Genomic DNA, 70,892 nt, shown 5'->3' on the forward strand with positions numbered 1-70,892 from the left:
GTTTTTCTTGGGTAAATACCTAGGAGAGAAGTGACTGGATCATGTGGTAGGTGTATGTTTAACTTTTTGAGAAATTGCCAAACTGTTTCTATTTTTATTTTTCTGAGACAGAGTCTCGCTCTGTTGCCCAGGCTGGAGTGCAATGGTGCAATCTCGGCTCACTGCAACTTCCGCCTCCTGTGTTCAAGCAATTCTCGTGCCTCAACCTCCGGAGTAGCTGGGACTGCAGGGCACACCACCACACCTGGATAATTTTTTGTATTTTTTTAGTAGAGATGGGGTTTTGCCATGTTGGCCAGGCTGGTCTTGAACTCCTGACCTCAAGTGATCTGCCCCACCTCAGCCTCCCAAAGTATTGGGATTACAGGCATGAGCCATCATGCCTGTCCAAACTTTTTTTTTTTTTTTTGAGATGGAGTCTCACTCTGTTGCCTAGGCTGGAGTGCAGTGGTGGCACGATCTCAGCTCACTGCAACCTCCGCCTCCCAGGTTCAAGTGATTCTTCTGCCTCAGCCTCCCGAGTAGGTGGGGTTACAGGCATGTGCCACCACACCCAGCTAATTTTTGTATTTTTAGTAGAGGCGGGGTTTCACCATGTTGGCCAGGCTGGTCTCGAACTCCTGACCTCAGGTGATCCACCTGCCTTGGCCTCCCAAAGTGCTGGGATTACAAGTATGAACCACCATGCCCGGCCAGTTTTCTAAAGTGCTTATACATTCCTACCACTAGTGTGGAACTGGTTATAGTTGTTTCACATTCTTGCCAACAGTTCATATGGTCAGTCTTTTAATTTTCGCTTTTTTAGTGGGTGTGCAGTGGTATTTCACTGTGTTTTAGTTTACATTTCTTATAACCAAAGAGGATCCTTTCACGTGCTTATTTGCAATTTGTGTATCTTCTTTAGCAAAGTGTCCGTTGAAAATTTTTGTTCATTTTTTTACATTAGTTTTTTGTATTGAGTGTATATATTTTTATGTATTCTAGATACAAATCATTTATTCTTCATATATTCTACGTATATAAGGAAGTTTTTAAAAATATATATTCTAGATACAAGTCCTTTTTTTTTTTTCTTTTTTTTTTTTTTTTGAGATGGAGTCTCGCTCTGTACCCCAGGCTGGAGTGCAGTGGCTCGATCTCGGCTCACTGCAAGCTCCGCCCCCCTGGGTTCACGCCATTCTCCTGCCTCAGCCTCCCGAGTAGCTGGGACTACAAGCTCCCGCCACCAAGCCCAGCTAATTTTTTGTATTTTTAGTAGAGACGGGGTTTCACTGTGTTAGCCAGGATGGTCTCGATCTCCTGACCTCGTGATCCACCCGCCTCGGCCTCCCAAAGTGCTGGGATTACAGGCGTGAGCCACCGCGCCCAGCGATACAAGTCCTTTGTTGGATATATGTTTTGCAAATATTTTCTCCCACTGATAGCTGTCTTTTCATTTTTCTAGTGGTATCATTAGAGAGCAAAAGTTTTAAATTTTAATGAAGTTTATAAAACTTTTCACTGATTATTACTGTTTTGCCCAACCTAAGGTTATAAAGATTTTCCCCTACGTCTTCTTCTAGAACTTGTATAGTTTTTGCTCTTGTATTTAGATTTGTGGCCCACTTGGATTAATTTTTGTGTATGGTGTGAAGTAAGGATAGAGGTTCATTTTGTTTGCCACGAGATATCCAGTTGTTATAGCACCATTTGTTGAAAATACTATCTTTTCCCCAAAGGTACTTTGTCATCTTCATAAAAAATCAATTGATAATATGTTTATATCTCTATTCCTGGATGGTCTTTTCTTTTTCAGTGATCTATATGTTTATCTTTACATCAATACCACACTGTCTTGATTATTGTAGCTCTGTCAGTAGCCTTGAAATCAATTAGGGCCAGTAATCTAATTGTATAATACTTTAAAAAATTGTTTTGGCTATTCAAGCTCCTTTGCATTTCCACATACATTTAGAATCAGCTTGTTTACTACAAAAAAAAAAAGATTGCTGCAATTTTGATAGGAATTATTTTGAATCTATATGCCAATTTCAGAAAATTGTAATCTTGAAAACATCAGGTCTTCTGATCCATGAACACAGTATCTCTCACCACTTATTTAGATCTTCTTTAATTGCTTGCACATCTTTTGTCAGATTTATCCCTAAATATTTTGAAGTTCTGATGGTATTATAGATTGTTTTTATAATGTCAATTTCCAAGTGTTTTTTTCTTATATAGAGAAACACAATTACTTTTCATATATTAATCTTGTATCCTGCAACTTTGCTAACCTCAGTTATTCATTTTATTTATTTATTTATTTATTGAGATGGAGTCTTGCTCTGTTGGCCAGGCTGGAGTGCAGTGGCATGATCTTGGCTCACTGCAACATCTGCCTCCCGAGTTCAAGCGATTCTCCTGCCTCAGTCTCCTGAGTAGCTAGGATTACAGGTGACTGCCACCACTCCCGGTTAATTTTTGTATTTTTAGTAGAAACGGGGTTTCACCATGTTGGCCAGGCTGGTCTCAAACTCCTGACCTCAGGTGATCCGCCCACCTCAGCCTCCCAAAGTGCTGGGATTACAGGCATGAGCCACTGCACCTGGCCCCTCACTTACTCATTTTAGGTTTCCTAGATTACTTAAGATTTTCCATATACATGCCATTTATAAATAAAGACAGTTTTACTTTTTTCTTTCCAAACTATATGGTTTATATTTTTCTTCCTATATTGCATTGACTAGGACCCCCAATATAATCTTGAATAGAAGTGGTAAGAACAGATATTTCTTGCCTCATTCTCAATCTTAGAGTGAAAGCATTCAATCTTTAACCATTAAGTATGATTTTGTTGTTGTTGTTTTTAGGGAGGAGGTCTGGCTCTGTTGCCCAGGCTGGAGTGCAGTGGTGCGATCTCAGCTCTGCAACCTCTGCCTCCCCAGGCTCAAGTGGTCCTCTCGCCTCAGCCTCCCAAGTAGCTGGGACTACAGGTATGCACCACCATACCTGGCTAATTTTTGTCTTTTTTGTAGGGACGAGGTTTCACCATGTTGCCCAGGCTGGCCTTGAAATCCAGAGCTCAAGTGATCCACCCTCCTTGACCTCCCAAAGTGCTGGGATTACAGGCGTGAGCAGCCATGCCTTCTTGGAATATCTCTGTCTGGTTTTGGTATCAGGGTAAGGCTGGCCTCATAGAATGAGTTGGGAAGTATTCCCTCCTTTTCAATATTCTGGAAGATTTTATATCAAGTTGGTATTATTTCTTCTTTAATGTTTAATAGAGTTCACTAGTGAAGGCATCTGGGCCTGGAGGGTTTCATTTTATTTTTTTTGTGGGAAGGTTTTTAACTATTATATAAATTCCATTACATATTTATTCTTGAATGTGTGTCACACTTTTGTGTAAACCCTCAGGGCCTTCCCCTCACTCCTCCCTAAGTCCTTACTGTGACTCCCAAGGCCTTGTCTCCTGTCTGGTAGGCTCCTGCCCTCCTCTGCAGCCCTTCCACATGCTGCCTTCCCCTTAGGCAAGAACCCCCAAGAAGCTTCTTGCCCATCTCTCTACTTAGAGTCTTACTGCCTTCCCCTCACCATGTTCCAGTAACACGGGTCTTCTGGCTATCCCAAGACTATGCCAAGCTCTTCCCCACCTCAAGCCCTTGGCACTGCCTTTCTCCATCTGGAAAGCTCTTCCACAGGCTCTTTGCATGGTCGTTTCTCATTCTCAATCCCCAGGTCTCAGATAATGTGTCAGGAAGGTCTTCCCTGACTTTTGTTATATCCAGGGGAGGGCCTGCTGGATACTATCTCCCACAGAATCTCATTTACTTCCTTCATAATATATAATATACAGATCACACTCCATCATTGTTTACTTACTATATTAGTCTGTTCTCATGCTGCTAATAAAGACATACCCAAGACTGGGAAATTTATAAAGGAAAGAGGTTTAATGGACTCACAGTTCCGCATGGCTTGGAGGCCTCACAATCATGGCGGAAGACAGAGGAAGAGCAAAGTCACATCTTACATGGCAGCAGGCAAGAGAGTGTGTGCAAGAGAACTCCCCTTTATAAAACCATCAGATCTTGTGAGACTTATTCAGTGTCATGAGAACAGCACGGGAAAGACCCATCCCCATGACTCAACGATCTCCCACCGGGTCCCTCCCACAACACATGGGAATTATGGGAACTACAATTCAAGATGAGATTTGGGTGGGGACACAGCCAAGCCATATGGCTTACTTTCAGTGCCTTAAGAGCAAGGATCTTGTCTGTCTTGTTTATGGCTGTATCCCCTGCACCCAGCACAAGATCTGGCACAAACTAAGCGTTCAATGACTATTTGTTGAATAAGTAGACTAACAGGATGTCCTATTGGCCAATCAGGCTGTACATCACAGATGCAGTGAGCCTCCTGTGAGCCTGTTGGTTGGTCTGAGGATTTGGTCAGCCTGGAGTAGGTCAGGCAGCTGTTGAGTGGGCCACTTACTCTGTGGGGTTGGTCTGTGTGACTGACAAGCCAACTGCAAAGCCAGGCCGGGATGCTGGGGGGATACAAGAAGGAAAAGGCCCAGGCCTACCCCTAAGAAGATTCTTGACCACCTCTCTATTTAGAGTCTTACTGCTCCCCAATCCCTGGCCAGGAGGTGACATGGGGATGGCCTGGGGGAGTGGGGAGGCTATAGAGCCTGTCCCAAACTGGCAGCTGCTCCTCAGTAATTCTGCTGCAGGGCTTTCAAATCCCATGAACCTCACCTCCTGGCTGCAAGGCTCAGGAAGAGCCTGTGGGGGAGGCATAGAGAGGGCTTTGTGGCTTCCTCGCCACCCCGCCTCCTAACCTCCCCTGACCTGGGCTCTCTGCTCATGGAAAGTCCCCCTCTGGACCTGGCTGCCTAGCCCCAGGAGACAGGCGGTAGGGCACGTTGCCACTATCTGCTCTCTGCAGGGGCAAAACATGAGCCTGTACCTCTAGGGGCCACTCCTTACAACTGAACCCACCCTATGTGCCCTTCATAGACCAGGGGAAGCCCAGCTCTCTGGCTCAGGGACAGGCTTTGGATAGAAGCTGGATATGGGACAGTTAATCCCAGATCTCGCCAGGAACACCCCTGCTGTGGGGTCATGGATGTGGCTAGAGTCCCATGGAGTATGTGTAGGAGGGTGTCAGAGCTGCTTGTATGGAAGCAGCTGTTTGCAATAACTGGGCCGCAGCACCCAGGCCACCAGCAATCACCGAGCTTCCATCCTGCTCGCTGACAAACTCCATGACCAGGAGGCCCCACTCATGGTGACATCATCCCCTCGCAGGCTGCTGAGGGAAATGAGCTCAGGGAGGCCATCAGAGGCGGCCTGTTTACTTACAGGGACCCTGGCCGTCAGCAGCTATCTGACCAGACATTCCCTGTCCTGGCCAGCATGAAGCAGAAATTTCCTTAAACACATTACTTTGGCCACAACCCATTGCCTGCTCTCTTGCTTTCAATTTTTTTCAAGAGGAAAATTCCTAGTTCTGGCCCCAAACAGAGCAGCCAGATATGGTGAGGGGCCATCACAATGACTCCCAGAGGGCCTTTTGCAGTTTAAGTTACTCCCATCTCCAGGGTAATTCCTAGAGCTGAGAGACCATCAAACCAATTATCTGTGACCCATGTTGGGGATGGTCATTGGGGTGGCCAGCATGACCTCCAGGCAGACCCTCTCCCTGCTTCCCTCAGGGCCTCGGCCACCCTGAGCTCACTTCCAGAGAATTTCCCAACTCAGCAACCCTGGTTGCACCCTAAACTCCTCCCTCAGTCCCGCCAGGTTTTGGGAGAGCACAAGAGCTGCCAGTTTTAACAGTCTCTAGGGGATTCCCGAGATAGTCACCCCCAGCAACCCTGGCTGAGAGGCATTATCTCCGGACCGCCCCCAACTCTCCTTGTACCTGCTGGAACTCAGCCATTCCAGAGGCCTTGAGGGCACAGGGCTCATGGAGGTCTCCTTGGTCTCTCAGGTGTTCTATGATTCTCAGCCACCTGAGCCAGGAGCAGAGCCATGCGCTCCCAGCAATATCAATCATGGGAGGCAGACGCCCTCCGCCTGTCTGGATGTGCCCATACTGGGGCTGGTCAGGCAGGCACAGACGTGTCAGGGAGCTTGAAGACTTACCTGACCCTGCTCTGTCCTGTGGCCTGACCCTATTTAGCTCAACATCCTGCCTCACTGGGTAGGGACTCAGGGGCAGAATCAGGTCAGAAGAGGGTGTTGAACCTGTGTTTCATAGTACTTATCTGTACATAAGATTGAGAAGATGTCAAGGATCCACATCAGAGAATGGGGTGAAGGGAGTGGCTCACACAGATGTCAGTTGGCAACTTCTTAGAAGGTATCGAAGAAAGGGCCAGATTTTCTCCCCCACTGTCCCCACCCCCAACCACCATAGGGCCAGAATTCCCTAAACATGTGGTTTACATGAATTCAATTTGTCAACGTGTCTACTGAACCCAACATTTGTAAGATATGAAAGCTGGAAAGTCTGTAGATAAGAACAGAAGCTAATATTTATTGAACATCTACTATGTGCCTGGCATCATGCTCAAAATTTTTTTTTTTTCCAAGACAGGGTCTTGCTCTGTTACCCAGGCTGGAGTGCAGTGGTGTGATCATAGCTCACTGCAGCCTTGACCTCCTAGGCTCAAGCAGTCTTCCAGCCTTAGCCTCCTGAGTAGCCAGGACTACCAGCACAGGCCACCAAGCTGGGCCAATTTTTTAAAAATTTGTTGTAGAGACAGGGGTCTGGCTATGTTGCCCAGGCTGGTCTTGAACTCCTGACCTCAAGTGATGCTCCTGACTTGGCCTCCCGAAATGCTGGGATTACAGGCATGAACCACCACGCCTGGCCCATGCTCAACACTTTACACACATTATTTTATTTAATCCTCACAACAATCCTGATGAGGTTAAATAACTCCAAAGGATACAAAATCCATATGGCAGAGCTGGGATTTAAACTGAGTTCTGTCTGAACCCAGAGCTTCTAAAATTAGGCATCTCCCAATGTGACCTCTAAAAAGTAATTAATTAACTCAGGAATCAATCACACTCCTTCTGTAAACCACACAAGGCCTATACTGTTAATGATGAGGTAATCCAACCCTTTCATTCTACAGATGAGAGGCCAGATCACAGTGAGTCTAAGCTGAGCACAGGACGAGTATCTTGGACTCTTAGGTCACTGCCCTCTCACCACCCCAGCCTGTCTACCCAGGCAAGGGAATGGATGGCTGGAAAGCTGTGAGTTCTACCCTCTAGGAAACACACATATGAACATTCACGCAGACAGACACACAGAGACATGTATACACAGGTGATAACACACACAGGCACTTAGACCAATGGATTGTTCTTATCTCTCTACTTTCCACAGTTCCTTTCCATGAGGCCCTTGTCCTGGGCCACCCTTTAGATGGCCACACTCTGGCTTTACTCTGACCACAGACACCTCTTCAAATTCCCAGTGCCTAGTGTGGGGACAATCATAGAACAAGCACTTTAAAAATGTTTAAGTAAATTAGTAAATCATAAATCAAGAATGAGTGAATGAATGCTTCTGCACAAATAGGCATATGTGCTTTCAGAGGCTCACTGACATATTATTTATACCAAAATAACCTCACGAGTACCCCCACAAACACACGTAGGCAGGTGGTAGACAAATTCAACTATGCAAGCAGTAGAGGCCCACACTTTCCCTCAAAGATACTTACATACATGGGCTTACACAGATGTGAATACTTACATACAGGGAAACACACAAGTACATACTTTCTACCAAGGAACTAGCAGGAACCAGCAATGCAGCCGCCTACACACACAAACCCAGAAGTCACACAAACCCACACTGATCTGCTCAGCTAGACAAAGGCAAAGCTGTAGGCCCAAAACAGACTGGGAGTGAGACATTTGTCCATAGAGACTCCTGGACTGCCCCTGGATCCCACACTGTCTGCCTCCTTCCCCCTCCTGTCTGCGGCCAGAGGGGGTTCCTAGAGGAATTCCTTTTGCAGACTGGCTGAAAAAGCCGGCTCTTCCTCCTCCCCCACAGACCCAGGCCAGAGTCCTAGGTTAGGGAAGCAGATGTTATACGTTGCAGGGAGCTATGCCTTCCCAAAGACTCTGCCCTTGGTCCCCAGTTGCCTCCCAAAGCCTGGCTAAGGCCAGGCTGGACGCTGGACACTGGACTCTGGATGGTGGCAGAGCACACTCCGGTTCCACTGCCCCAGCTCTACTGCCGAATAGATGATTTAGGAGCATCTAGTGAACAGTGCTTTTCCAGAAGCCTTGCTTCCTCAGGAAACTGCTCGGCCACCAGCCTGATCTTCAAAACAGGCCTAGGGGATGAAAACACTCCTGCTTCTCTGCAAAAACATGGGCAGCTCCTCTTGCTCAGAGTCCCTAGCGTCATCCTAACCACAGCATCTCAAGGCTGTAGGAAGTAAAGGCCGGTGTTCTAGTTCTGCTTCTGTCTCAACTCTGCGGACTGTGTCCACTTTTGTAAAATGAGCCATTTGAGTGTGATGACTTCAGATCTAGCTGGAATGGTGTAGGAATCTAATTCTCCAGGCAGCCCCTGGGCGGGGGTGAAGGGGCTCCCACCTTAGGGACAGTGGCCCAGTGGGGGCCTCCTCTTAAGTGACAGTCATATTACAAACACAGGACTTGAGCCTGGAGTGGCTTGAGGCTGAGGTGCCCAGTGCTGGAGCAAAATGGGGACTCAGGAGAAATGTCCCGTTCAACCTGGAGACAGACAGCTACCTTCCTTCTCCCTCGTACCCACTCACCAGATCCTCCAGGCCTCTGCTGGAGGTGGACGAAGGGCTGCAGCCCCACCCAGCCAGGCAGGCCTGGAGACAGGAATGCTGCTCAGCCCAGCTGGCCAGACAGGGGTGACTGTTTATTTTCTGATGTAAGGAACATCTCAGGCAATCAGGGGGATTTGGCTGCCAGCAGCCCCTGGATGCAAGGTCTCAAAAATTTCAACGTAATCAGAGCAGGCTGATGGCTTGAGCAGGCAGTGGGGGTGGAAGGGAGGGGCCATCCCCTTCCTGCCCCACATTCAGTGCCATGTGTGCCTCTGGGCTCACCTCCTGGGTCTGCAATGATGGGGCTGGGAAGGTTACAGGAGATGAGCTCAGAGCTCTGATTGAGTGGGTGTCGGGGGACTTCCCATGGTTTCCACTTCTGACATTGCAGGTGCCTTCTGCTCATAAAACAGAGCAGAGCTCACAACCCCAGCCTGGAAAAGGAACTCGTTTTCTATCCACTGGGCCTGGTGTTGGCACTCTTGTCTTCCTATGCCACCAGCCTAGGTCTTCTTTGCTCAGACAGCCCCTCTAGCTGCAGCCTTGCACCTGCTTGCCTTTTTTTTTTTTTTGAGACAGAGTCTCTGTCTCTGTTACCCAGGCTGGAGTGCAATGGTGCAATCTCAGCTCACTGCAACCCCCGCCTCCCAGGTTCAAGCGATTCTCCTGTCTCAGCCTGCCCAGTAGCTGGGATTATAGGCGCGTGCCACCACGCCCAGCTGATTTTTGTGTTTTTAGTACAGACGGGGTTTCACCATGTTGGCCAGGCTGGTCTCGAACTCCTGACCTCAAGTGATCCACCACTCAGCCTCCCAAAGTGCTGGGATTACAGGCATGACCCACTGCGCCTGGCCATGCCTGCCTTTCTTATTCCTCTAGAGTCAGCCCTGGTTCTGCCTCTTTCTGGCCTTTTCACCTTGCACAAGTCACCTCCAAACCTGTTTCTTCTGTAAAATAAACAGAATAGTATCTGCCTTGCAGGGATATTGTGAAGATTAAATGAGATAATTCTTTTAATATGCACATCATGCAGGAGGCACTTGATACACGGTAGCGTCCTTTTCCTTCCTCCCTTCTCCTACTGCTGCAGACTGCATCTCTGGTCTTCCTGAGGGCCAGGCTCCTCCAGTGTAGTTTACAGCCATTGCCCTGGTCAGACCTACCCATTGCTGCTTCCGGACTTTGATGGGCCCTGGGGTTTCTGAGGCCAGAAGCCATTCCAAGCTGACCGAAGGAGGCCCCTTGAGACTGAGGCTGCAGAAGGCCCCAAAACACAGTGGCGCGTGTGTGTGTGTTTTTCCCATCTCTTATTTATTTATTTAGAGACGGAGTCTCACTCTGCTGCCCAGGCTGGAGTGCAGTGGTGCGATCTTGGCTCACTTAACCTCCGCCTCGCTGCAACCTTTGCCTCCCAGGTTCAAGCGATTCTCGTGCCTTAGCCTCCCGAGTAGCTGGGATTACAGGCGTGCACCACCATGCCCAGTTAATTTTTGTATTTTTAGTAGAGACGGGGTTTCACCGTGTTGGCCAGGCTGGTCTCAAACTCCTGACCTCAAGTGATCTGCAGGCTTCAGCCTCCCAAAGTGCTGGGATTACAGGCGTGAGTCACCATGCCCCTGCCTCCCATCTCTTATTTTGCACAGGTTTGAGTGCCTTGTGGGGATAGTCCAGGGGTCAGGACAGTCAAACTTCATCAATCCAGACTCACTAGTTTGGAATTCACACCTTTCTATAGTTAACAAAGGATTTACATTAAAAATAACGATGCTCCAGGATGGCAAAGGGTATCAGTTAAGATCTACCCACGTTTATTCCCTGTAAGACCCAACTTACTCTGTTAAATAAAAAGGAATGTATTTATTGGTCACCTAAGTGAAAAGTCTGGCTTCAAGCACAACTGGATTCAGTACTCAAACAACATCATCAGGACAGCAACTCTGCTTTCCACTGTGTTGGCATCAGTCTGAGACTTTGCATGGCAGCCAGATGGCAGCCTCTCACATTCAGGACCACTGGAAATGCAAGTCTCTTTCCCAGGTTCCCCAGCAAAACTTACGGTTCATTTTGATGAGATACTATTATTATATCAAAATGAGATACTATTATCTCAAAACTCATGGCTCATTTTGATGAGATACTAGTTGGGTCACATGCCTAGGTTTTTTTGCTTTTTGTTTTTTGTTTTTTGAGATGGAGTCTCGCTCTGTCGCCCAGGCTGGAGTGCAGTGGTGCGATCTCAGCTCACTGCAAGCTCCGCCTCCCGGGTTCACGCCATTCTCCTGCCTCAGCCTCCTGAGTAGCTGGGACTACAGGAGCCCGCCACCACACCTGGCTAATTTTTTGTATTTTTAGTAGAGACGGGGTTTCACCGTGTTAGCCAGGATGATCTCGATCTCTTGACCTCGTGATCCACCCGCCTTGGCCTCCCAAAGTGCTGGGATTACAGGCGTGAGTCACAGCGCCCGGCCCACATACCTAGGTTTGAAGCAATCACTGAGGCCGGGAGAAGGCAACTCACTAATTGGCTTGGGCCTGAGTCAGTCAGTGCTCTACTTGTAGAGTGTGTGAGTGGAGGGCGCAGTCAGTCAGCTTTCCAAGACCAATGAGAGTGGGAAAGGGAGTTGGTTCCCCAGAGAGGAAGTTGAGGTATGGTACCAGGAAGGTGAATGAACCCTGGGTGACAAGAACAACAGATGGGCTTATCCAAAGGAAATTGATGGCCAAAGAACTAAGAGGACAAATACTTTTCTAGCCCTTTAAAAATATAATTGATGTGCTAGTTTTAAATCCCTACAGACCTCTGATAGGCAATATATTATGGGCTCATTTGGGATAGCCGGCACTTGCTCAAGAATAAAACTGCATCTTTAAAGCAGCCTGCGATTCATGCTTCCAATAAATTGAGACTGGCCTTCCTGACCCACCAGTGGGCAGTTTGACTAAACTAACCAATGTCACCAGCAATTGCTGGAAAGCCTGGCAGCACCACATGCTGTTTTCACTGGGGTCCTCCTTTGGCCAAATGGGGTTAGAGCAAAGTTTGATTCCAGTGGTCCCACCTCTTGACATGGTCAAAGCTCCTCCTGCCCTTGAATCCCTAGTGATTTCTCTTTCACCACCCTCTCCTAACTCATTACTAAAACCCACTCTTAGGGAGGCTTTGTTATCAGTCATTTGCACATGTGTATGAATAAGCTTCAAGTCAACAGTTTAGCCTCTCTCAGGATCATCTGCACTTTAAATAAAACGCAAGGTGGCTGGGCACAGTGGCTCACACCTGTAATCCCAGCACTTTGGGAAGTCAAGGTGGGTGGATCACCTGAGGTCAGGAGTTTGAGGCCAGCCTGGCCAACATGGTGAAACCCTGTCTCTACTACTAATACAAAAATATTAGCTGGACATGGTGGCGCATGCCTGTAATCCCAGCTACTTGGGAGGCTGAGGCAGGAGAATCACTTGAACCTGGGAAGTGGATGTAGTAGCGGTGAGCCGAGATTGCACCACTGCACCTCAGCCTGGGAGACAAGAGCGAAACCAAAACTCCGTCTCAAAAAAAAAAAAAAAAAAAAAAACAATGCAAGGCACTGTCCTTTCCACCCCACTAACCTCAAAAGGTATTTCTGGTGACATCGCAAATGGGACTCCCTGAATTCAAGCAACAAATGTCCACAACCTTCTTTGAAACCCCCACTCATCCACAATGTCTTGTCAAGTGGATTTTTTTTCTCAAGTCTAATTTCATTCTCTTTTTGCTAACATTCAACCATTACCCTCTACTGTGATAGGGAAGTTTCTTGTACCCTTGCACCCCTTTATTCACTCAATAAACTCTTCTCCAGCACCCACCATATCTTAGATACTTGGGTATACAGACTGCCTAGTCCCTGTCCTCAAGGAGCTTGCAGTTGAATTTTAATGCAGGAAACCAGATTTGTGTTTTGTTTTTTTTTTTTGAGACGGGGTCTCTCTCTGTTGCCAGGCTGGAGTGCAGTGGCACGATCTCAGCTCACTGCAACCTCTGCCTCCCAGGTTCAAGCGATTCTCCTGCCTCAGCTTCCCGAGTAGCTGGGACTACAGGCGCACACCACCACACTCGGCTAATTTTTGTATTTTTAGTAGAGACAAGGTTTCACCATGTTGGCCAGGATGGTCTCAATCTCCTGATCTCAGGTGATCCGCCCGCCTCGGCCTTCCAAAAGTGCTGGGATTACAGCTGTGAACCACCGTGCCTGGCCTAATTTCCAGATTTTTAACACAAGCAAAGTCTAGCCCCATGGCTGATATACAGTAAGTATTCAATAAATGCTGCTTCCCCTTTTCAGGGCTGCAGTATATGGACACTACAGCAGAACACTGGAAATTTTTGAAAAACCCTTTCCAGGTGGACAAGGGCAGCAGCCAGAGTGGGTGGAGATGGTGGTTTCTATCTTTACTTGGGAATGTCATGATTTGTTTTGGAGGCTCCAAATGTCAGGCTGGAGATGCATGCAAAGGAGAGGGGCTTATTCTAACCAGATCAAGGCTAGAGGCAGCTCAGGACACTGTCTCCATGGTGCACAGTTCCAGACAGTTTGGAAACAAACAGAAACCCATCCAGAGGCAGGAAACTGACAAAGGCAAACACAAACAAAGGCCAAGAGAGGGAAAACTCATGAGGTGGGGCACAGTGGAGAGGAGGGGAGTGGGGAGAGAGACAAGTGGGGGCTGTGGAGGGGGCTTAGAGAGGGGTGTAGTCCTGTTTTTGTGTGAGCTAAATCCAGCCCCAGGGCCTAGGAATCACCATGGCAACGGGATGAATGCTGCTGACTCCATGCCAACACAGGCCTCCCGGGCTTAGCAGGAATGGGCTCAGATGCGATGGGGCCACGTTCTCAAGAAAAATGTCTGAATTGGGTGTTTAAATCACAAACTCTCCACCCCTCTCCTGGTTTTGTAGGCAATCAGTGTTTAATGAAATGAATTAAACAGAAATGACACAGAACCACTTCCCCTACTCTACCTCTCTCATACACACGTGCACTTATTCCCATAGAGTAAAACTCTCTTTCTGGTAGAAACTGACAGCTCATGGGATGCTGCACATTTTCAGAAGCAAGGACCTCACCTGTGAGAGGTCCCCCCTTACAATGGCATTAGTGACAGAGGACAGATGGGGTTGCTTTTCACAAGACCTTAGGCAGCTGGGGGCCCCTATGAGGTGGCTCCAACTAAACCACTTTCACTTTTCCCAGAGCTGCTTGGCCTATAGGATCTCCCTGAGATTTTGGGTCGGTGCTAAATAGAATGTTCAGTCTCGTGTAGGGCTTGTCTCCTTCCTGCCTCTCCATTCCCAGGTACCCAGAGGTCTCGCACTATCCCCTAGTACACTAGTCCTGCGCTAACTCATCCATTAGACATAGTAGGCACCATGCCTAAGGCCCACATTGCAAAAATGTTTTCTTTTAAAATTAGAAGAAAAAAACTTTTAAGTGGAAGAAAATGGTTTAGTACATAAATATATTCATCTTTATATCAATGCAGTAATAAAATGTAATTTTAAATACTCTTTTATGGAAGAAAGGGGGCCCAGAAAGGCAAAAGTGCCCAGGGCCCATGGAAGTCATAATGTGGCCCTGCCCTAGTCTTCCCTCCCGCCCACTCGAACCCTCTAGACTCCAGAGTTTGCCTTCCCCCATATCAAAACGCACCTGCTATCTCATGTCCCTCCACTAACCCTGGAGCTCCTGGAGGGCAAGACCATTCTTTATGTATCTTCTGTGCCCACAGTCATATCAGGTATTGCGTTACCATTTCTTCTTTTTGCGGGGGGGGGAGGTTGGAGATGGGATGTATGGGGTAGAGCAGAAAACTCAGAAAAAAAAAAAAAAAAGACAGGGCTAGGTTTGAAACAAATGTTGCCAGAATGCGAGGCCCACTCCTCAGCCCTGCTCTGTAGCAGTGAGCTAATGTGACAGCAGAGTCAAGCCAAAGCAGGGGTTCGTCACTTGAGACATACGGCCAGCTCTCGGGGAACAGAATTCCTGGAAACTGCAAAAACTTCCCATCTATGCAGTCTGACTTTGTCCACATCTGCTATATTGAACTCCACTGAAACTGTTCCTGCTGAGTTTGCCAATATCTCCAATCCAGTAAATCCAACAGACACTTCTCAGGTATAACCCTGGTTCCTCAGCACCATTTGACACTGCTCATCTAGCCCTCCTCCTTGGCTTCCATGACACTTTGCTATCTCAGTCGCCTCCTATTTCTCTGGTCACTACTACTGTCTCCTTTGCAGGCTCTCTGCTCTGTTGGGCCCTTAAAAACAAGTAATAATAATAGCAGCAACTGATACATATCAGTGATTTACTCTGCCCTGGGCACTACATAAGCATCAATCCTTTTAATCCTCAAAGTAATCCTAGATCCGTTCTCCAACCACCAGCTAGAGTGATTTTTCTAAAAACCGTATCTCATCATTTTCTTGCTTAGAACCTTCTAATGGCTTTCCTCTGCCCACAGCCTTTTTTTTTGAGATGGAGTCTTGCTCTGTCGCCCAGGCTGGAGTGCAGTAGCACAATCTCGGCTCACTGCAAGCTCCGCCTCCCGAGTTCACGCCATTCTCCTGCCTCAGCCTCCCGAGTAGCTGGGACTACAGGCGCCTGCAACCATGCCCGGCTAATTTTTTTGTATTTTTAGTAGAGACAGGGTTTCACCGAGTTAGCCAGGACGGTCTCGATCTCCTGACCTCGTGATCCGCCCGTCTCGGCCTCCCAAAGTGCTGGGATTACAGGCGTGAGCCACCGCGCCTGGCCACCCACAGCTTTTAAAGTCTTTCAAGATCTGGTCCCTGTCTACCTCTCCAGCCTGATTTCTCATCACTGCCTCTTCCTTTACAACCTTCCTGCTTTTAGCTTCTCCAAGAACTTCAGGTCTTTGCATGTGCTGTTCCTACTGCCTGAAACACTTTTCCTCCACCTTTTAGCCTAGAATCAGTTCTTCTGGGGGAAGGAGATTGGTTATGTGATTGACGCTGAAATCAGTCTGCCAGGTTCAACTCCCAGCTCTGCCACATCCTAGCAATAAAACCTCGGGCAAGCTATTAAACTGTCTGGCACTGGCTGGACATAGTGGCTCACACCTGTAATTGGGAAGCTGAGGAGGGTGGATCACTTGAGGTCAGAATTTTGAGACCAGCCTGGCCAACATGGCAAAACCCTGTCTCTACTAAAAATACAAAAATGGCCGGGCATGGTGGCTCACACCTGTAATCCCAGTACTTTGGAAGGCCAAGGTGGGCAGATCACTTGAGGTCAGGAGTTCATGACCAGCCTGGCCAACACGGTAAAACCCCATCTCTACTAAAAACACAAAAATTAGCCAGGTGTGGTGGCATGCACCTGTAATCCCAGCTACTCAGGAGGCTAAGACAGGAGAATTGCTTGTACCCGGGAGGCAGAGGTTGCAGTGAGCTGAGATTGCACCACTGCACTCTAGCCTGGGTGACAGAGCAAGACTCCATCTCAAAAAAAAAAAATAAAGAAAATAAAAATAAAAATACAAAAATGAGCCAGGCATGGTGGCGTGTGCCTGTAATCCCAGCTACAGGGAGGCTAAGGCAGGGAAACTGCTTGAACCCGGGAGGCAGAGGTTGCAGTGAGCCGAGATTGCACCACTGCACTCCAGCCTGGGTGACAGAGCGAGACTCCGTCTCAAAAAAAAAAAAAAAAAAAAAGTGGATAAGGCCTGTTGTGAAAATTAATCAGTATAGTAAGGTGCCTTGCAATGTTACATGTGTCGCCTGAGTATTTTCTGACCCTAGACCATGTTAGGACTCCTTGCCAAGTATTTCCCTAAACTTTATAATACCATAAACTCCCAACCTCACTCTTGAAATGTTTGTCCATCTGCCCACCTTGCCAGGCTGTCAGCTCTGTGAAAGCAGGGACTTTCTGACTTTGATCCTGCTCATATTCCTAGTGCCTGGCATACAGTAGGTACTCACGTTTGTTAAGTCATTAACTAGAAATCCAACACCTCCTAGATATCATATCCTGGTGATATATGCTCTCCAGCAAACAGCTAGTTTGAACAAGGAAGGATGGAAGATAAAGTTTTTAACAACAAGGCATATAGGGCAGACTCACACTGAGGCTGAAAGCACTCACAAAGGCAACTTAAATCATTAAGAAAATATCTTTATTTATTCTGAAATGTTCCAATAATCAAAGTAAAAACTGTGGTAGTGGCTCTTTCACAACTTTACAAATTATAGAAAAATGATTTTTCTTCTTCTTTACAGAAATCTCACTCCCAAATCGTACAGGGATCTACTATGGCTAAAACCCAGCAGGAAGAAGGGAGCAGAGAATACAGCAAGCAGGGCTCCGGCTCTCTGGGTGGCCAGAAGGCTTTTCCTACACATTAAAGCCTAGGCTGAGTCCCAAAGACCTGTGACCCCTCTGAAGGAGGCTCCATCCACATGGATCTGTGGCACACTGGGGCAGGCCTCTGTCCTGAAGGCCAGTAGGCCACAGAAGGCCTGAAAGCATGGCACTCGTGGTTGCAGGCCACAGTCAAGGCAGCTTTGTGAGAATGAGAACAGGAGGCGAGCCTATAGCTCAAATCCCTTTCTCTAAAACACAGCCAGGAAAGAGGCTGTGGACACTGGCCAAACAGTACACTAGGTTTAGAAATTTCCCCTTTTGCTCAGCTCACAAAGACTGATTTGTTAAACAGCTATTAAAAAAAAAATCAGAAAACAAACATTTGGTTCCATTTCAGCTGTAATCAGCAGTTGGTAATTTTTAGAAAAAGATGACTGGAGTTGCTCATTAAATCTGTATTTTTTATCAGGCCCCTGACTCCTTTCTTTCTCATCCATGGTTTTTTGGGGAGGGGGGTAGGTACAGCTGTAGGAGAAGGCTGTTTGTTGATTTGAGAAAACTGTTAAAATGTTTTGCACTCACATACAAAGGCTGATGGAATTCAAAAATGATCCCACTGATTTTTATGAGAAACATGACTGTTCCTTTTGGGTGTCTCAAGTCAAAACAAGGCAACCGCCTAGTAATTTATAGTTCCCACATTTTCCGCCTTCCAGAAGGCATTAGAGAAAAGGCCAACCTCCGCCAGGAGAGATTGTAAACACACCACTGACAGCTTGGACATTCTGTTTTTAAATGCAGCAGGGCTTTTTCCTTTGGCCCTGGCTGAAAAGCCAACTCCCTAGCACAGTTTAAGAAGGAGCAGATGGAAGGGCTCCCCTAAAACCTAAGAGTGAGGGACTAGTAGTCCCCGTTGACTGGAGTGTGGCTGGGAACATCATCAAAGGCAATCGATACATTTAGGGCATATGAAAATTGTCCTGTGGTCCCCCAACTGGCCCCTAGGCTCAACCCGGCTGGACATGAGGCATAGGAGGTACAGAACAAGTTACCATAAGGCACATAGTTGAGGTAGCCCCTACACCAGGCCCAGAAAGATTATTTTTTCGCACGATTCCAAAAGTGTTGGAAAGCAGAGGAGTTGATGACACTCACTATGAGCAGCAGCAGCAGATACAGGGATATCATGATGGTAAACCAATGGCTGGAAAACCAGGAGAGCTGGCTCGAAGCCCTGCTTAAGAGGGAAAAAAGAGTGGTATTGGCAAAAAGAGAAAAACATTTTTTTTTTAAGTGTGTACAACAAGTCTGGCTCTAAGAAGACAAAATGATGAATTTCATCCTTTGCCCGAGCCATGAAATGAAGCTTCGTGCTTCCTTGCTCAAGAAACCTGGGGCTGTTTGCCCAGGCACTGACACGCCTTTCAACAGGATATTTTCTAAATGCGCAAAGACAGCTATGCAATGAGCTCATCCCGATCTTCCCTTTTGTAGCTCCTCTTTTACCATTTACAACCTATCTTGGTATCTATAAAAATGACCTAGCTCAGGGTGTCTGCCCAGATGGTGGCAGGTGGCAGGTAATTTAGCTAAAGTCTTTTCACTTTTAGACACATGCAGATATAAATCAAAGCTGGGGAAATCCTCTTTGGCCCACTAGGAGATGATCTAAACCACCCAAGTGTGCACTAAAGAGATGCTCCAGGGAGAAGTGGGAAAGGAATGGAATTTTCAAGGATAAAAAGTTAGATGATTTTAAACCAAAGCATGATGTCACCTGGACCCAGGCACCCTATATAGATTTCCCAAATTTGGACAGGGGTCGGGAGGAAACTTTACTGGTTTATGAAGTCTGGAAGCATGGAAACCACTGGTGAGTACAAGCAGGAGTGAGGATTATTTAAAGTGACCCCTTTTCCTGTCATATCTACTCACCTGCTGCTGGCCCCTGCAAGAAGCACCATCATGGATTCCAACAATGCAACAAAATCTCAAGAGTGGCCTCCAACCCTGGTGAGCCCCACACATACTCCCACACTGCAGAGATGGAACTAGGCATCCACCAAAGCTGATAAGGTCTGAAGGCCCACATCTGCTATTGAGTTCAATGCCCTCATTTTAGAGATAAAGATGAAGCATCTCAGGTCCAGAGAGGGGCAGTCAGTGGTTCAGCAGCCACTGTGGGAAGCTACTGACCCAGCCTGTGCACAATCACACCCGGTGTCCAGTCACTGCTCTGCCTCTCAGCTTAACCTCATCGGTGGGTCTCAGACTGCAATCATGGGCCTAGTGGCTAAGGGGCCACACTGTTTGTGGCAGCCAATTTGGACTCAGTCAGTCCCTCATGCTATTTGTGTTTACCAATCTTTCTCTCTTCTCACTGGAATACAGTCCTCTTAGGGTCGGGACCACAACTTCTCCAGATCCTATCTCTCACTTCTCACCGTGTCCAGCATGGTGCTTTACATACTTGACACCTAGCGGAGGTCTAAGGCTGGGGGAGGGGAAGCTGATACCTACAACAACTAAGAAAGCCAGCACTCTGAATACAGCCATTCGTTGTTCTCCTGAACCTTACCTCTTGGGTGGCTTCTGTGAATACACCAGGAGGTACTTCACTCGCAGGAGCTGGTTATTGGTGACCACGAAGTACTTGGGAGGGATGTCTCCCCCTTCACTATGTTTGATTCTCGCTCGTCTGCGATCTATCTCCTTGGAATCTGAATAAGGAGAGTAAAACACACCTTCACTGGGGGGAAACAGAACTAAGGAAGCACATTATAAATAGAAATAAGTCAAGCCTCCTGGTGCTGAGGGGGAAGAAGGCCTGGCAGGCTGAGGAACAGACCTGTGTGTGCATGAAGCAGCACTGAAAAAAACAGAGAATCTGGCAGGCAAATGGGAGGAGGAAAAAAAGAGTAGGAAAATATAAGGGATACAAGGAAGAAAAACAAAACTCAACTGAGTGGGGAGAATAGAAGGAAGAAGCAAATTGATGGCCATAGCAAAGAAATACACTGGGACTGGGAGCTAGGAACAGGACTTGATCTGAACACGCCTCTTAACAGGCATTATATATATATATATATATATATATATATATATATATATATTTTTTTTTTTTTTTTTTTTTTTTTGAGATGGAGTCTTGCTTTTGTCGTCCAGGCTGGAGTGCAACAGCGCAGTCTTGGCTTACTACAACCTCCGCCTCCCGGGTTCAAGCAATTCTTGTGCCTCAGCCTCCCAAGTAGCTGGGATTACAGGCGCCTGCCACCACACCTGGCTAATTTTTGTATTTTTAGTAGAAACGGGGTTTCACCATGTTGGCCAGGCTGGTCTCAAACTCCGGATACCTCAGGTGATCGGCCTGCCTCAGCCTCCCAAAGTGCTGGGATTACAGGCATGAGCCACCACACCCGGCCTTAACAGGCATTTTAAATGAACCATTCTGGATTTGAGGTTCTTAGAACATTTATCTTCCACTCTTCGTACCAAGACTTGTTTTAAAACAAACAAAAAACCCTTTTCTTTTAATAACACAAAAAAGTTCTACAAAAAACTAGGAAGACCAAAGCTGCGTGACAGCAGAGGTTGGAAGGTTTTGTTTTGATGTTTAATGTCACGGTTTCCAAACTTCCTAAGAATTATAAATGCAAATATCCATGCTGTCTGATTTGGGAGGGTGGTGTCAGACCTGGGCCTGCATCTCAGAATTCCAGTTGTTTTACATTAGAGGCCAGAACAGTCAGTTTTCTGAATTCTCTTGGAACCAACAAGCCAGATCTTTTTTCTTTCTTTTTTTTTTTTTTGGATGGAGTCTCACTCTGTTGCCCAGGCTAAAGTGCAGTGGCATGATCTTGGATTACTGCAACCTCTGCCTCCCAGGATCAAGCGATTCTCATGACTCAGTCTCCCAAGTAGCTGGGACCACAGGCACACGCCACCACACCCGGCTCATTTTTTTATTTTAGTAGAGACGAGGTTTCACCACGTTGGCCAGGTTGGTCACAAACTTCTGACCTCAGGTGATCCACCCGACTTGGCCTCCCAAAGTGCTGGGATTACAGGCGTGAGCCACACTGCACCTGGCCCCAACAAGCCAGCTCTGGAGACTGGAATGACAGTTCTGTGACTATTCTGCCTTTGAGGAGAGCCACACAGCGGTGGGGGGAGACAAGGCAAACAGTCTCAGGGACACAGTAGGGGAGTGGGATGAGGTAGCCGGCTAGTCATCACTCTCTGGAGAGCCCAGGACTCCCCAGCGCCTTGGCTGCCCTTCACATCCTGGAGGGATCTGGCACACGCCAGTGTAGATCAGAAGGTCTGGACCCAGAATCCTTTGCTTCATTTAGCAAATATTTATTGAATATCAAGTACATACCAAGGCTTTCTGCTGATACCAGGTGCCCAAGAATGAATGAGACCTCATTCCTACCTTCAAGGAGCCCACGCGCTGGCTTCATCACTCACTTTTTTAAAAAAATCAAATCTCTCCTCCTCCCGCAAAGCTTTCCCTGGCTGCTTGGACCCATCATGATTACTACTTCCTCTGAGCTGCCTCTGTGGGCCTCGTCAGCCTCCTTACCTCGCACCCCCTACCTACCCACTTGTAGTGAACGGTCTCCATTGAGTGTTCAATCTCTAAGAAGACTGCTCGCTCCTTGGGCAGGACCCTCTCCAGCACTGCCCTGGATCCAGCCCAACCCTTGGGCATGCAATGGGTGCTCTACCCAATAGCTGGGCCAGCAAGAGCCTGTACACCCAACAGAGGCCTGTAGCCCAGGTCTGGACCAAGTGCTCACTCACCCTTCTTCTTGGTTTGGCACTTGACGTCCGGATGGTCAATGACCTCACACACGGCCACACAGCTAAGGATGGGGCCGAGGAGGCTGTGCTGCCACCCGTGGCCATGGGGGCTGTATATGAGGGCCAGGCTCAAGTCACTGGTGAGGTAGGTCCCCTCTCCGAACAAGGATGTCTGCAATAGCAAGGCCAATGGAAAAGAAACACGGGTGAATGTACAGTTGGCACAGCAAGACGACACAGGTCTCTCTTCAAGAGTTGTAAACACAAAATGTACAACCCCCCCTTTTTGTCCCAGCAAGACACAGGATCAAATAATCCTGTGATATCATCACAGGGTTATCACTAAACACATTCCTGCCTGACAACACTTTAACTGATTGTGGATTTGGCCATCTGGCCTGGCAAACTAGCAGTTCCTTATGGTCACGGTTGAGTGAGAAAAGCATAGGTATAAGCATCCAAAACGACCTCGGTTTGAATCCTCCAGCAAGTGGCAAGTTATATAAACTCTCTGTGTCTCAGTTTCTAGATCTACAAAATAATGTTACTAGTAGCTCCTTTACAAGGTTGCCAGTGAGGATTAAATGAGGCAATATACATAAAAGAGTGGGACACCTGGCACATGTAAATAAATGAGGGGCCAGTACTCCATTGCAGGCCTTTATGTTCTAGTATATAAAGTAATTCCTGTTACATGAATGCAGTAAGCATGGTTACTCTGATGGGCTTGAAATGCAAAGTCACATCCTTAGGTACAGGGAAGGGGTCCCACCTGAGAAGGGAGGTAATCTGAGTCATTACTTGGAAAAGAAATGAGTCTCTCACAAATAAAAACATAAAAATAAAAAATAATAAATAAATTAGAAATTAGTCTCTTAGACCAGAAACTATAACCAAATGAGGGAGGCCTATATGCGGGGCAAGGTACGTTTTACTCTTTGTATTGGTGTTGACCAAGAAAACATCTAAAAATCTAGGCAGCATCTCCCTGGTGGTGCCCTCCATGAGGAAGCATGCCAGGTGAAGGACCTGTAAGTTGAGGCTACAGCAGGCATAGTGAACGCATCTTTGCCCATGGTAGATGACCAATAATCAACCACAATTGCCAGCACAGTAATATCAAGCATGGCACTTATTCCTAATGATCCAGAATCCTCAACTTAACATTCCAGGTAGCTGCTACCAATGGATGGACATTGACACTCGAGTTGAAATTCAACTGCTATCCCTGAGCCACACTATCAGTATCTCAAGATGATAAGTGGACGTGAATAGCTCACTGAAGAATATCTTATGCTCTGGAATTGTAAAATGTCCTTTTCAGTAGCACCAGGCTTCCAAAATCCTAAATCTGTTAAGTGAAGCTTAGGGGAAATGAAACAGATCTTTGCTTGGCCTTTGGGAAGCTCTTTGCCAAGTTAGGCAGGGTCTCCATCTCTCAAAAGCTGACACAGACCTTCTCCAATGACACTGGATGCCCTCTGATCTGACCCCACATCCATTCTCTGCTTATGCCATCATGTGTTCACCCTTCCTTAGACTTGAGAACCCCACGCAAGGCTGCCATGAGCAATGGTGTACAAGAGTGGGAAGCTCAGTGTATCTCTGCCATGAAAACAGTATCAGTATCAACTGGCAGATGGACTCCCTCAAGCAAGCCCTTCATTGAAAACCCAGGCAGAGGGGCCACAGGAGGATTGATATGCTTTACCAAAGGATTTTTATAAGATGTCTCTAAGCAGCAAACTCCCTGGGGCACTAAAATAAAGGTTTAGTGTACAAGAGTATAATCTGCAGGCAACTTCTCGAGGCCAGCACCAGTGTAAAGGGGAAGCCCCCCCAGATTCCAGTAGCCTGGACATAATGGTAAGCTGAGAGCCAGTGGTGGACTGAGAGACAGTGTAAACAAGCCCGTTATCCTTAGCAAAACCCAACGACATTAACCAGATACACCAGGGAAATATCTCCAGTCTCAGGGCTGCAGCAGCCACAACTGAGCCCATGGCTCATGGAGCCAGCTCCTCACAGACAAGGCAGATACTGCTATGACTGGGGGAAAGGCCTGCAGCTCCTCCAACTACCCTAGATTCCCCTCCATCAGCATATAAAAGCAGCTACCTCTTCCTTGGTACTTAGTACACAAAAAGCCCTTTGCATACATGAACTGTTTCAATCCTCTGACATATAAGAAGGAGGGTAATGGTGTCCTTTTTTACAGATGAAGAACCCAAGGCTCAGAGAGTTTAATTTACTCAGGGCCATAGAGCTGCTAAATAAGTCTCTGTAGCTCCAGGGTCTGTCTGTAATGCTCCTCCTATACCTGAGGGGTAAAATAAATGCCTGCAGAGAAGTGGATAGGTGACTCTGTTTTGACTCATAAAAATGGGACAAAAGAAGCTCAAGCCGGGAGGGAAAGGACCTCTCCTCGGTGCATCTTGGCATATCCCTCAGTTTCTCCAAGGGTTGATTTCCTGGAGTGTGGTCCCCAAGGAAAGTGCTTCTCAAACTTCAATATGCATACAAATCACCTGGGGACCTTGTTAAAGTGTGGATTCCGATCAGGTGGTCTGGGCCTGAGATTCGCATTTCCAGCGAGCTACCAGGTGATGCAGACGCTGCTGGTTCAGGGAACACACAGAGGAGCTAGGGTTGGCTACACAGTGGGATCACCTGGAGAGCTTTTAAAGCAACTGGTGCCTGTGCTCCACTCGGAGATTGTGATTTAATTGGTCTGGGATGCAGCCAGGAATCTGGGACTTTTTATTATTTATTTATTTTATTTTTTATTTTTTGAGATGGAGTCTCACTCTATTGCCTAGGCTGGAGTGCAATGGCACGATCTCAGCTCACTGCCACCTCTGCCTCCCGGGTTCAAGCGATTCTCCTGCCTCAGCCTCCCGAGTAGCTGGGATTACAGGCACCCACCACCATGCTCAGCTAATTTTTGTATTTTTAGTAGAGATGGGGTTTCACCACGTTGGCCAGGCTGGTCTGGAACTCCCTCAGCCCCGCAAAGTCCTGGGATTACAGGCGTGAGCCACTGCGCCAGTCCTGGCCTCTAGGATTTTTAAAAGCTCCCCGAGTGATTCTAAATATGCAGCCAAGGTCGGGAACTATCTTTAAATCGATGCTTTTCAAACTATAACCAGTGCAGGAATCACCTAGAGATCTTGTTAAAATGCAGGTTCTGATTCAGAAGGTCTAGAGCGTGCCCAAGATTTTGCATTTTCATAGGCTTCCAGGTGATGCTGCCACTGCTGGTGTGCAGACCACATTTTGAGCGAGACGGCGTTAGTAAACCTACCCAACCCCACTCTACACCCCACCTGCAAACTCCTAGGGTTCTGAATCTCCCCCTCCCCACTCTCCCACCTCCATCCCTGCTTCCCCACATCAGCAGGGTGTCCCTTAGGCCCCACCTTGTTCAGATGGCAGTGCAGGCCATTGTGGATAATGGAATGGAAGTTTTCTAGGCGGCTACCATGAAAGGCATAGATTAGGTCTCGTTCTCCTTTGGTCTCATAAAATTTGGCGTTGGCTGGGTCAAAGTACTCAATTTCAAACAGGAAGTCCGGTGCGGGAACAGGCGTGTGAGGAGCCCCAGTCAGCTTTTGGATCTTTTCAAACTTGAAAACATGAAGAGCGTCAAAATTTTATTTGGGGAGCTGGTAAATGTGCTGTAAAAATAGCCCCCTAAACTCTCAGGCTTAACTCCCATGGACTCTGCTCATGAGAACAACAGGTTTCATGAGGATAGAGACATAAGCAAACTCAGAGCTTATAGCACAAGACTGCTTTTCTTTAATAACATTTTTCCCGGCCGGGTGCGGTGGCTCACGCCTGTAATCCCAAAACTTTGGGAGGCCAAGGTAGGTGGATCATTTGAGGTCAGGAGTTTGAGACCAGCCTGACCAACATGGTGAAAACCGGTCTCTACTAAAAATACAAAATTAGCCGGGTGTGGTGGCGCACACCTTTAGTCCCAGCTACTTGGGAGGTTGAGGCAGAAGAATCACTTGAACCTGGGAGGTGGAGGTTGCAGTGAGACGAGATCATGTCACTGCACTCCAGACTGGGCAACAAGAGTGAAACTCCATCTAAAAAAGTAATAATAATAAATAATAACATTTTTCCTTACAGTAGGCTGAGAAGCATGAATTGCTCCTTCTAAGTGGAGATCACAGGGCCGGGCGCGGTGGCTCACGCCTGTAATCCCAGCACTTTGGGCGGCTGAGGCGGGCGGATCACGAGGTCAGGAGATCAAGACCATCCTGGCTAACACGGTGGAAACCCCGTCTCTACTAAAAATACAAAAAATTAGCCGGGCGTGGTGGTGGGCGCCTGAAGTCCCAGCTACTCGGGAGGCTGAGGCAGGAGAATGGTGTGAACCCAGGAGGCAGAGCTTGCAGTGAGCCGAGATGGCGCCACTGCACTCCAGCCTGGGCTACAGAGCAAGACTCCGTCTCAAAATAAATAAATAAAATAATAATAAAAATAATAAGTGGAAATCACTTCTAATTTTCCTAATACTTTTTTTTTTTTTTGAGACGGAGTCTCGCTCTGTCGCCCAGGCTGGAATGCAGTGGTGCCATCTCGGCTCACTGCAACCTCTGCCCCTCCAGATTTTTTGAGCAATTCTCTGCCTCAGCCTCTGGAGTAGCTGGGATTACAAGTGCGTGCCACCACCCCTGGCTAATTTTTTTGTATTTTTAGTAGAGATGGGGTTTCACCATCTTGGCCAGGCTGGTCTTGAACTCCTGACCTCGTGATCCACCCGCCTTGGCCTCCCAAAGTTCTGGGATTACAGGCGTGAGCCACCGCGCCAGGCCACTTCCTAACACTTTTACATCTATTTCCTGCATTCTATTTTTACAACAATCTCATGATTATTGTAAAAATTCCCTCTCATCCTTGTCCATGCACCCCTCTGCAATGTGATTTTGCAGGTGGGATTCTACCAAGATCCCATCAAGAGATGGAACCTACTTCTCCACCCCGATACTGTGCTTGGCCATGTGACTTGCTTTGACCAATGGGACATTAATATATATATAGCAAACAGAGACTTGAGAGGGGCTTGTCTTTCTTTCTTTGCTGCTGAGAACCCCTCACCATTGTCCTGGCTTGTCTGCTATAGAGTATGAGCCTCACAGAGGAAAGCCTCCAGCATGGTGGCCATCCCAGCTGAAGCCCCAGAAATGTAAGTGAGGCCACCCTAGCTCATCCAGCCAAGCCCAGAACCACCCAACCAACCCACAAAATCATGAGAAGCAGTCAGCATTTGTTGCTGTTGTTGTTTTTGAGACAGGATCTGGCTCTGTCGCCCAGGCTGGAGTGCAGCGGTGCGATCATAGCTCATCGCAGCCTTGAACTCCCTGGGTTCGAGCAATCCTCTATCCTCAGTTTCTTGAGTAGCTGGGACTATAGGTGCAACTACTATGTGCACCTAATTCTTAAATTTTTCGTAGAGAGAGGGTCTTGCTATGTTGCCCAGGCTGGTCTTGAACTCCAGCCTCAAGCAATCCTCCCACCTCAGCCTCCCAAAGTACTAGGATTACAGGCGCAAGCCACTGCCCCCTAGTCTGTTTCAGTGGTTTTTTTTTTTCTTTTTTTTTTTTTTTTTTTGAGATGGAGTCTTTGTCTCTCAGCCTAGAGTGCAGTGGCATGACCTCGGCTCACTGCAGCCTCCACCTCCCAGGTTCAAGTGATTCTCCTGCCTTAGCCTCCCGAGTAGCTGGGATTACAGGCATGTGCCACAATGCCTGGCTAATTTTTGTATTTTTATTAGAGATGAAGCTTCATCATGTTGGCCAGGCTGGTCTTGAACTCCTGGCCTCAAGTGATCCGCCTGCCTCGCCCTCCCAAAGTGCTGGAATTATAGGCGTGAACTTGTAGAGTTTAGTATTATTCGGAATGGGGACTGTAGACCTGTGAATTTCCTCTCTATAGTGGTTACACCTATAGTCCCAGTTACCCAAGACAAGCCAGGACAATGGACCACACCTGGCCCATTTTAGTGGTTTTCTTTTTTTTTTTTTTTTTTTTTTTTGAGATAGAGTCTTGCACTGTTGCCCCGGCTGGAGTGCAGTGGCAGCATCTTGGCTCACTGCAACCTCCGCCTCCCGGCTTCAAGCGATTCTCCTGCCTCAGACTCCCAAGTAGCTGGGATTACAGGCTCCCGCCACCATGCCCAGCTAATTTTTTGTATTTTTAGTAGAGACGGGGTTCCACTCTGTTGGCCAGGCTGGTCTCAAACTCCTGACCTCATGATCCGCCCACCTCGGCCTTCCAAAGTGCTGGGATTACAGGCATGAGCTACCGCGCCCGGCCAGTGGTTTTCAAATAGTAGGTCACAGACCAAAGCCAGTCTGTGGCAAAGTTTTCTCTGGATTATGACTGAATGAGCAAAATAAGGGCAATATAACAGATATATTGATGTAAGGTTGCCATGTACCTTTCTTTGGAAGAACTGTTCTTCATTCTGAAGTCAAGGCCATCTTCCTTTCTTAGTACTATAATATCCTTTTATAAAATGATGATACATGGTAGGCTAACATACTTACTTGGGCAATACAAAAAGTTGACAATCCTGGGTCCCAATACCCCACAGTTTAACAGAAATTTAACTGGTCCACAATCAAAAGTCTAGGAGCTATTTATTGCCTTATCTACTTTAGCACCCAACATCTAGTGGGTGCTTGATGCCCATATGAGTGAGGTTAGAATAAATGAATGAATAAATTTGAATTCAACAGATGACAACAGTGAAACCCAGAGATTCACTAGAGATTCACTAGGAATTAGCCACCCAGCCTGGACCTGAATACAGATCTCCTGACTCCCACTCCAGGGCTCTTTATGGTATTTTAACATCTAACACAGAGGTACTGAAATGCGCCTGGTACCTACTCAAGGTCACACAGCTGAGATGAGACAGAACTCAGCTTTGTACAGCCAGTGGGAAAGCTCCTGGGCCTGACTCCAGACACAGAACTAGAAAGTCTAAAGGTGAGGACCAGGAATCTGCATTCTCAAGCTGCCCAGGTCACTGGTACACAGGGAAGTCTCAGAGCCACTGGATTCAGTGCTGTCCTAGAGCCCTTAGGCCCCTAAAATCTGTGATGCTATGGACCAAAGTCTCACCTCTGCCTTCCCTGCACTGTGGATTGTCAGGACCTTTGAGGATAAAATCCAGCTCACCAGGTCCCAGGCCCGTTTGTGGTTGTCTCCGGAGGACTGGAGAAGTTCTTTCAGGTTAGGTAACTTGCTGGCATCTGCGAGCTGAAGCGACGGAACTTCCATTAGCAAGGATCCCGGACACAGTGATAATCAGGGGCCCTCTAGTGGGAAGGCAGGCAATGTTCACTTGTTGCACGTCTCAAGGGATCTCCTGAGAGGAAATTCACCGGTCTACAATCCCCTTTCCAAATAATACTAAACTTTACAAGCTCTAAAATCTGAAAGGTTTTTTTTTTGGTGGGTTTTTGTTTTGTTTTGTTTTTGAGACAGGGTCTCACTCTGTTGCCCAGGCTGGAGAGCAGTGGCATGATCTTGGCTCACTACAGCCTCTGCCTCCTAGGTTCAAGCAATTCTCCCACCTCAGCCTCCCGAGTAGCTGGGACTACAAGCGCGCGCCACCACGCCTGGCTACTTTTCATATTTTTTGGTAGAGATGGGGTTTCACCATGTTGGCCAGCCTGGTCTGGAGCTCCTGACCTCAAGTGATCCGCCTGCCTCGGCCTCCCAAAGTGCTGGGATTACAGGCGTGAACCACCATGCCCAGCCTTGGTGGTTTGTTTTTTTTTTTTAACTCTTTAGGTACCAAACCTGACCTGAGCTGATGTGAGGTTTAATCTTTACCTATCCCCTTCCTGTTAGGATCGATGCATTCTGCTGCAGGAATATTAACATGCCATGAGTATGGCATGCCACCCACTAGAGGTGTGACTGAATACATGATATACGCACATGTGAGTAAAGCACTACATTACAAAGCCTTTTCCTTTCTGTGTGAGAATTAGTTAACTTGTTAAGTTGTTCCCCTGGAGACTGGATAAAGGTAGTATGACAACTACATACGTAACCAGGCAACACTGCTTAAGGTAAAAATGACCCAGCATGGTACACGGCATCTGGCCTGGGAGGAACTGTAAACGGGGAATGCATAACTTTGGGTTTCCCAGAGTGTGACAATGTTTTGTTGGAACACTGGCAGCTTTGTTGATGACATTCTCATGAGTGAGACCAGCCTCTGAGGAAAATGGAGCTTCACTTAGGCCAGAGCAGTTCCTGCACCCACCCTATGTGGATCTCATCTCTTTACTCCCAAGTTTTCACTTTTGGGGGCAAAGATTAGCTCTTGGACCTCTATGTGGACCACTGCAAGAACTTCCACAGAAACAGAGCGCCTGATACTGTGCTGCTAAAAGCTGTCATCAGTCCTAGAGCCTTTGGATTTAGGCTGATGTCCCGTGGGACCTGTGATAGGACTCAGCCTAGTTGTCATTGCAGCACATTATTTACCATTCTAAAATCAGGAAGAATCGGAATCCTGAAACATATTCAGTGCCAGGATTTCTGATAAGGGACTGGGGACTTGGACTAACAGATAGCAACAAAGTGTCTGTAGCTTTTGCTCAGAAGTTATGACTGACTAGAGGTCAAACCTCTCCAGCATGGCATTTAAACACCTCTAGCCTAATCTCAACCCCTTACCATCCCCTCCATTACAGACTGGTTCTATCCAGGAACATGTCTTGTTCCAAGAATACCCCTTCCCCCACCTCTACTACCCAGGCACTTGTGGTCCAAGAGACCACTCTCTCCTCTAAGCCCCTAAAGCCCATTGCCCCAGTTCTCCCTTCCGAGTATGGCCAGACACCTGGAGGTCAAGAACTGTCTTGTGTTTTTTCAATTCTCCTCTTTCCTGGATGCAGAGGAAAGAGCACGAACTGTGGAATCAGATCTCAGTCGGAATCTCTGTTGAGCTTCTATCTCCTCTCCAACAAGGCAACCTCTACCTCGACATGGGGCTGTCAGGAAGATTGAAGGTCACAGAATCCCAGGGCTTGGTCTATACATGTCCACTTCTTTTCTTTCCACTTACATTTCTCCCCAGACAACTGTCCTCCCAAACCCTGGCAACCTTTCCTTCTGTTTTGCAAGGGATGTAGTTGGCACTTCAAGAATACCTGTGGTGGCCGGGCGTGGTGGTTCACACCTGTAATCCCAGCACTTTGGGAGGCTGAGGGGGGCAGGTCACGAAGTCAAGACATTGAGAGCATCCTGACCAACATGGTGAAACCCCATCTCTACTAAAAATACAAAAATTAGTTGGGTGTGGTGGTACGTGCCGGTAGTCCCAGCTACTCGGGAGGCTGAGGCAGAAGAATCACTTGAACCCAGGAGGCGGAGGTTGCAGTGAGCCAAGATGGCACCACTGCACTCCAGCCTGGTGACAGAGAGAGACTCCGTCTCAAAAAAAAAAAAAAGAATACCTGTGGTTCTTTTCCATTTTTCTAGAAAATTGACTGTTACTGACTTTGGGAGTTTTTCTTAGCTCTGTAGTTGAAAATTAGAAACAGAGCCAGGTGTGGGGGCTCATGCCTATAATCCTAGCTACTCAGGAGGCTGCGGTGGATTTCTTTAGGCCAGGAGTTAGAGACCAGCTAGGGAAACACAGTGAGATGGCTCTAAAAATAAATAAATAAAAAGAAAATTAAAAACATCTTAGGGCCACTTTATTTCTATTTCCAGAGATTCAATCAATAGCCTCATATATTGTAATAAAACTAACTCAGGTTGGGTGCAGTGGCTCATACCTGTAATCCCAGCACTTTGGGAGACTGGGGTGGGCGGATCACTTGAGGTCGGGAGTTTGAACCAGCCTGACCAGCATGAGAAACCCCGTCTCTACTAAAAATACAAAATTAGCCGGGCGTAGTGGCACATGCCTGTAATTCCAGCTACTCGGGAGGCTGAGGCAGGAAAGTCGCTTGAACCCAGGAGGTGGAGGTTGCGGTGAGCCGAGATCGCGCCATTGCACTCCAGCCTGGGCAACAAGAGCAAAACTCCATTTCAAAAAAAAAACACCAACTATCTCTACAGGCCTCATGAGGTATCAGTGAAAATCTAATATTTATTAAAAGAAAAAATTTTTTTGGAGACAGGGTCACGCCCTGTTGCCCAGGCTGGAGCGCAGTGGCACAAACACGGCTCACTGCAGGATCCATTCCACCCCCACCCGAAGTGATTCTCCTGCGTAGCTGGGACTATAGGCACATGCCACCATGCCCAGCTAATTTTTTTTATTTTTAGTAACGATGAGGTCTTGCTATGCTGCCCAGGCTGGTCTCAAACTCATGAACTCAAGTGATCCTCCTGCCTCAGCCTCCCAAAGTGCTGGGATTACAGGCATGAGCCACCAAGCCCAGCCTACTTTTTTTTTTTTTTTTTTTTGATAATGGATGTATGAGCCTGGGCACAGTGCCCTACGCCTGTAATCCCAGCACTTTGGGAAGCCGAGGCGGGCAGAGCTCTTCAGTTCAGGTGCTCAAGACCAGTACGGGCAACATGGCGAAACCGCATGTCCACAAAACAAAACAAAGAAACAACAAAAAAAAATTAGCCGGGCGTGGTGGTGTATACCTGTAATCCTGGCTACTTGGGCTGAGGTGGATCGCTAGAGCCTGGGAGGTAGCGGATGCAGTGAGCCATGATTGTCCTAATGGACTCTGGCCTGGGTGACAGAGTGAAACCCTGTCTCGAAAAAAAAAAAAAAAAAAAAAAGGATGCGTGGAGTGTAAATGCTCCATGAGTATTAGTGCTATTTCTATGCCTTGCTTACTGTTCCACCCCGCCTGCTTCATCCCAAGGCTGCATGGCCTTGCATGATTCAGGGAGCATTTACTAAGCATCTACTTTGTGCCAGGCCCTGTGCTTATAGGAGGGGGCATTAGATTTAAAATAGGCCCCTTAATCAAGTGAGGAGGCAGAAAGGTAAATAATAATGACTTAAAAGTATTCATTGTCTTCAGGGTTGGTGGTTCATGCTTGTAATGCCAGCACTTTGGGAGGCCGAGGCAGGCGGATCACCTGAGCTCAGGAGTTCAAGACCAGCCTGGCCAACATGGCAAAACCCTATCTCTACTAAAAATATAAAAGTTAGATGAGCGTGGTGGCAGGCGCCTGAATCCCAGCTACTCTGGAGGCTGAGGCAGGAGAATCCCTTGAACTCGGGAGGCAGAGGTTGCAGTGAGCCAGTGAGCCATCCCTGCACTCCAGCCTGGGTGACACAGCGAGACCCTGTCTCAAAAAAAAAAAAAAAAAAAGCATTCACTGCCTTAACAAAGTTGGATACAAACTACTAAGAGGACAAGGTGGGACTTCTGTTGGGTAGGGGCTAAAGGAAAAGGGGGTGGGGTTGGGACCAGCTTCACAGAGGAGGTACTGTATGATCTGGGTTTGCTATACGAAACCACAGAAGTATGAAAGCGCAGCATGTAGCTGGGGAAGTGGGTGGTGGCATGGTTAACTGTGCAGTTCTCCCAGGCATCTGGGGCTCTATTCCTCTACTAGCTATGTGACCTTGAGTGAGGTTTGACTTCCTGTGTCTCAGCTTTCTCAAATACATAATTGGGATAATATTAGTAGCTACTTCATAGGGTCCCAGTGGAGATTAATCAAGTTAAACAAGTGCTCAAACCAACAGGAAAGTATTAAGTACTCTAATGTTAGTGTGACTGCCATGACTGTCATCATTAACAACAGGTGATTCTGTGTGGGGAAGTGGTTGCCAAGAGGAAGAGTGGGAAGGTGACCTCAAATGAGGTCATCTCAAATGATCCTGTGAAGGACCTTGTACTCCACTTGGGAACCCCAAGCTTTGTTCTGTAGGTTATATCAGAGTCACTGAAGACACATCCCAAATGGTGTACCCTCAGGTAGCTACCCATACAGGACTGCTGCCTGCATGGTCCAAAGGGCACTCATCACCCTTCCTTCTTTTCTATTCCTTGTTATCTCAGAGCCAGAGCTGAGTCATCTTCTCTCCCAAGATTACTACTATTCCCATTACTCCTCTCCTCAAAGCCTACCTGTGAGTCACAGCCCCTGCCAACAGTCCATATCTAGGCCCAGAGAGCCCCCACAAAAGGACAGTCAACTAGCCAGGCGCCTTTCAGGGACTCAGTCTGGACAAAGGGGAGAGACGCCTCCTAGCTCCAAGCTGGACCCAGGCCTCTTCTAGGCCCTCCTACTGCATCTGCCCAGACAGGGTCCCTGCTGCATCCTGCCCTCCTTGCTCCCCACCATCTGTCCACACTCTTTAACTCCTCAACTGACCTTCTTTATGTCCCATTTCACTTTTCGTGTTACTCTGAAAAATAAATCTGCTTCAACAATTTAATAGGATTCTTCCTCTTGTGACTAAAACCTGAATGCATTTTAGCAGGGCCTTTTGGGAACCAGGCACACAGGTAGGGTTGCCATTTAAAATACGCTCTGCCCGGTTAAATTTGAATTTCGGATAAACAACAACAACAACAAAAAAAGACCTATTTTTTTTTTTTTAAAGATGGGACGGGGTCTCACTCTGTCACCCAGGCTGGAGTGCAGTGGCAAGATCACAGCTCACAGCAGCCTTGACCTTCCAGGCTCAAGCAATCCTCCCACCTCAGCCTCCAGAGTAGCTGGGACTAAAGGTATGTGACATCATGCCCAGCTAATTTTTTGTACAGACAGGGTTCCACCATGTTGCCCAGGCTGGTCTCAAAACTCCTGGGCTCACGCAATCCACCAGCCTCAGCCTCACAAAGTGCTAGGATTACAGGCATGAGCCACTGTGTTCAGCCAACAAATTTTTTTTTAGTATAAATAACCCATGCAATATTTGGGACATATTTATACTTAAAATCCCAGCAATCTGGGAGGTCGAGGTGGGTGGATCACCTAAGGTCAGGACTTTGAGACCAGCCTGGCCAACATGGTGAAACCCTGTCTCTACTAAAAATACAAAAAATTAGCCAGGCGTGGTGGCGGACACCTTTAGTCCCAGCTACTTGGGAGGCTGAGGCAGGAGAATCACTTGAACGGGGATGTGGATGTTGCAGTGAACCGAGATCACACCACTGCACTCCAGCCTGGGCAACAAGAGTCAAACTTCATCTAAAAAAAAAAAATTGTTGGTTGCTCATCTGAAATTCAAATTTAACTAGATGGCCTATATTTTTATTTGCTAAATCTAGTAATCTTACCCTTAATAAGGCCCTTAGGAATCCAGTCTGGCCTCTTTGCTTAACAGTACCTCCTGCCACTAACTTCCTCCCCACCCCCAATGCTATTCCTCACATGACCTGTGGCTTTCTTCCTCTGTGCTTCTGTGGCTGCCTAGCATGACATTCCACTGAGTCTTCAAGGTCAGCAGTCACCTCCCACGTGAAGCCTTCCCTGACCACCTACAATCTCTGTACTCAATAATTGTATTCTATGTTCAGCAATTACAGCAGAGCCCCATGTTGGTACCTGACCCTCTGGGGCCAACTCAAATCCGGTTGGGACAAACACTCCCTGAGGCCAACCACATCTTACTTACCCTGGAGCCCCATGCCAGCCTGGAACCTGGCATGAAGTTAAGAACAAAAGAGTAATAGCTACTATTTATTTGAACCCTTACAGGTGCCAGCCAGCAGAATAAATGCTTTGCATGAATTTATTCTGTTATTTCATGTTATTCTCATAACCTGTTTTGAAGATGAGGAAACTGAGGCTTGGAGATGCTCAGCACCTTGCCTAGGGGCACACAGCTATTCAGTGGCAGGGTAGGGATATGACGCCAGGTGGCCCGACTCCAGAGTCTATTCTCCTGCCACACCCTCCTACCAAATGAATGGACAAATTTAGTGGTGGACTGAGTATTTTAGCCCAAAGGAACAATTCCGGCAGAACTTTTAAGAGACTGCTTTGGGAAGCTAATCAGGTATGATATTGGAATTCCCCCCAATCCCAAAATAATATAACTGAGATAACTACTGGCTGTGCCTAAGCCAAAGGTAGGGAGAAAGATGTATGTAATATGCAGTATAGGGGTATGTGGAAGAAATCACCATCTAGGCAAGCATTCTGAATCACACGTCAGTACATGGCAGTGGAAGACATTTGCCAACTGGATCCAGGAGAATAATTGTTCAAGAGGAAGGCAGGTATTTCCAGGGATAGGGAGGATTTCCTACTCCAGGTGGGAAAGAGCACGGCAGATGGGCAGAGAAGTGAGCAAAGTGTGTCCCAAAAAGTGCTCCTGGGCTCAAATGTCCCCCAGGGCCTGAGAGGTAAAGAAAATGAGTAACAGGGGAGCCCGGGAAAGAGTTGTGAAGACTGTGTTGAACTGGTGACTCCGGCCTCCATTAGTCACCTAAGGCCAACCAACCCTGAGCTCCAACTGCTTCCTGCCCTAGGGCAACCTCCACCAAAGGTGGTAAGGCCTCAGATTTTTGTTTCAAAAAGAAATCAACAAGCTGTCTTTTTAATTTCCCAATTTCTAAAAAGCTAGAGGACAAACAAAACCCGTCAGCTCACAGGCAACACATCTGCAGCCTCTGCTATGGGGACTAAGGAAGGATATAGCTGGAGAGACAGTTGGGGGAATCTGAATGGTGAGCAGAGCTGAGAGCCTCAGGGGTTTGGGAAGAGAAGCGTCTTAGGAAAGAGGTAGTTCGGGTGAATAGGCCTCACAGAGGAAAGAGAGGACCAATGAGCTACAAGGAGGCAACTCAACCTCCTTGCTTGGAGCAGGAGCAATCACCTAGATCACAAGCTCCTGGGGAGGAAGTGGCCCAGGAATCTGTGTTTACAGATGTGGGTACAAGTGATTCTTATCATCAGGAAAAGCTGGAGATACTCAGGTTTAGATCTTAGACAATGTTGTCCTAGAAAGGTGCGGCAGCAGGAAAGAACAAACATCTGAAAAACATACTTGTCTAGGAAAGTGTCAGAGGTCACAGTTACTAGACGTGGGTGGAGGTGCTGAGAGGGAAATGAACCAAAGGTCTGCCAAGGTCACCATTTTCGGGACCACGGTGACACCCAGAACAGTGGGGCAGGGGCGATGAGTGGAGCTGGAAGGCTGCTGAAATGAAGGCTGAAGAGGTGGACACCACAGGTACAATTTGCTTTGCACAAACCTACAGTATGAAAGGCCAGATTTGCCAAAACAGATTAGGGATCAGAGTCTACAAAAGAACTCTTCACAGGAGGAGCCAGCATGGGGACCCTAAAGGGTTCTCCTAGGAAGCAGGGGTTCTCCTAGGAACTTTTAAAAGTCCTAGTGCCTGGGAGCAAGAGTGGTGTGCCATCACCACATCCAGTGATTAGCTGACGGTGATGAAGATAATAATAAAACCTACAACCCTGAGCTGTTAGGAGGATTAAATGAGCTACGTGTAGAAATAGCTCAGGACAGTGCCACACAAACAGTAAGTGCTATTAGTGTGGTACAGGTGTTGGTTGCTATATTATCAATCAAATGCCCTCTCTCTGCTGCTGCTCACCAATCTGCTGAGGAAAGGTCTGCATTTCTGGGATGGTTGTAAGGAAAGAGATGGCTGGTCCTAGAGGGATGGATCCCACCCCTTCATCCTCCATATCACCATTCCCATTAGCTGATATCTTTCTAGACACATACCTACCCACTGACAGTCACATAATATTATATGTATCTATGTCTGTTTCCGTATATTTTCAGACCTGTGTACTTTTTCTCCTCCACTCTTCAGATGCCATCTTTGAGAGGAGAAGAGAAATAAAAAGGTAATCTGAGAGATCAAGAATCTTACCTTGAGATATCAAGTATAGACCTAATAGGCACTTTTATTATTAACAAATCTAATTGTTATCATTTCCTCACCATCCAGCAGGTATGGGTGCTCATGAAAATGATCAAATCAGTTAATAGAAAAATAGAAAAGCTACATATTATCTGTAAGCAAACAAACAAAAAATCTCAATGCCCAGGCTGCACTTTAAACCAATCAAATCAGAATTTCTGAGGTTGGGGCTCAGACGTCAGGGTTTTTTTTTCCTTAGTTTCCCGCGTGATTTCAATGACAGCCAAGGTTGAGAGGCTTGTAAAGAATGATCTTTCCAAACTGGGCTCAGTGACACAACTCCTGCTTGAGACCAGGAGTTTGTAGACCAGCTAGGCAACATAGCGAGACTCCTGCCTTTTTCTTTTAATCCAATAATAATAATAACGATCTTCCCCAGTTAATGTCAATATTCAATTTCCAATATGGAAATAAGCATCGAAAGCCTTCCTTAGAAAGGTTAGCCATGAGCCGGGTGCAGTGGCTCACGCCTGTAATCCCAGCACTTTGGAAGGTTGAGACAGGCGGATTGCTTGAGTCCAGGAGTTTGAGACCAGCCTGGGCAACATGGTGAAACCCCATCTCTACTAAAAATACAAAAATTAGCCAGGTGTAGTGGTATGTGCCTGGAGTCCCAGCTACACGGGAGGTTGACGTAGGAGGATCGCTTGAGCCCGGGAGGCAGGTTGCAGTGAGCCAAGATCACACCACTGCACTCCAAACAGGGAAACAGAGCAAGAACCCATCTCAAAAAAAAAAAAAAAAAAAATTAGCCATGGACCAGCAATTTCACCTCTCAGAATGTATCCAAGAAGACAACAACAGATATAAACAATGATTAATGTAGAAGGATGTTTATCAAAGTATTATTTATAAAAGCAAAATTTTAAAATTATAAAGAAACCCAAAGGAAGGACTCCTAACTGCTAGGGAGTGGAGGCACAGAATAAGGTGGAAATTTCAGGTGTATCTTAAAGGATGAGAGGGAGTTTGCTTCAACAAAGATGGGAATGGCATTAGGAGGGGTCAGGACAGAGAGGAGCTTATATGTGCTTTAACCCAGACACTGGGGAGTCATGGTGTCTAGACAGTGCAAGCCAGAAACCAGAAAGAAGGGAAAAAAAGAGAAAGACTCCTTACTCCTCCAGGACAAGGAGGCCCAATTAGAGCAGTTTGGCACCCCAAATGAGAACAAGGTAAGCTTCATGCAGTGCTTTTCAGACTTCACTATGTGTACAAATTGCCCAGATTTGTGAAAATGCAGATCCTGACTGGATAGGTCTGAGGCAGGGCCTGCTTTTCTAGTGAGCACCCAGGTGAGGCTCATGTTGCTGGTCCTCAACCACACTAAGCAGCGAGGGCCTGGAGCTAACACAAAGGAGCCATTCCCACACACTTCCCACCCCCAGAAAGGGTCTACAGGCTAATGGAGAACCAGAACATGCTATTTCGGGAGGGAAAACAGAACAAAAAACTTTGCAGGTGTGACTCTGTCAAGTGATAAACCTGAAGTTTGGAGGCCAATGGTTAAGGGGTACAGGGAATCCCAAGAATGTTACAGGTTCTCTCATCCAACCCTGGTCCCAAAAAACAAGGTGAGAAATCCTGAGCCTGGGTATTCAGCACACACACAATGTGATTCCTCAAACATTTGATAAGTACTTCCCAGGCCAGGCACTGGAAATACCAAGAGCTCCCAGTGTAAAATCAGAGAGCTGGCCAGGCGCGGTGGCTCATGCCTGTAATCCCAGCAGTTTGGGAGGCCGAGGAGGGTGAATCACCTGAGGTCAGGAGTTCAAAACCAGCCTTGACCAACATGGTGAAACCCTATCTCTACTAAAAATACAAAAATTAGCTGGGCATCATGGCATCTGCCTATAATCCCAACTACTAGGGAGACTGAGGCAGGAGAATCGCTTGAACCCAGGAGGCAGAGGTTGCAGTGAGCCGAGACTGCGCCATTGCACTCCAGCCTGGGCAACAAGAGGGAAACTCCGTCTCAAAAAAAAAAAAAATCAGAGAGCTTATCAGAACGAAAATGGTCTCAAAACAAGACACCTCAGGGATAATTTGGGACTTTGAGGACAGTGGTAAGATAAGGCTAGATCAGACCTAAAGCCAAGAGCTTGGTTCAGCAGTGGGGAGTTCTCAGGAAATCGCCAATCAATAAAGTAATTTAAGTCACAGCTCTAATTTTTGGAAACTGCAACCCTTGTGTTATAGGTGTGTAATAACACCTCACAGTGTGGAGAAAGATTTAAATGACAGAAAATGGTAAACTTTCACATTACTTCCTAGTGCTTTTAGCTGAACAAATGAAAGTGAGAGACTTTTTTTGAGACAGGGTCCCACTTTGTCACCCAGAATGGAGTGCAGTGGCACAATCACGGCCCACTACAGCCTTGACCTCCTGGTTCAGGTGAACCTCCTACCTCAGCCTCCCGAGCAGCTGGGACTACAGGCATCCACCACCACACAGGCTAATTTTTTGTAATCTTTTTATAAAGATAGGGTTTCACCATGTTGCCCAGGCTGCTTTCGAACTCCTGGAATCAAATGACCCGCCCCAGCCTCCCAGAGGGCTGGGATTACAGGTGTGAACCACTGTGCCCAGCCAAGAGACTTTTTAACAGCTCCATACTTTCCTTCTTCAGGTAACTACAAAATGATCTAGCCAGTCAATTCCAGACCTGATTCCCTTTTCTTTAAAAGTTAGACTTTGATTCAGATACAGGTCCAGATGCCCAGTTCTCTGCATCATTTCAGTAACATGTGGCATGTGGCAAAAGGAGGCCTAAAGTGTGTGTTTATCTAAGAATGTATGCATGTCCCCAGAAATGGTGCCAGGTCCCCACCTGTGAGCAGTCTTGCTGCTGACGGCCATGCCTACAGACAGCCAAGAATCTATGTGGTCCGGGCTATTTTCCTAAACAATGGTGCCCTATAAGGAATATGGCAACAGAACTGGATGGTAAGAATCTGTGTTTCTCCAGTAGCCCTCAAGAGAAAGGGTAACTGTCTGGGACTGGTACAATAAGCCCTATGGGAAGGGCAGTCTGTCTCTGTAGAGGAGGTGGCTTTTTGGGGCAACCTATGTTGCTGATGCTCTCTTAAGGGATTACAAGTGGGGCGAGGGAGAGGGGGGAGGATGGGCCCCAAACAGAGCAATTGATACCTTTGCAGAGGGGTGAGGGATAGAGTGAGATCTATCAGGGGCACTTTTACTTTACTGGTATCAATTGAATTTTTTATAATGAGAATATATTCAAAAATTACTTGCATAATTAAAAATAAATTTTAAAAAGCATGATCCAAACAACTCCACAGGCCCCTTTGCATATATCCCATATTCACCAAACAAACCTGATTCCATTTGCCAAGACCTTCCAGCAGAAAGGAAATAAGTTGAGCATTCTAGTCCACTTGGAGGTATGTTTCTTGGTAAAAATTAAAGCTGCACTGTGGCCAAGTGCAGTGGCTCAAGCCTGTAATCTCAGCACTTTGGAAGGCTGATGTGGGAGAATTGCTTGCGCCCAGGAGTTCAAGACCAGTCGGGACAACATAGTGAGACCCCATCTCAATTTTTTTTTTTTTAAAAAGCTGCATTGTGAGTTTGATCCCTCTGACCCCAAACACTCCTCCCAAACAGGTCCCTCTCTCACCCTGCCACCACAGGTGTCTTTCTGGATCTCACCCCTATACCCTCCCCTGCCCAAGGATAAAAATCTCCACAACTTAGCAGGACATGTGTAGCCCTGCATGCTCCATAGGCTGGCCTCATGCCTCATCTCTTCCTGTTCCCCACAACAGTCACACTAAATCACAGTCTTGTCCCTCTCTGTAAGCTCACACCTCCTGGCTTTCTGACCATCCTGCTACTCCTCCTGGAATACTCTTTCCCTCTTCTCTGCTCTTGAAGTTCTGCCTTGGGTCTTGGCAAGGCATCAGCCTCCACCCCTAGATGGTGTTCCCTGAGCCTGGCCCACAGCTGAGAGCTAGGGGGTGTCCTTGCTCTGGGCTTCCATGTTGTATAGCGCTTACCTAGTATGAGAGGTTAACACTGTTAACCTCTCCACGGGTTAATCCTGTATCCTTAGCACCTGTCCCATAGCAAACACTCCATAAGTATCTGTTGCCAAAACTGAAGGAAGTTTCATATCCAGGGCCCTGATATAACACACTCAGAAAATTGAGTACCTGAACCTGCAAGAACAAATCTTGAGGGAAGTCAGTCAATTTGCCTCTTTCTCCAACCTCCCACTTCCGGTACCCTGAAACGCCTGTGCACCGTGGTCACCACTTGAGATGCCTTCAACACATCATTAGGTGGGCTACCAGGACCAGGTCGGGCCAGGAGGCTCAGCCTTTGTCCCTCAACCTCCTAGGAATGATAGCAAAGGAGGAACCAAACGCTGATGATTTCATCAGAGATAACGCTAAACACGTGTTGATTCTAAATACCTCCTTTAATCTATCAATGTGGTTCGTGCCATTAACTGATTGCCTAATATTGAACTAATTTTGCATTCCTGGGATGAACTCAACCTGGTCATAAGTAATTACCCTTTTTCATACGTTGCTAGCTTTAAGATCCTAATACCTTGAAGATAATTTTTGCATTTATACTCATGACATTGGCCTATAATTTTCTTTCCTTTTTTTTTTTTTTTTTTGAGACAGTCTCGCTCTGTTGCCCAAGCTGGAGTGCAGTGGTGCGATCTCGGCTCACTGCTACCTCTGCCTCCCAGGTCCCAGTTCAAGCAATTCTCCTGCCTCAGCCTCCTGAGTAGCTGGGATTTCCGGCATGCACCACCATAATGGTGAGACAGGGTTTCACCATATTGTCCAGGCTGGTCTTGAACTCCTGACCTCGTGATCCACCCACCTCAGCCTCCCAAAGTGCTGGGATTACAGGTGTGAGCCACCGCACTTGGCCTATAATTTTCTTTTTTTGTATCACCCTTATCAGATTTAGGGTCAAGGTTATGCTAGCCTCTTTTTTAATACTCTGTGTAAAACTGGGAATTATTTATTCCCTCAGTGATTGCTACAACTCACCAACGACACCAGCTATGTCCAGAGTTTTCTTTGAGGGAAAATCTTTGACTACTAATTCAACGTCTTTTTTTTTTTTGAGAGAGAGACTTGCTGTGTTGCCCAGGCTGGAGGGCAGTGGTGTGATCACAGCTCACTGCAGCCTTGACCTCTTGGACTCAAGCCATCCTCCCGCCTCAGCCTCCCAAGTAGCTGGGACTACAGGCATGTACCACCCCACCCAGCTAATTTAAAAAAATTTTTTTTGCCTAGGCTAGTCTCAAATGATCCTCCTGCCTTGCCTTCCCAAAGTCCTGGGATTACAGGCATGAACCACCCAGCCTTTTTCTTCTTTTTCTACAATAGTTTAGAAAAGTTCGCCCAATAACCTGGCACCCTCCAGGTTTTTTCGTTTTGTTTTGTTTTGCTTTTTTTAATGGAGTTTCATTCTTGTTGCCCAGGCTGGACTGCAATGGCGCAATCTTGGCTCACCACAACGTCCGCCTCCCGGGTTCAAGCAATTCTCCTGTCTCAGCCTCCAGAGTAGCTGGGATTACACGCATGTGCCACCACGCCCGGCTAACTTTTTGTATTTTTAATAGAGACAGGATTTCTCCATGTCGGTCAGGTTGGTCTTGAAGTCCTAACCTCAGGTGATCTGCCCACCTTGGCCTCCCAAAGTGCTGGGATTACAGGCATGAGCCACCGAGCCTAGCCCCTCCAAGTTTTTAACAGTGAAGAATGTTACTTGTGCAAGTCAGAATCTGATACCAATTAAATAGTGACAGCTTTGCTGGTAAACAAGAATATGCTCTTCCATGGCTAGGAAGGGAGGCTGCCACACTTGACAGGTCCCAAAGATACATGGAGTTCAGTGTCTTTAACGAATATCAGCTATTGGCTATTTCAATTTTCTGCTTTTTATTGAATCGATTTTGGTAAGTTATATTTTTCTAGGCAATTCCAAACATTTGGATTATAAGGATAACTGATATCTTGAATGCTGACCCAGAGGTGAACTCTGCAAAAAAAGTGCCTGGTGAATCAGAGAAATAACAGCTTACATATTTACTGGATGTTGCAGCTTATAAAAGTACTGCCCATAAATCACCTCATCTGAAGACCAAGGTCTGGGTGGCTTTGGTCATTTTTTGGTGTCTAATTATTTGCAAAAGGATGTATAACTTTCTAGCTAAGTAAAACAGCTGATTCACATCAACCCTATTCCTGGCCAGGTTAGAAAATCTGTGGAGGACTATGCAACTATTCCTCACTTCAGTCCCCGGAGTCATTTGTCATTGACAGGAGAGAAGCAGCCACCAAGTGCCTTGGGAGTGTGCGTTGACATGAGGGTTTTAGGAGTGTTAGCTCATGGAAACCTTCCCCAAGGCAAGGCCAGGCCAAGCCGGGAATGGAAAGTCTGGGGGCTGTCATGTTTACTAACGCGGATGGAACTTGCCTCTACCTGTGGTTCCACAGGGCACTTGGTCCAGGACGCAGTGGGCAGCGCCAGGACAAAGCACACTCACCAGGGATTCAAAGTCCTTACAGTCGCCGCGGGCGTAGGACGAGGGGAAGGGCCGCAGCACCGAGTCGCGCTTGTAGCTCTGCAGGGCCGAGGCGAAGAGGCTGCACCGGAGGTCGGCGGCCAGCATGTCGCGGCCCGCCGCCTCCCTGGCGGCCGCCCAGCCTGAGGGCTGCATCCCAGGTCACTGCGCGTTGCCGCGGGAGACGCGCTGGTTAGGGGCAAGGGCGAGCGTGCGTTCAGCGCAGGGACTGGGCCCGCGGACAATGGGCCGTCAGGGGCCGGGTTCTCAAGCCTGGGGTGGAGCTAGGCAGGGGGCTGAGATGACAGGGGTGAGAACGTGCCGACAAGGGTCCTCTCCCGGAGTCTGGGCCGCGGCTCGCTGCCGAGGAGAGAGACCGAGGCCTGGACCGCGGGTCGACTGGGAGGTTTGGCCCAGGGATAATGGGACCGGGGTTGGGGGGGAGGGGTTCCCGGCCTGCGGGAGGGGCTATGACAATGGAATGACAACCGCGGGAACGTGCTGACACGTGTCCTCCGCGGAGGCCTGGGGAGGGAAGCAGCCCCAGTGGGACGGCGGGCAGAGCTCACTCTCCGCAAAAGGCGAGGCTGCTGCGCCGCGCGCGCCTTCCTGCCCCGCCTCCCGCCGCGCCGCCGAAGTCCCGCCTCTCGCCTAGCTGCCCGCGGCGCCACCTGTCTTCCGCCTGCAGCTCACGTCCGCTTGCCTTGCCCGGCCTACCTCCCCTCCCGCCGCCGCGCTCCCACGCTGCTCCGCGCTCCGCCCGGCCCAGCCGCTTCGCGCGCCAGCCCGCTCCGCCGTACGGGTTGTGCCCGCCCCGCCCAGACCCCGATCACCCGCAGCTAGGGAGAGTTGCCGCCGCCAGGGTGTGCCGGGCGACGTCGCCCACGCCCCTGCCAGCCATCCTCACAGCAGCCCTGGTAGAAACTGATGTGGGCACCCTCTCGACCCGCCCCTGTACTTGTCTTTGTCCCAGCTCTGCGGGCTGAGCCTACTTCTCTTCCTTGGGGTTTTAATGCTACCTATTGTGTCTCTCTTGAATCGTTTCCCTCCAAAACTGCACAGAATGAGCCATTTAACACCCAGGGAAACTGAGGCTTAGAGTGCTGCAACGCTTGCCCAAGACCCCACAGTCAGATGGGTAAATCTGGGATTCACACCGAGGTCTTTGGAAAACCAAAACTTCCTCTGCTTTTCAGCCTCCAGAATTCTCTGAATTGCTTGTCTCTGGCCTCAAATGCCCCAAGATCCTCCTTGGGAGGCCTCTCTGACAGGGAGCGTGGGGGAGAGCAGAGGGGCACTGACTTAACTCTGCTGGAGGGTAAGGACTAGACTCCCATCCCCTCTCCCTACTCAGAACCTTCATTAGAGAAAACCCCAAAGTGTGACCTCATGGTCACACGCAAATCTAAACACAGACCATTGTGCTTAGACCAACACACCGCACACACTCCTACACTGCAGGATCTTCTGAGGAAGAAACTTCTCCTTCTGCATCCAGGCTGTGCTGGGCCCTGGGCTCAGAGGAGAGGTGGTCCCATGCCATTGGATTGCATCTATGACTTCGGGAGGTAGGGCGAAGACTGGTCCCCCAGACACCACAGAGCTTCCCATCTTTTTTTGCCAGGTAAAGGTTGGGGGCTGCTCCCAGGAGCCCACATCAAATCTCTGTTTGCTCTGAGGCCTAGAACCACAAGGCCCCTAGTACTTCAAAAGCCCTGGGGGTTCTCATAGGACCCAGGAACTCTAAGGTGGCTTCTGAAGCTCAGACCCCAAGAAGGGAGAGCTTGGAGTGGGGCAGGAGACCAGGGAACCATCTCTCATTCCACCTCTTCTTCATTGCAGGCCCTTAGACAAAAGCCACCCTCTGATACCTCCTTGGCCTCAAGAATTTTGTTGGGTGGATATATAAAATTTGCTTATCTGAAGATATTTCTCACATATGATATGAGAATCATAGTGATAATATTCACATCACAGGGTGGTGTGGAAGGGCCTCTGATGGCCAGCATTCTCATGACTTAGCTCATGCAGAATATTAGAATTTTTTTTAATTCTTGTCAATTCCATACACACAAAGTTGAATTTCATTATAGTTTTAATTTGCATTTACTTGATAGTGAAATTGAATGTTTTTATGTTTACTTTATTCTCCTAGATTTTATCAGAATTTGCTAAGGTGGTCTCAGAACCACATTTCTTGTGGAGGGGTTTCAGCCCTGCTTATATAAATTTGATATAATCCACAGACCATACAATTCACCCATTTAAAGTGTACAATTTAAGTTTTTAGTACATTCACAGATATGTGCAACTGTCACCACAATCAATTTTAGAACATTTTTATCACCTCAGAAAGAAACTCTCTACACTTAGGCTATCACTGCTCTACCCACCCCACCATGTCGCCCACTCCTAAGCAATCACCAACATACTTGTTTTTTGTTTTTTAAGAGACTGGGCCTCGCTATGTTACCTCGGCTAGAGCACAGTGGCTATTCACAAGCATGATCATAGCACATTGCAGCCTAGAACTTCTGGCCTCAAATGATCCTCCTGGCTCAGCCTCCTGAGTACCTCGGACTACAGGCTCACACCACCACACCTGGCTTAGAGAACACATTTTGTTTACTCCTGTCCTTTTAAATTAATTGAGGTTTGTCTATTGCCTAGCACATGGCCTATCCTGGAGAATGTTTCATGTGAATGTATATTCTGCTGTTGTTACGTCAAGTGTTCTATGGATGTCTGTTAGGTCCAGTTGATTTATATTGTTTTCAAATCTTAGATTTCCTTGTTGATCTTGTTTATTCTATTCATTATTGAAAGTGGGGACCAGGCACGTGGCTCACACCTGTAATCCCCGCACTTTGGGAGGCCGAAGCAGGCAGATCACCTGAGGTCAGGAGTTCAAGACCAGCCTAGCCAATATGGTTAAACTCTGTCTCTACTAAAGATACAAAAATTAGCCAAGCATAGTGGCACGTGCCTGTAGCCCCAGCTACTCGGGAGGCTGAAGCCCAAGAATCGCTTGAACTCGGGAGGCGGTTGCAGTGAGCTGAGATCATGCCACTACACTCCAGCCTGGGTGACAGAGTAAGACTTCGTCTCCAAAAAAAAACACTGACAGGAAAGATATCCACCTCAACAGGTTTTTAATGCAGATGAACGTGCCCTATTCTGGAAGAATATGCCACAAAAGACATTTATTAGTAAGGAAGAAAATCGAGCACCAGGATTTAAGGCAGAAAGGGATAGGCTAACTATTGTTCTGTACAAATTTGGTCAGGTTTTTTATCAGAACTTCCCTTATCTGTAAAGCTGATAACCCCCAAGCCTTGAAGAGAAAAGATAAACACAAGCTGCCACTCTTGGTACAACAAGAAGGCCTGGACAACAAGAATCCTTTTTCTGGATTGGTTGAATGCTTTGTCCTTGAAGTCAGGAAGTATTGTATCTTGCCAGTAAGGAGCTTTCTTTTATTTATTTATTCATTGAGATGGAGTCTTGCTCTGTTGCCCAGGCTGGAGTGCAGTGGCGTGATCTTGATCTTGGCTCACTGCAACCTCCACCTCCAGGTTCAAGCAATTATCCTGCCTCAGCCTCCCGAGTAGCTGTGATTACAGGTGTGTACCACCACGCTTGGCTAATTTTTGTATTTTTAGTAGAGATGGGGTTTCATCATGTTGGCCAGGCTGGTCTCGAACTCCCGACCTCAAGTGATCCACCTGCCTCAACCTCCCAAAGTGTTGGGATTACAGGCGTGAGCCACCATGCCCGGCCAGCAGGAGCTTCCTTTTCAAGTTCTTTTGATATTGGACAATGTCCTTGGCCACCTGGAACCCCTTGAGTTCAACACTGAAGGTGCAAGTGGTCTACTTGCCTCTAAATAGGGACAATGTCTGTAATTCATCCTCTAGATCACGGGGTCATAAGAATCTTTAATGCTTACTACACCCAGTACTCTATGGAAGGGATTGTCAACACTATGGAAGAGGACCTAAACCAAGAGAACATCATGAACGTCTGGAAGGATTACACCATTGAAGATGCTGTAGAAAAACACGTGAAGGCCATCAAACCTGAAACAATAAATTCCTGCTGGAGAAAAATTGTGTCCAGATGTTGTGCATGACTTCACAGGATTTATGACAGAGACTGTCAAGGCAATCACGAGATTGTGGATATGCAAAAGACGTGTGTGTGGGGTCAAGGGTTCAAGATACCAATCTTGGAGAAATCCAAGGGCTACTAGATATCACACTAGAGGAACGAACAGAAGATGACTTGGTGGAGATGAGTGCCTTCGAACCAGTGCAAGACGATGAAGATGTAGAAGATGCAGTGCCGGGGAACAACTGACATTAGACAATCTGGCAGAAGTGTTCCTAGTATTCAAGACTGCTTTTACAACGTGGACCCTTCTATGATATGGGCACTGAAACTAAAGCGAGTATGCCTGCCTCTCCTGCCTCCCTTCTACCTCCACCTCTTCCTCCTCTGCCACTCCTCAGACAGTAAAACCAACGTCTCCTCCCTGTCCTCAACATACCCAACGTGAAGACAGTGAGGAAGAAGACCTTTACGATGACCCACTTCCACTTAATGAATAGTAAATATATGTTCTTTTTGTTTATTTGGTGGGTTTTTTAAAATAGTATATATATATATATATATATTTTTTTTTTTTTTTTTTTTTTGAGACAAGGTCTCACTCTGTCACCAGGCTGGAGTACAGTGGTGTGACCTCACTGCAACCTCTGCCTCCCAGGTTCAAGCAATTCTCATGCCTCAGCCTCCTGAGTAGCTAGGACTATATAGATGCATGATGCCATCCCCAGCAATTTTTTCTTTCTTCTTTTTCTTTCTTTTTTTTTTTTTTAGTAGAGACAAAATCTCGAACACGCTGGTGTTGTAACTCCTGGCCTCAAGTGGTCCTTCTGCCTTGGCCTCCCAAAGTGCTGGGTTTACAGGTGTGAGCCACTATGCCCAGCCTATTTTCTCTTCTTCTTTAATAACATTTTCCTTCCTCTACCTCATTTTGTAGTAAGAATACAGTATATAAATACGTTTAACACACATAATATGTGTTAATCGACTGTTATCTGTAAGGCTTTCAGTCAACAGTAGACTATTTGTAGTTAAGTTTAGGGGGAGTCAAAAGTTATATGCATCAGCGCGGTGGCGCACGCTTGTAATCTCAGCACTTTGGGAGGCCAAGGCAGGCGGATCACTTGAGGCCAGGAGTTCTAGACCAGCCTGGCCAAAATGGCAAAACCCTGTCTTTACTAAAAATACAAAAATTAGCTGGGCGTGGTGGCACATGCCTGTAGTCCCAGTTACTCAGGAGGCTGAGGCAGGAGAATCACTTGAGCCTAGGAGAGGGAGGGTGCAGTGAGCCGAGATCAAGCCACTGCACTCCAGCTTGGACCACAGTGAGACCCCATCTCCCCGCCAAAAAAAAAAAAAAAGTTATATGCAAATTTTCAACTGCGAAAGGGTCAGCAACTCTAATCCCCCATGTTGTTCAAGGGTCAACTGTATGTTGTTTTTCTTTTCTTTTTTGAGATGGAGTCTCGCTCTGTCACCAGGCTGGAGAGCAGTCACAGGATCTTGGCTCACTGCAACGTTCGCCTCCTGGGTTGAAGCAATTCTTCTGCCTCAGCCTCCCTAGTAGCTGGGACTACAGGTGCGTGCCACCACGCCCAGTTAATTTTTGTATTTTTAGTAGAGACGGGGTTTCACTGTGTTGGTTAGGGTGGTCTCAATCTCCTAACCTCATGATCCACACACCTCGGCCACCCAAAGTGCTGGGATTACAGGTGTGAGCCACTGCACCCAGCACCTGCCTGCCTGCCTTTCTTTTTCTCTTTCTCTCTCTCTCCTTTTTTTTTTTTTTTTTTGACAGAGTCTAGCTCTGTCACTCAGGCGGGAGTGCAGTGGTGTGATCTCAGCTCACTGCAACCTCCGCCTCCCGGGTTCAAGCGATTCTCCTGCCTCAGCTCCCGAGTAGCTGGGATTATAAAGCACACACCACCATGCCCAGCTAATTTTTGTATTTTTAGTAGAGACACGGTTTCACTGTGTTGGCCAGGCTGGTCTCGAACTCCTGACCTTGTGATCCGCCCGCCTCAGCCTCCCAAAGTGCTGGGATTACAAGCGTGAGGCACTGTGCCCGGCCTTTTTTTTCTTTTTGAGACAGAGTCTCGCTCTGTCGCCCAGGCTGGATTGCAGTAGGGTGATCTTAGCTCACTGCAACCTCCATTTCCCAGGTTCAAGCAATTCTCATGCCTCAGCCTCCCGAGTTGCTGGGATTACTGGCGCCCTCTGCCACACCCGGCTAATTTTTGTATTTTTAGTGGAGATGGGGTTTTGCCATGTTGGCCAGGCTGGTCTCGAACTCCTGGCCTCAAGCAGTTTTCCCGCCTTGGCCTCCCTAAGTGCTGGGATTTCAGGTGTGAGCCACCATGCCCGGCCAGTTGTTTTTCTTTGTTTTATGCATGTCTTATATATTTTATGCTCCTTAAACAGGCACTTCACCAAAGAAGATACATGGATGACAAATAAGCACTTGAGAAGATGCTCAACATCATTAGTCATTAGGAAAATGCAAATTAAACCAGAGATACCACTACACACCCATTTAAGTGGTTTAAATTTAAAAAATAAAACGAACAATTCTACATGTTGGAGAGGATATGGAGTAACTGAAACACTTATACATTGATGGTGGGAATATAAACTGATAACTACTCTGTAAAAACAGTTCTTATAAAGTTAAACATCCACCTACCATAAGACCCAGCAATACCCACTTCTAGGTGTTTAGAGAAGTGAAAACTCTTGCTCAGACAAAAATCTGTACAAAAATGTTTACAGCAGCTCTGTTAGCAATTTCTAAAAACTGGAAATGACAGGTGGGTGGGTAAATAAATCATGGTACAGCCATACAGGAACAGAAAGGAATCCAACAACATGAGTGAATCTCAAGGCATCTTGCTGAGCACAAGAAACCAGTTCAAAGGGTATGTACTGAATGTTTCATTTAAATGTCGGAAATGGCAAAAGTAGTGATGGAGGACAGGTCAGTGTTTGTAAAGGATTACAAGTAGAGGAAGGTGTGACCACAAAGAGCAGCATGAGGAAATTTTGGAGTGATGAAACTATTTTGTATCTTGACTGTGGTGGTGATTATGCAAATCTATGTATATGTTTAAAAAATCATAGATGCACAGTATTCAGTGAGGATAAAATAAAAAATAATAATAATTTAAAATCCTAGATCTGGCCAGCTGTGGTGGATCATGCCTGTAAAAAATACAAAAAGCAGCAGGATATGGTGGCTTGCACCTGGAATCCCAGCTACTTGGGAGGCTGAGACCTGGGCAACAGAGAGACCCTGTCTCTTACAGTGGCTCACGCCTGTAATCTCAGCACTTTGGGAGAATGAGGTTGTGGGATTGCTTACGGCCAGGATTTCGAGACCAGCCTGGCCAACATAGTGAAACCCCATCTCTACTAAAAATACAAAATTAGCCAGGCGTGGTGGCACATGCCTGTAATCCCAGCTACTCAGGAGGTTGAGGCAGAAGAATCACTTGAACCTGGGAGGCGGAGGTTGTGGTGAGCCGAAATCGCGTCATTGCACTCCAGCCTGGGCAACAAGAGCAAAACTCCTGTCTCAAAAAAAAAAAAGGAATAAAATTCTGATGCATGCTACAACATGGATGAACCTTAAAGACATTATGCTAAATGAAATAAACCAGAGACAAAAGGACAAATATTCCAGATTCCACTTATATGAGGCACCTAGAAAGGAAATATCACAGACAGAAAGTAAAATGGTGGTTGCCAGGGGCTGAGAGGTGAGAATGGGGAGTCATTATTTAATGGGTTTTGGGATGATGAAAAAATTCTGAAAATGGAAAGTAGTGATGGTTGCAGAACAGTGCGAATACATTTAATGCCACTGAACTGTACACTTAAAAATGGTTAAAAGGGTAAATGTTATGTATATTTTATCACCATAAAAAAACAAATGTTAAGAATTTAAATGCAGGCTAGAAAACATGTTAAAATACACTATATAATTATAACAATACATATTATATAATTATATATTACTTATAACATATTTAATCATTAATATATAATATATACTATATATAATATATATAGTATATATTTATATGATATATATTATATATATGCAAAATCTCGTGGAGAAAGCGAAAGAAGAGCTGGTGGCTGTGTCTCACGCCTGTAATCCAGCAACTCCGGAAGCTGAGGCAGGAGGCTCGCTTGCGGCCAGAAGTTTGAGACCAGGCTAAGCAAGAAAGCCAGAACCCGTCTCTAAGAAAAATACAAAAATTAGCCAGGTATGGTGGCGGGTGCCTGTGGTCCCAGCTAGTTGAGAGGCTGAGGTGGGAGTATTGGTAGGAGGGAGTTTTCTAATAGTTGGGGCGAGGAGGGGCAGTTAAGAGCAAAGGAATGGTTAATACATATTCCAGATAGTGACTACCCATATAGTGAGTGAGGGGTATGATGGAGAAATGGGCCAACGAAGGCTTCAAAGATGTTAACAATATACTTTTTGAACTGGATGGGAGACATCAGTGTTTTATTACTTTTCTTTGAATTATGTATGCACATAGACTATATCCATTATTTACGAGATATACTTAAAAATCTTTAAGATGTTTCTATTTTTTATTTTAGAGACAGGACTTAAAAGTCCTGGCAATTAACCGGGCACAGCGTCGTGCGCCTGTAATCCCACCTAGTTGGGAGGCTGAGGCAGAAGAATCGCTTGAACCCGAGAGGTAGAGGTTGCAGTGAGCCGAGATCGCGCCACTGCACTCCAGCCTGGATGACAGAGTGAGACCCTGTCTCAAAAAAAAAAAAAAAAAAAAAAAAGTCCTGGGCAGCAACGCCTCTGCTTCGCCCCCTAAAGGTTGCCCCAAGAGCATCGTGTGACTGCTAAGGTATTTCCGGAGTCTAAAGACGATTATTCAGGTCTCATTTGCATACCCATAATACATTGCAAACAGTATTTTTTTCGGAAAAAAACAAATTTCTATATTGCTTGACATTTCTAGGTATGAGAATTTTACATGCAGAATTTTTCTGTATAAACTTTCTCAGGTAGTATCCCTTGAGATGAGTAGACACCATCAGTGTACTAGGAATTGCAGTTATCCGAGAATTGAGTTACAGAGCCTGGTAAATATACTCTGGTTTCTCTTCAGATCGCATAAATCTTTCGCCTTTTACTAAAGATTTCCGTGGAGAGGAACAATTCTGAGTCTTAACCTAATTTTTTGAGGCCTTGCTTTAGCAAGGCTACACAGAGTAGTTTAATAGTAGAAGTAGTTTTGTGTTTTCTGCTGCTTTTCAGTAACACTGTGTAGCAGATACCGTATGAAACAGTGTCGAACTTTTCAGTTTTTTTTTCGCTGTCATATTGCTGGTTATTTCTGCGTGTGTTCATATATGTTCCAAAGGAATGTGGATTGTATGTATGCTTTTCAATTTTTTGTGATAGGCAGTTGATACGAAAGTAGTACCTCCTCTGGGGTCTTCCTCTTAGTCAAAGCTGTTTGGTAGATACGTGTTTTTTTGTTATTTTACAGTATTCATTTTCTTTGCAGCACTGTCCAGTTGAAACACAATGCGAGGGCTGGGTATGTATGGTGGCTTATGCCTGTAATCCCAGCACTTTGGGAGACCGAGGTGGGCGGATCATGAGGTCAGGAGATCAAGACCATCCTGGCTAACACGGTGAAACCCTGTCTCTACTAAAAATACAAAAAAAAAAAAAAAAAAAAATTAGCTGGGCGTGGTGGCAGGCGCCTTGTAGTCCCAGCTACTCGGGAGGCTGAGGCAGGAGAGTGGCGTGAACCCGGGAGGGAGCTTGCAGTGAGCCGAGATTGCGCCACTGCACTCCAGCCTGGGCGACAGAGCAAGACACTGTCTCCAAAAAAAAAAAAAAAAAAAAATCGAGGTATAGGTGGAATTTTTAATTTTAAAAGCCACATTAAACAACTAAAAAGAATGGAAAAATCCAGTAATCCAAAGTACTATCATTTGTATATGTAATAATGAGAGAGGTTTTACATTATTTTTTGCCCATACATATTTTTTGTCCTTGCTTTGGTAGACAGGGCTAATCTTATTTTTTGAGACGGAGTTTTGCTCTTGTTGCCCAGGCTGGAGTGCAGTAGGGCGATCTCGGCTCACTGCAACTTCCACCTCCCGGGTTCAAGCGATTCTCCTGCCTCAGCCTCTCGAGTAGCTGGGATTACAGGCGCCCACCACCATGCCCGGCAAACTTTTTGTATTTTTAGTAGAGATGGGGTTTCGCCATGTTGGCCAGGCTGGTCTCGAACTCCTGACCTCAGATGATCCACCCTCCTCGGCCTCCCAAAGTGCTGTGATTACAGCTGTGAGCCGAGCCGCCGCTCTTGACCTAATCTTTTTTTTTTTTTTTTTTTTTTGAGACGGAGTCTCGCTCAGTCGCCCAGGCTGGAGTGCAGTGGCGCGATCTCGGCTCACTGCAAGCTCCGCCTCCCAGGTTCACTCCTGGCCTAATCTTAAATAGGAAACTTAATGCACTTTCTTATCAGCTCTTTCCTTTCTGCAAGCCATTATTTGTTGGAGTCACTGCTCTGTCCAGAAGTTTCTTTGCTTTGCTTAGTATGACTCTTTAGCTTTTATGCTTATTTTGCAGAAAGTTTTAAAATTTTCCACATCTAAAGGGTTCTGTGTATGCAGTGCCCTTACGAAACGCCTGTGGGTAACCGAACTCCAGGATATTGCCAGCACATGCCCTCCTGCCCCTTCCTGGCTGCAATCCTTTCTCTAGCCCATAAAGCCAGACACTAACCTGACTTTTGGGGTACACCTTTTTTTTTTTTTTTAAGACAGGGTCTTGTTCTGTTGCTCAGGTTGGGGTGCAGTGGAGGGGTGCAGTGGCGCGATCATGGCTCACTGCAACCTCCGCCTCCCAGGTTCAAGCGATTCTCCTGCCTCAGCCTCCCGAGTAGCTGGGACTACAGGGGTGTGCCACCACACCTGGCTAATTTTTGTATTTTTAGTAGAGACGGGGTTTCACCATGTTGGCTAGGTTGGTCTTGAACTCTTGGCCTTAAGTGATCCACCCACCTCAGCCTCCCAAAGTGCTGGGATTATAGGCAAGAGCCATCGCACCCGGCCTAAATTTTTAGTGATGTAAGAGTTTTTAGTGTTAATATTAAAATGCATAAGATACTCATCCTTTGCATCTCTTTAAACTTATATTGTAAGTTACCACAAGAAAGCTGTAGGCATGATCTTTAAAATGTGCAAAAGGAACATACATCTTCGAAATTCTTTTCGGATTTAAGGGAAGAAGATATTTGACGCCACGACCACAACGGGTGGGCCTTGTGGTCAGAACTGAGCAGTAAGTGGAAGTTGCGCCCTCTTGTGGCCATCGCGGAGGCTGCAGCAGAAATGAGCAAGGAGTTCCAAGAATAGAGGTAACTCGCAAGAGGAGCTGAGACCTAGAGGCCCCCCACTACCTTCCCTATAGGAAGAGTCTCTCTTTACGGAAAAAATTGAAATGATTGAATGTTGCTTCTACAAGAGAACCTGCTTCTTGTAACTGTGGGCCCTAGCATCTGGTCACAACAAATAGAAACCAGACAACAATCTACAAGAATGATTTAACGTTTATCTGTTAGTGTAGGCTGGCCACAAGTGGCTCACACCTGTAATCCCAGCACTTAGGGAGGGCGAAGCGGGAAGATCAGTGGAGGCCGGGAGTTCAAGACCAGCCTGGCCAACATGGTGAAACCCCTTCTCTACTAAAAATACAAAAATTAGCCAGGTGTGGTGTGTCGCGCCTGTAATAATCCCAGCTACTCGGGAGGCTGAGACAAGAGAATCGCTTGAACCTGGGAGGCAGAGGCTGCAGTGAGCCGAGATTGTACCACTGCACTCCAGCCTGTGTGACAGTGAGCCTCCATCTAAAAAAAAACACACACAAAACAAAACAAAAAAAAAAAAACCAGGAGAATCACGTGAACCCCGGAGGCGGAGGTTGTGAGCCCAGATCACGCCACTGCACTCCAGCAGTGTCTGTCTCAAAAGAAAAAAAAAAATTAAATAAACAAAAGCCTCATTAACCTGTTAGTGTAGATTGAGCAACACTATATGAGATTAAAGCAGAATGATTTGGTAATCCCATGAATGCATAAACATATTTGATAAATTAAAACATCTATCCATTTTTATATATAATTTATACATATATATTTATATTATTTTATTTTATTTTACTTTCGATACAGTCTCTCCCTCTGTTGCCCAAGCTGGAGTGCAGTGGTGCAATCTAGGTTCACTGCAACCTGGACCTCCCAGGCTCAAGTGATCCTCCCACCTCATCCTCCCAAGTAGTAGAGACTACAGACTCGCGCTACCCCACCTGGCTAATTTGTGTGTTTTTTTGTAGGAACACGGTTTCACCACGTTGGCCAGGCTGGCCTCGAACTCCTGGGCTCAAGCCATCCTTCAGCCTCGGCCTCCCGAAGTGCTGAAATTACAGGCATGAGCCACCAAGCCCAGCTATGTTTTAATCTTATTACAATAAGAATAGATGGGAATCTGCTTAAAGTAGAATAACCACCAAAAACATCACACATAACAAAGTGTTGTGAACTTTCCCTTTAGAGTCTGGAAAAAGACAAAGATGACAGTATCACTTCTTCCATTCAATTTTTCACTAAAGGACTTGCCAGGAAAGTAAAACAAGAAAAGTCAGGGGAAGGGAAAGGTATAAGGAGTGAAAAAAGAAAAACAAAATTGTTATTCTCAGCCCATATGATTACCTTCATAGAAGATCCAAAAGGATTTGGAAGTATAGTTTAATATGGTAACCACTGGCAACATGTGGCTATTGAGCATTTGAAATATGGCCAGTCTCAATTGAGATGTACTGTAAGTATAAAACACACACTGGATTATTATTATTTTTGAGATGAGGGTCTAGCTCTGTCACCCAGGCTGGAGTGCAGTGGCACAATCTTGGCTCACTGCAACCTCTGCCTCCCAGGTTCAAGTGATTCTCCTGCCTCAGCCTCCCGAGTAGCTGGGACTACAGGCACATGCCACTGTGCCCCGCTAATTTTTTCTATTTTTAGTAGAGAAAGGGTTTCACCACTTTGGCCAGACTGGTCTTGAACTCCTAACCTCAGGTGTTCCACCCACCTCAGCCTCCCAACGTGCTGGGATTACAGGTGTGAGCCACTGCTCCCAGCCAGTTATTTTCTAAACTAAATTAGCATGAACCGTTGCTGGAAATTGAAGTGCAAGCCACACCATATATAATGGATCAAGGTTGAGTCCAAGCTTTGGATTCACAAGTCGTAGAAACCATCACCCTCTATTGGAGACGCGCAGGGCAAAAAACAAGTTAACTTTCCTTTCTCTAAACAGTGAAACCTACAGGACCGTTCCGAGTGTAACAGAACAAAAGGCCAGAGAATGGAAACACTCTCTCCCAAAGCTCAATGCAGGGAGCTCAGTGTTGAGAGAACCCACCCCTTGGCCCCTTGCCAAGTCTTATGAGTGGTAGCTACTACCGTATGGCAAGAACTTTGCATGTCCATGGGTATCTGTAACTTGCCATTACATTGTGAACTATAACAAGCATTCAAGACTACCAAAACAGATGTACGCTGCCTGGCGCAGTGGCACACCTTTAATCCCAATGTGTCCGGAGTTGGTGTGTCCTTGGTCTAACTGACTTCAAAAGAATGAAGCCACAAACCCTCGTGGTGAGTCTCACAGTTCTTAAAGGCGGCGTGTCCAGAGTTTGCTCCTTCTGGCGGGTTAGTGGTCTCGCTGACTCAGCAGTAAAACTGCAGACTTTCTCAGTGAGTGTTACAGCTCTTAAAACAGCTCATCTGGAGTTCTCCGCTCCTCCCAGTAGATTTGTGGTTTCCCCTGCTTCAAGACTGAAACTGCAGACGTTCACAGCGAGTAACCTATAAAAGAAATCGCAACCCAAAAACTTAGCAATAATAAGATTTAGCACAAAAAGAACTCAGCTTCCACGGTCTTAAAGACAACCCCAGTAAGTGACAGTGCGGCGCCGGCAGCCTGCTTTTATTGTCTCATCTGGCCCCACCCACATCCTGCTGATTGGTCCATTTTACAGAGAGCCGATTGGTCTGTTTTACAGAGAGCTGATTGGTCCGTTTTAACAGGGTGCTGATTGGTGTGTTTACAACCCCTGAGCTAGACTCAAAAGTTCTCCACATCCCCACTAGATTAGCTAGATACAGAGTGTCCATTGGTGTATTTACAAACCCTGAGCTAGACACAGAGTGCTGATTGGTGCATTTACAAACCTTGAGCTAGATACAGAATGCTGATTGGTGTATTTACAATCCCTTAGCTAGACATAAAGATTCTCCAAGTCCCCACCAGGCTCAGGAGCCCAGCTGGTTTCACCTAGTGGATCCCCCACCAGGGGCGGTGGTGGGCCAGCACTGCTGGGGGACCGGGCACACCCTCTGCAGCTGCTGGCCCGGGTGCTAAGCCCCTTACTGCCTGGGGTCGGCGGGGTCGGCAGGGCTGGCCGGCCGCTCTGAGTGCGTGGCCGCCAAGCCCACGCCCACCCGGAACTCTAGCTGGCCTACATGCCCAGTGCACAGTCCTGGTTCCTGCCCGTGCCTCTCCCTCCACACCTCCCCGCAGGCTGAGGGAGCCGGCTCCAGCCTCGGCCATCCCAGGAAGGGACTCCCACAGTGCAGCGGCGGGCTGAAGGGTTCCTCAAGCGTGGCCAGAATGGGCCCTGAGGCCTGAGGAGGCACTGAGAGCGAGTGAGGGCTGCCAGCACGCTGTCACTTCTCACCAACACTTTCAGAGGTGGGAGTGGGAGGATCCCCTGAGCCCACGAATTCGAGACCAGCATGGGCAACATGTCTTTCACCATAGGGAGACCCCCATCTCTACAAAAAATTATAAAATAAAATTAGCCCAATGTGGTGGCTTGCAGACTATAGTCCCGGATACTCGGGTGACTGAGGCAGGAGGTGCTTAAACCCAGCAGTTTGAGGCGGCAGTGAGCTATGATTGCAGCCCTGCACTCCGGCCTGGGTGACAGAACCTGTATCAAAACAAAAACAAATAGGCATGGCTACAGTAACCTTCCAGCAGTCAAGAAGATGACTTTCAGCCAGTACCTCTATAGCAACCTCTGCAAGGGCTTGGGGGCCTTGCTCTCAGAACAGGGCTTTCATCTTACGAACAAGTTCCTGACCTACTTCCCTGGGAGGAGCACCGAGGATGGCCTCAAGCACGAGTATTTCTGCGAGATCGCCCTCCCGCTCCCCACTGACCCCTCGATGTTCCCCACGTGGGCCGCAAAGAGTGAGCAGCAGTGTGTGAAGTGGAGCACACCTGACCCGCTCCCCGCTAGGGAGGCCTGGGCTACGGCCAGCTGGGTGACGACCACCTGAAGGAAACTGGCTTCCACTTCACCATCACGAACCAGGGCGCCTCGGTCGCGGGCCCGGCTTCAACCTCAAGTTCTGGCAAGGTCAGAGCCCACTCCAAGTCATGGGGAGGATTCAGCCCGGACCATGGGGCAGCTGCTGCGGCTGAGCTACCTTGAGTCTCTGAACTCCTCATCTCTGTTTTGTGTTCCACATTTTGTTTTTGTATTTTGGTTTGTAAATCTGTAGAATTAAATCACATTTTCCTTGTTGTGGGAGGGAAAAACCAAGCAAACAAGCAAAACCAGATGGATGTTTGCTCACCAATGAGCCACATCAAAAAAAGCCGGTACAAAAGGCCACATGTTCTATGCTTCCTTTTATTTGAAATGTCTGGAATGGGCCTATCAGAGACAGAAAGTAGATTAGTGGTGCCAGAGGCTGGGTGAATGAGCAGGTGGGAAGTAACTTCTAATGGGTACTGTTTCATTTTTCGGAGTGGCAAAAACATTCTAACTGGGTGCGGTGGCTCACATGTAATCTCAGCACTTTGGGAGGCCAAGGCGGGGAGATCACTTGAGGCTAGGAGTTCAAGACCAGCCTGGCCAACATGGTGAATCCCTGTCTCTACTAAAAATACAAAAATTATCTGGGCATGGTGGCAGGCGCCTATAGTCCCAGCTACTTGGGAGGCTGAGGCGGGAGAATCTCCTGAACCTGGGAGACGGAGGTTGCAGTGAGCCAAGATTGCACCACTGCACTCCAGCCTGGGGAGCAGAGCAAGACTCCGTCTCAAAAAAAAAAAAAAAAAGAAAAGAAAAACAATAACAGACCCAAAACAAAAAATTCTAAAATTATATTGTGGGGATGATTCTACAACTGTGAATATACTAAAAACCATTGAATTGTATACTTTATTTATTTATTTTGAGACGGAGTCTCGCTCTGTTGCCCAGGTTGCAGTGCAGTGGCACAATCTCGGCTCACTGCAAGCTCCGCCTCCTGAGTTCACGCCATTCTTCTGCCTTAGCCTCCCAAGTAGCTGGGACTACAGGCGCCCGCCACCACGCCCCGCTAATTTTTTTGTATTTGTAGTAGAGACGGGGTTTCACTGTGTTAGCCAGGATGGTCTCGATCTCCTGACCTGGTGATCCCCCCACCTCGGCATCCAAAAGTGCTGGGATTACAGGCGTGAGCCACCGTGCCCGGCCGAATTGTATACTTTAAATGGGTGGATTGCTTGGCTTTTAAATTATATCCAGTAAATCTATTTTTTAAATGTATTAGACAAATTTAAATTACATGCATGTCAAATATGATTGACTTGCTAGCAAAGGAGCAGTAAAGTGAAAAAAAAGTGTTGGTTCAGAGAAGGTGTGAAAGTCGGGAAATGAAATGTTTCCACCAGCGGCTGTAAAAGTCTTAGAGCTGGCTGGGCGTGGTGGCTCAGGCCTGTAATCCCAATTCTTTGGGAGGCCGAGATGGGAGGATTGCTTGTGGCCAGGAATTCCAGACCAGCCTGTACTGCTTTCCTTTCGCTGGTTGCCCAGTGAGCACATTCCTTAGAAAGGAATTCACTGTAGGCTGGTCAGAGACGACAGTGTAGCTCCGAGGGGGAGAGGACAGCACTATTTTTTTAAATTATTATTTTTTGTAGAGATGCAGGTACTCTGGGCCTCAGGCGATCCTCCCGCCTAGGATAAGGAGACACGAGGTCTGAAACTGGAATAGCAAGATTGCATCCCCAACAGCAGATTCTGGTCGGGCAGGAAACCTGAAACAGAGCGCTCAAGTTCCAATTTTAAACAGGACATTGCCAGGAATTCTCAAATGGTATGCAAAATTCAGTATATCCCCGGAGTGCACGGTTAAAAATAACATCAGAACGCCCCTGTGCCCACCACACAGTTTAAAAAAACGGAAATTGTCAAACTTTTTAAACCCCTGTGCGCCCTTCCCCAGTCACACCTCTCGCTCCTCACCGAAGGGAGGAACCACTGTTCTGAATTCTGTGTCAATCATTTCCTTGCCAATTTTTTCTCTTTCAATTTAATAGAAGTCTTTATTTTATTTAAAAGAAATCAAACTCAGACGTACAAATACACAAAACAGATAAAACCCGAGTCTCTGACCAGGAAAGCGTTATTTTCCAGCCAGCCAGTCTTCGGTTTCGCCCCCTAACGGTGACATAAGGCACTCTGTGAAATGCTCTGTTCCGGAATCAAAAGATTGATCCGATTATTTGCATACCCATAATGCACTGCTCACAGTACAAATTTAGAACGGCAAAATCAAACATTTTTATTCTAAGCATATTCTGTGAAAATTAGACTTGGTTAAACAGTATTCTTAAAATTTTTTTCTAGGTATAGAACCTTGGCATTAACTAGTCACCATCACTTACTAGGAGTTTCTGTTGCCTGAGATACGAATTATGAACTTATGGGATATACTCTGGTTTCTCTTCAGATCGTATAAATCTTTCGCCTTTTACTAAAGATTTCCGTGGAGAGGAACAACTCTGAGTCTTAAACTAATTTTTTGAGGCCTTGTTTCGGCAAGGCTACATGTAAGCGTTTAAAGTGAGAATTTGTGTGTTTTTCAGTGGTCTTGTTAGATATTAGATTAGTTTTAGTATAGCGTTCTGTATCGTAGGGTGTCATGCTATTTTTGTTTCTACTTGTAAACGGCTTTAATCTGTAATGAGTGGAAGTGTTCTTTTTCTAATGAAGTTTTTTCCGACGAGCTCGGATTATTTACATGTGAAAGATTCTTATAAGTGTTTTGTTTGGGTGCGGTGGTTTATGCCGGTAATCCCACCACATTAAGAGGCCGAGGTGGGCGGATCACTTGAGGTCAGGAGTTCGAGACCAGCCTGGGGGAACATGGTGAAACCACATTTCTACTAAAAATACAAAAATTGGCCGGACGTGGCGCCTGTCATCCCAGCTACTCGGGAGGCTGAGGCAGGATAATTGCTTGAACCCCGGGGGCGGAGTTTGCAGTGAGCCGAGATTGTGCCACTGTACTCCACCCTGGACCACAGAGCTAGACTCCATCTTAAAAAAAGAAGGATTGTACACAGTTTTCTTAGTCTTCTGAATCCTGTGTGTATTTTGCATTTAGCACATTTCAATTAGGACTAGCTGCATTTCAAGCGCTCAATCGGCCACACGTGGCCAATGACTAATAATTGCCCTGCGCACCTCTGTTGGGTATAAAACGTTTGAAGAGAGCACAGTGTATATAGATCCGTTCTCCCGTCCTGTAGGTTTTGGGGTTTTGCCAGATTTTGGCTGTTGGAACTCCTTGAACCTGTGCAAGATTTTATTTCCTTAAAGTGTGGAATGGAATGGCTGGGTCTTAGGGCAGGTAGGTACCTGCATAATAATTTTTCTCCAAATTATGTACTTATTTGCATTTCCACAAATGGCCTATTATATTCCCATTGCTTCTCACCCTTACTGATCTTGAAATGCTCAGAAGTTGCCGGGCGTGATGGCTCACCCCTGTAATCCCAGCACTTTAGGAGGCCAAGGCAGGCGGCTCACCTGAGGTCAGGAGTTCGAGACCAGCCTGCCCAAGATGGCGAAACCCCGTCTTTACTAAAAATACAAAAAATTAGCCGGGCGTGGTGGCTGGTGCCTGTAATCCCAGCTACTCGGGAGGCTGAGGCAGAAGAATCACTTGAACTTGGGAGGCAGAGGTTGCAGTGAGCCGAGATCGTGCCACTGCACTCCAGCCCAGGCAATAAGAGTGAAGCTCCATCTCAAAAAAAAAAAAAAGTAAAAAAAAGAAATGCTCAGAAGTTAATCTTTGCCCATCTGGTAGTTATGAAATTGTAACTTGTAGTGGTTTTTAAATGTTATTTTATTTTTTGAGACAGGGTCTTGCTTTATCACACAGGCTGGAGTGCAGCGGCATGATATCCTCTCACTGCAGCCTCAACTTCCTGATTCAAGTGATCCCACCTCAGTCTCCCAAGCAGCTGGGACTGCGGGCGTGCACCACCACACCGGCTGATTTTTTAAAAATTTTATTTTGTTTTTATGCTTTTTGTAGAGACAGGATTTCTCCATGTTGCCCAGGCTGAGCTGCTCTGGATCTTCTGAGCTCAAGTTATCCTCCCACCTCGACCTCCCAAAATGCTGGGATTACAGGTGTGTGCCATTGTGCCTGGCTTCTTTTTTTTTTTTTTTTTCTTTACAAATGTCTAATCTGCCAGCATTATAGTAGTTTTAATGGACGTCTCCCTAATTACTAATGAGGTTGACCATCTTTTCAAAGATTTTTTGGCCATTCATGGTTTCTTCTGTAAAATGCCTGTTTGTCTTTGGCCTATTTTTTTCTTAGATGGTGAATCTTTTTCTTAGTGGGTATAGTAGTTTTTTACACAGCTTCTAGACTTCAGAAACTTTAAATAGTAATTCTTTGTTGGTTATATGGTGCAATTGCCTTCTCCCAGTTTACAGCTTCTCTTTTTGCTCTTATAGACTCTCTTGGTGACTGGTTTTAATGTCAGATTGATTTTTTTTTTTCTTCATTGTCATTTGTACTTTTGTGTGTTTTGTTTAATAAACAACTCACCACCTCAAATTATTAAATAAATTCTATATCTTTTTAAGTGATGTGTTTCATATTAAGTCCTTGATTCCTCTGGAATTGAATTTTTATGTATAGCGTGAAGTGTGAATCTGGTGTTATTTTTCCCCTGGAAATGACTGGCAATTGTCCAGCACTGTGTATTGACTTGGTACCTCCTTTCCCTAGGGATATGCAGTGACATGTGTCCATGGGTCTGTTTGTCTAACTTTGAGCCAATATTGCACATCCTAATTACTATGAGTTTATAATAAGACTTAAAATCTGGTGGGTGTCATCTCTCTACTTGGTTTTCTTTTTAGTAGTAACTTGGCTACACTGTCTTCTTCCAAAATGTTTAGAATTGTCTTGTCAATTTCCATGAAAATCCCTCTTGCGTCTGAATTAAATCTATAGATTGATTAGGGAGAATTGAATCTTTATCTTATTGATGGACATGATTTGTCTCTCCATATGTTTAGGTCTTCATTTTTTTTTATTTTTTACTTTTTCGAGACTGAGTCTCACTCTGTCGCCCAGGCTAGAGTGCAGTGGTGCAATCTCGGCTCACTGCAACCTCTGCCTCCCAGGTTCAAGCGATTCTCCTGCCTCAGCCTCCCAAGTAGCTGGGATTACAGGTGCCTACCACCACGCCTAGCTAAATTTTGTATTTTTAGTAGAAATGGGGTTTCACCATGTTGGCCAGGATGGTATCGAACTCCTGACCTTTTGATTTGCCTGCCTCGGCCTCCCAAAGTGCTGGGATTACAGGCGTGAGCCACCGCGCCCAGGTCTTCATTATCTTTCAGTAAAGTGTTATAATTTTTCTACTAAAAATCTCACACTTTTTATTAATTTCTAAAATAACATCTCCTAACTGTACACTGCGGTTGTATAGAAATTCAGTGAACCTGTATGGGATCTTATATCTGGCAACCTTACTTGATTTATTAACTCTAATCTATGTGTAGATTATTTTCAGTTTTCTACCTATATAATCTTATTATCTGGGGATATTTTTTCAATTTTTCCTAATATTTATAATTATTTTTATTTATTTATTTATTTTTGAGAAGGAGTCTTGCTCTGTCATCCAGGCTGCAGTGCAATGATGCATCTTGGCTCACACAACCTCCGCCTCCCGGGTTCAAGTGATTCTCGTGCCTCAGCCTCTGGAGTAGCTGGGATTACAGGCACACCCCATCACGCCCAACTAATTTTTGTATTTTAGTAGAGATGGGGTTTCACCATGTTGGCCAGGCTGGTCTCGAACTCCTGACCTCAAGTGATCTGCCCACTTCAGCCTCCCAAAGTGTTGGGATTACAGGCATGAGCCACTGCGCACGGCCTCAATTCAGTTTTGGATGTAGGACTTTTCCTTTTTTTTCTTCAGACAGGGTCTCCCTCTATCAACCAGGCTGGAGTACAGTGGTGTAATCATGGCTGACTGCAGCTTCTATCTATCAGGCTCAAGTGATCCTCCTACTTCAGCTTCCTGAGTAGCTGGGACTACGGGCATGCACCACCATGCCCAGCTATTTGAATTTTTTTGTAGAGACAAAGTCTTACCATATTGCCCAGGTTGGTCTCAAACTCCTGGACTCAAGCGATCCCACTGACTCAGCCTCCCAAAGTGCTGGCATTACAGGCGTGAGCCATCATGCCCCACCCGGACTTTTCTTTCACATGTGAAACTGCGCCAGGAGTGGTGGCTGTAAACCCAGCTACTTAGGGGACCAAATTGGGAGGATCACTTGAGGCTGGGAGTTTGAGACCAGCCTGGGTGAAATAGTGAAACCCTGTCTCTAAAAGAATAATTTTAAAAAATGGTAAAATTGGCCAGGTGCAATGGCTCACGCCTATAATCCCAATACTTTGGGAGGCCAAGGCACATGGATTGCTTGTGGTCAGGAGTTTGAGACCAGCCTAGCTAACATGGTGAAACCCTGTCTCTACTAAAATACAAAAATTAGCTGGGCATGATGGTGTGTGCCTGTAATCCCAGCTACTCGGGAGGCTGAGGTGGGAGAATTGCTTGAACCTGGGAGGTAGAGGTTGCAGTGAGCCAAGATTGTGCCACTCTACTCCAGCCTGAGTGACAGAGGGAGACTCTGTCTCAAAAAGGAAAAGAAAAAAAAAAAAAAAGTAGTTTGAGACCAGTCTGACCAACGTGGTGAAACCCCATCTCTACTAAAAATACAAAAATTAGCTGGGCATGGTGGTGGGCGCCTGTAGTCCAAGCTACTTGGGAGGCAGAGGCAGGACAATCGCTTGAACCCAGGATGCAGAGGTTGCAGTGAGCTGAGATCGCACCACTGCACTCCAACCTGGGTGACAGAGCGAGGCTCTGTCTCAAAAATAAGTAAGTAAATAAATAAATAAATAAATAAATAAGGCGGGGCACAGTGGCTCACACCTGTAATCCTAGCACTTTGGGAGGCCAAGGTGGGCGGATCACCTGAGGTCAGGAGTTTGAGACCAGCCTGACCAACATGGAGAAACCCCATCTCTACTAAAAATAAAAAATTAGCTTGGTATGGTGGTGCATGCCTGTAATCCCAGCTACTCGGGAGGCTGAGGCAGGAGAATCGCTTGAACCCGGGAGGTGGAGGTTGTGGTGAGCAGAGATCGTGCCATTGCACTCCAACCTGGGCAACAAGAGCAATACTCTGTTTCAAAAAACAAAAAAAAAGCCCAGACGTGGTGGCTCATGCCTGTAATCCCAGAACTTCAGGAAGCTGAGGCGGGCGGATCATGAGGTCAGGAGATTGACACCAGCCTGGCCAACATGGTAAAACCCCGTTTCTACTGAAAATACAAAAATTAGCTGGGTGTGGTGGCATATGCCTGTAGTCCCAGCTACTTGGGAAGCTGAGGCAGGAGAATTGCTTGAACCAGGGAGTCAGAGGTTGTAGTGAGCCGAGATCACGCCACTGCACTCCAGCCTGGCGACAGAGTGAGACTCTATCTGTAAATAAATAAATAAATAAATAAAATGTAAAATTGACCACAAGGCAGACTGATTTCAGTTGAGTTACGATTTATTTGACAAATATTTATGGAGAAGCTTCTCTGCTGGGCCCTGAGCCTGGGCTTCTCTACTGGGCCTGGATATACAGGGGCAGTAAGAGCCCCACAGTGAACTCTATCTAACACATTGCAGCAAGCAGGAAAATGAGGCGAAGGGTTGCAAAAGGAGAGAGGAGGGAGCAACTGCTTCTGCCCAAGAAAATCATGAAGAACTCATGGAGGTGACAGGGCCCTTGACACACTGAGAAATGGTCCAGGGAGAGGCACTGGGAGAGTGTGTCTCAGGCTGTGATGGACGGACTTCCTTCTGAGTTTTTGGTTGTCGTCTGTGGGGATCGAAGAGTCCCAGAGACTGTGCTCCCTCCGTGGCTAACGCTAATTCACTGAGGAGCTATGCACACTCTTTCCCCTCTTCCCTCCATGCTGGGGGTGCCTCCAGGAGGCGAGAACATGCACCAGCCTTCCAGCCGAAAATCCAGGCCCCTCACCAAAATCAGGGCAGGCCAGCATCGGGAGCCTCCAGATGTAATGCACTGAAAAGGACACAGCCTGGCCTCTGAGCTGTTTACACCAAACATATCTGACTAAGTAGTCAGGAGGAAACATGAGACAAATCCACACTGTGGGTTACTCTGCAGGATAACTGGCCTTGTCCCTTTCAGAAGTGTCAGCACCATGGGAAATAAGAGCTGCTGAGGCTGCTCTGGAAAAGGGGGAGTAAAGAGATAGAGTCTCACTCTGTCACCCAGGCTGGAGTGCACTGGCGTGATCTTGGCTCACTGCAACCTCTGCCTCCTAGGTTCAAGCGATTCTCCTGTTTCAGCCTCCAGAGTAGCTGGGATCACAGGCATGTGCCACCATCCTCCCGTGGCTAACACTAATTCACCTAGGAGCTATGCACACTCCTTCCCTTCTTCACTCCCTACTGGGGGTAATTTTTGTATTTTAGTAGAGACAGTGTTTCACCATGTTGGCCATGCTGGTTTCGAAATCCTGACCTCAAGTAATCCGCCTGCCTCAGCCTTCCAAAGTGCTGGGATTACAGGTGTGAGCCACTGCACCCAGCCTGAGGCCAACATGGTGTAACCCTGTCTCTTCTAAAAGTACAAAAATTAGCTGGGGGTGGTGGCAGGCACCTGTAACCCCAGCACTTTGGAAGGCAGATCGAGGCTGGAGGATCTCTTGAGTCCAGGAGTTCAAGACCCAGCTTGGGTAACCTGGTGAAACCAGTCTCTACAAAAATGTAGCCAGGCATAGTGGCAGGTGCCTGTAATCCCAGTTACTCGGGAGGATTAGGCGCGAGGATCGCTGGAGCCCTGGAGGTGGAGGTTGCAGCAAGCTGAGATCATGCCACTGCACTCCAGCCTAGGTGACAGAGGGAGACCTGTCCCCCAAAAAAAAAAAAAAAAAAAAAAAAGAAATTAGGCCAGGTGCATGGCTCATGCCTATAATCCCAGCACTTTGGGAGGCTGAGGCAGGGAGATCATGAGGTCAGGAGTTCGAGACCAGCCTGACCAAGATGGTGAAACCCAGTCTCTACTAAAAATACAAAAATTAGCCAGATGAGGTGGTGCCTGCCTGTAATCCCAGCTACTCAGGAGGATGAGGCAGGAGAATCACTTGAACCCGGGAGGCGGAGGTTGCAATGAGCCAAGATCGCGCCACTGCACTCCAGCCTGGGTGACAGAGCGAGACCCTCGTCTCAAAAAAAAAAAAAAAAAAGAAAAAGAAAAAGAAAAGAAGTGGCTCACGCCTGTAATCTCAGCACTTTGGGAGCCCAAGGTGGGCAGATCACTGAGCCCAGGAGTTTGAGACTAGCCTACATGGAGAAATCCTGTCTCTACAAAAAAAAAAAAAAAAAAAAAAATTGCCAGATGTGATGGTGCATCCCTATAGTCCCAGCTACTGAGGAGGCTGAGGTGGGAGATCACCTGAGCCCGGGGAGGTTGAGGCTGAGTGAGCCATGATCGCACTACTGCACTCCAGCCTGGGTGATAGAGTGAGCCCCTGTCTCAAAAAAAAAAAATAAATAAAAGAAGAAGAAGAAAAAAAGAAAAAAGAAAAGAAAAGAAAGTCTCACTATGTTGCCCAGGCTGGTCTCAGACTTCTGGGCTCAAGTAATCCTTCCACCTCAGCCTCCCAAAGTGCTGGGAGGTGTGAGCCACTGCATCCAACCATTTTTCTCTTTTTTTAACAATGGAAAGAAAGTGTTTGCCATGTTGTTTCCCTAGGGTGGGAGGCTGTGGGAGAAGAAAACCCATGATTTTAAAAAGCAGAAAAAAAGCCACGGGACTTCCACCTCCTCCCTTTGACACCTGGAAGCAGTTTTGGTGCCACTCAGAGCCTATTTCATCATCAGGGAAAGCAGGGCTTGTGCTGGTGCCCATCTGGGTGGCTGTTGGGGACTGACTGAGAGAACATGCCTGGGAAGCCTGGGCCGTTGGTTAACTGTCACCTCAGCAGGCAAGGAAGGCTTAGTGGGGACCTGACTGTGGACTCTGGGGACTTCCCCTTTGTGGGAGATGCAGACCCAGGAGTCTGCACCCCTTTGTCACCCCCTACCATCCTCACCCCATTTCCCAGTGGCTCCAGAGTAGATGCTCCCCGCAAGATTTTCCATCCCAAGGGGACAGCCTGGAAACATGGCTTAGATCACCTTTGTTGGTTTCCAGCAAATTAAAATTTATCTCTCAGAGAGGAAATGAGGGGCTGGGTTTTTTTTTTTTTTCTTTTTTCCTTTCTCCTTCTTAATGGGCCCTGATGAAGGAAATGAACGCGGGGAAGGGATCAGAAATACGATCCACCACTCGCTGGCACAGAAAGGTCAGGGGGCTCCCTGCGCCCTTAGAGGGGCAGCTGGGCACAGTATGTTTTATTATATAATTAACCTTGACCCTTCTGGGTTCAAAGAGAGAGATTAGTTGGAAATAAATCAATAGTCTGGTCTGGTCACTTCAAAGGCCACAGAACACGCTGGAAAATTCCACATTGGCTCAGTGTGTAAATTGAAATAGGCTATGCAATGCTTTTTTAAAGGTGGGAGGGGGCTTTTGGTCTAAAATTGAAATTAATCGTGTATCCGCTTCCTTTAATCAGGCAATCAGGAGTCTTTATTGTGTATCTTGTGGAGGTTGGGGGGAGGCCTGGAGACAGCATTGTGACCTCCGAGTGACCGCTGGGCCAGGCTCCAGGACAACAGGCATCTCTTCAAGCCTAGGGAGCACTTCCCTCTGGTAGCAGTGTGCGGTCATTTACTGGACGTCTGGAATTCTCAGAATCACCCAACCATCACCATTGCAATACACAGCATTTATTGAGTGCTTACTTTACACCAGGTGCCAGGGATTTTCCAGTTATTTTCTCAT

General features: G+C 46.8%; 2 protein-coding genes and 3 non-coding genes across 12 annotated transcripts; 3 read left to right on the plus strand and 2 right to left on the minus strand.

The window, feature by feature from the left end:
- Nucleotides 1-16,988: 16,988 nt before the first annotated feature.
- On the minus strand, nucleotides 16,989-45,195 carry PARP16 (poly(ADP-ribose) polymerase family member 16). Of its 8 annotated transcripts, none has more exons than XM_054450198.2 (6): nucleotides 44,420-45,195; nucleotides 29,143-29,280; nucleotides 25,419-25,625; nucleotides 22,000-22,171; nucleotides 19,772-19,913; nucleotides 16,989-18,430 (listed from the first exon to the last, which is right to left on the minus strand). In XM_054450198.2, exons 1-6 carry the CDS (start codon nucleotides 44,591-44,593, stop codon nucleotides 18,292-18,294), a joined length of 972 nt encoding a protein of 323 aa, XP_054306173.1. In that variant the 5' UTR covers nucleotides 44,594-45,195; the 3' UTR covers nucleotides 16,989-18,291. The 8 variants fall into 8 exon arrangements, with proteins under 8 accessions (XP_054306173.1, XP_054306174.1, XP_054306175.1 ...); XM_054450199.2 differs by having other exon boundaries at nucleotides 16,989-18,427; nucleotides 44,420-45,159; XM_054450200.2 differs by having other exon boundaries at nucleotides 29,200-29,280; nucleotides 44,420-45,068.
- Nucleotides 43,630-43,760, minus strand: LOC129014900 (small nucleolar RNA SNORA24). Its single transcript, XR_008494422.1, has one exon. It is a non-coding gene; the product is annotated as a small nucleolar RNA SNORA24 (small nucleolar RNA).
- An 8,467-nt stretch (nucleotides 45,196-53,662) lies between the features above and the next one.
- On the plus strand, nucleotides 53,663-53,778 carry LOC129014946 (U5 spliceosomal RNA). Its single transcript, XR_008494459.1, has one exon. It is a non-coding gene; the product is annotated as a U5 spliceosomal RNA (small nuclear RNA).
- A 5,593-nt stretch (nucleotides 53,779-59,371) lies between these two features.
- On the plus strand, nucleotides 59,372-60,095 carry LOC129013856 (cyclin-dependent kinase 11B-like). Its single transcript, XM_054450588.2, is given in 2 exon segments — nucleotides 59,372-59,883; nucleotides 59,886-60,095. Coding segments are annotated over 2 exon segments (543 nt in total). The 5' UTR covers nucleotides 59,372-59,550.
- A 2,270-nt stretch (nucleotides 60,096-62,365) lies between these two features.
- Nucleotides 62,366-62,481, plus strand: LOC129014945 (U5 spliceosomal RNA). The gene has a single exon (XR_008494458.1). It is a non-coding gene; the product is annotated as a U5 spliceosomal RNA (small nuclear RNA).
- The last annotated feature ends 8,411 nt before the right edge of the window (nucleotides 62,482-70,892 follow it).

Source organism: Pongo pygmaeus, chromosome 16 (genome assembly GCF_028885625.2).
Source record: "Pongo pygmaeus isolate AG05252 chromosome 16, NHGRI_mPonPyg2-v2.0_pri, whole genome shotgun sequence".
NCBI classification, from domain to species: domain Eukaryota; kingdom Metazoa; phylum Chordata; class Mammalia; order Primates; family Hominidae; genus Pongo; species Pongo pygmaeus.

Coding starts and splice junctions, on each gene's coding strand:
- PARP16 (XM_054450198.2), bottom strand. CDS start 44,593: ATGCAGCCCTCAGGCTGGGCGGCCGCCAGGGAGGCGGCGGGCCGCGAC. Junction 25,626..29,142: donor ACAGTGCAGGGAAGGCAGAG/GTGAGACTTTGG, acceptor CATGTTTTCAAG/TTTGAAAAGATCCAAAAGCT. Junction 19,914..21,999: donor GTGCCAAACCAAGAAGAAGG/GTGAGTGAGCAC, acceptor CTCCTTATTCAG/ATTCCAAGGAGATAGATCGC.